We start from the raw sequence: 72089 nt of genomic DNA on the forward strand, positions 1-72089 counted from the left end.
AAGAGTTTCTTTAATTTATAGTCAGCAATAGTACCAATAGAAACTTACATTTGGGAAAAAAAATTGTTTTGTTTGATAACACATTTGGAAAATTGTTATTAGTGTTACAAATTCCGCCGCCATTGAATATTATCAACTATAAGAAATTAGAATAATATGAAGTTCTCATTAGGGATGCAAATGAGCCAAGTCGAGCTAAGTAATAACTTGAGTTAGGCTTGTTAAGAAATATTGGTAGTCGAGCATTCTCGAGCTTGAACGAGGTTTTAATTCTTTTGCTTAAGCTGAGCTCGTTTAATAAAATACTTGCTTTGGGATCAGCTTGAGCTTTCTCGTTTGTATCTCGAGCTCGAGCTCAAGTCAAATGAGCTTAGCAAACGATTTTTGCAACTCAACTTTTTATGAGGATAAAGTAGAGCTATTTTAGTAGGTAATTTTTTTTTCAATTACCATACACTTTCTTTTTTACCATTATGATAAATACTAAATCCGTTTCAAAATGATCTTTACGGTTACTATTTGCACGAATGTTAAGACAAATGGAAAAGTGTGTAAAAAGGTGGGTGAATATAATAAAATATGGATAAAATATGGTAGATGAATAAAAATGTGGGCTGATGTAAGAAAAAAATTAATAAAGTAAGAGAAAATGAGTGCAAAGTTGTAATGTTGTGGGGTAAGAAAATAAATTTTCATGTCTAAAAATAGAATAAAGCAAAATATAAAGAACATTATGAAATGGATTAAAACGAAAAGTGTAAAGATCATTCTGAAGTGAAGGTAGTATTATAATATTATTCTATAATTAAATTATAAATATGATTTTAGGGAAACATTTCTATATATATAATTCTATTAAAATATTTACGGATATTTCATGAAATGCCCTCGAGTTTTGCTGTAATTCACCAAACTCCCATCAAGTTTCAACAATTCATAAAATACCCCTCACCATCCGTACAAATGCCCACCATACCCTTACTGTTAACAGACGTTAAGTCTCCGTTACGGGTAGTTTACCATTCTACCCTTATTTTCCTTTTGGGCGCCATAACCCTTCCCTACCCTTGTTACCCATTCCAAAGTTCAAAAAAATCGCGACCCTGTAACTGCTTTGCTTCTCTCTCTCTCTCTCTCTCTCTCTCTCTCTCTCTCTCTCTCTCTCTCTCTCTCTCTCTCTCCTCTGTTCTTCCTCCTTCTTCCACCATAACTGAAGGAAATAATGCCCTTGGTCCAAGTATGCATTCTATGTTAAGTCTAATAAATGCGGTTCAGTATTAATTAACAAGTTAATAATTCAGTGAGATCAAGTGAGCTGAATGCCTAGCTAGAGGCCGCTTCAGTTCAAGTGGAATTAATGATATTAATCCACAGCTTACTCTTGACTGAACCCGTAGGGTCACACAAATAGTACGTAAACGGATCAAGTATTTAATGGCATTAAATACTCCATCTATGAATATTCGGAACCGACGGATCTTGGTTTCAGTGGGAGCTAAGATCGTCACAGGCAAGAAATGAATACTCCGGAAACGATGATATTGCCGGAAACGGAAATATGGATCGTATCGGAAATATGAATATTATCCAAGTCGTAGATGTTGCCGGAAACGGAAACATGGTACGTATCGGAAAATATTATTGGAAATGGAAATATTACCAGAATCGGAAATATTGCCGGAAACGGAAATATTGTCAGAATCGGAAATATTGCCGGAATCGGAAAATAATTCCGGAAACGGAAATATTAAATATTTGTTCGAAACGGAAATTAATTCCGGAATCGGAAATATTAAATATTGTTCGTATCGGAAATAGATTCCGGAAATGGAAATTTAATCGGAAGCGTATCGTACGAATTAGCATCGGACGAGGCTTGCCGGACGAAGGCCCAGCACGAAGCCGGGGCCATCGCCCAGCAAGCATGCGCGCCACAAGCCCAGCCAAGGCAGCGCCCAGGCCTACCGCAAGGCAGGCCCAGCGCGCGCCAAGGGCCACGGATGCGTGGGCCGTGCTGCGCGGGCTGCTGCTCGCACGCGCATGGGCAGCCCTTGTGGCTGCCGTGTGTGTGTGAGTTTGTGCTCATGCGTGATTCCTGAATCTACAAGAGTCAGTGTATGATTAAATTTCTATTCCTAATTGGATAAATTAATTAAATAGAATTCATGTAGGATTCTAATTTCAATTAATTCGTATCCTACTAGGATTACGATTCCTTTTCCATAACTCTATAAATAAAGGCCTAGGGGTCATAATTTATACACAAGTTTCAAAGTATTCAAAAGTGAGTTTTTGAGAGAAAATTAAAACACATCTTGCTCAAAAAGTGCCGAAATTTTCTAGTACCTTAAGGGCGATTCTAGTTGGTCAATCTTAAGGCGGATCCGGACGTGCTGTGGACTATCTACGGAGGGACGACACTTGGAGTCCTAAAAGACTTGTTCTTGTTCGGTTCGGGCGCAGCTAGGGAGGGCACGCAACAAAGAGTATGCATCTAAATTATGCTATATGATTATGTGTAAATAATATGTTGTCCTGGGTTAATGGTTGTTTCCGCATGATCTATGTAGTGTCATATGTATCATAACCTAACAGTGGTATCACGAGCCCCTTATTATTTTCATAATCTAAATTGCATGAACATGGTTAAATATTACAAATTTGCAAGAATTAAAAGGGGTGATTAATTTTCGTAATTGTTAATTAATTGCAAATTGCGTTTATTTAATTATACGTACGCAGTTTTTCGGCAGTTTCTTCATTACTCATCCGAATTGAGTGATTTTTGTGTCAATTCCGCATGTAAAAGGCATTCTAAAATTTTGACAAAAATACTATTTTTCTGCCGAACCCAGAATTCTCAAATTCGAAGCCTAACTATGACTTTTCGAAGGTTTTAGTTTTTCGAATGCAAAATTTCGTAAATTTAAGATGTTAAATTAAATATTTGCGATTCTTGTTGATAAATCTTGAATTTTTGATTGACCTACTGCATATGTTTAACAAGTTTGAATGCCTAGTCTTGTTAATTATGCAATCTAATTTGTAATTATGATTAATTTGTTGAAAATTAGAATAATTTAGAATTAATTTGATTTTCATAATTAATTGGAATTTAATTAGAAACCTATGATTAAAAACCACCATAAAAATTGTAAATTTACGATAAATTTTAAATTTTTATGACCTAGACTTGAATCCATATCAATCGGAAATCAATTGGATAATAAATTTTCGATTTTTCGCCCTAAAATTATGAAATTAATATTATTTATTAATTTGTCATTAATTTTAAATATAAATTTTAAATTTTTATGCGATTCGTTCAAATAACTTGCACGCACGAAGCATTGGACGCTTCGTGTTACCCTTAAGGGGTGTTGTATAATGCGGGCATGCGACGACGAGCAAGGGAGCTCGTCGCCCGTGCGGCACGAATGCAATGAGCAAGGGCGTAGTGCACGAGCACAAGGCAGCAGCCCTGCCTTGTGTCGTGTGCCACGAGCAATGAACGAATGGGCATGGGCGAGGGGCGAGCCAAGGCAGTCGCGTATGGGCAGCAAGCGAGCTGCGCCACAACGCGCGCTGCCTCGCACAAGTGCGCGCAGCCTCGCGCGCAGCGAGCGCAAGCTCGCGTGCCACGAGCGCTGCGCCCAGCACTACTCGCGCGCGCAGCGCGCGATGTCGCTCGCCCAGCGAGCGATGTCGCGCCCCAGCGAGCGATGGCTCGCGCGCACAGCGCGCGATGTCGCCCGCCCAGCGAGCGATGTCGCGCCCCAGCGAGCGATGGCTCGCGCGCACAGCGAGCGAGCCAGCGCGCCCAGCGAGCGATGTCGCGCGCCCAGCGAGCGATCTCGCGCGCGCGCACTGCGAGCAATAGCTCGCGTGCGATGGGGCGCTGTGCGGAGGCTTGCGATAGGACAGCAGCAGCTATGCGACGAGCGCATGGGCTGCGCGCACATGGCCAGCAATGGCTGTGTGCGTACGGCCCATGGGCGTGCAACGCGTAGGGTGTTTGCGTTACGATTAGATCGTTTTGAATGTTTAATTTGAAAATTTCAGTTCACTTAATTTTAATTAATTTTAAAATTAATAATTTGAATTAATTTCTTGGATTTTAATTTTGAATATTATAATTATAATAAATGGAATTTATTCTAATTATTTTACTAAAATTAAAATGATGAATTAATTTAAATGCGACTGAAATTAAATTAAATTTTTGGATTCAATTATAAATTTATATGAGCTTTAAATTTTAATTAAATTTGTATGTTTCCGGTTAGACTAGAAATACAATTTTATGTTTAAAATTAGTAAAGCATATGAATTTATTGGTTTGAGTGGGAGCGCTTTTTAGTCATAAACTCTTGATTAGGTCTACAAATCCTTAAGGTTAAAACAACTCGATTAGAATTAATAAGGACTGAATAATTGGTAGATTATTGGTGCCCTTGATTAATTGCTGCAAATGTTTACGTGATGCATAATGTGTTTTACTAACCAGCTATGTGGGCCATTCATGATAATGAATGGGTGAATGGTATATATTGTATATGTACTGTTTTGCAGGTTATGAAGTGACTAGTATGGCCCAAATAGGATAGAAAATATGGTCTGCGTACCATTAATTTGAATGTAATTGGTCTAAAGTACCAAAGTTATTTTTCAATTCAAATATGGTCTGCGAACCATCAAATAGTTGTAATTAGTTATAGCTTATCCTATTTGAAGAAAATGGTGCCTCCCACGGAGATTTTCAAGACGGACTTTGAAGTCAAAGCTTCAAGATGAAGTCGGGCCATACTAGATCACAAATATCTTATGCATGTTTTAAGTTATTTATTGCTTTAAATATGTCTTAAAATGCATGAGATCAAAAAGCTTGATTATGTTGCATGATTAAGGATTTTAGTTCACTTAAAATCTAACCAACATAGTAAGAGCCTTAAGTTCCAAACTTAAAAATTGAGTTAAAAGGTGCCATGCCAAAATATACACTTGCTTGGATATCCTTTACATCAATCTAGTAATAGTTTTCGCTCAGCGAGGTGTTACTTATTGGTCCTAAAGGGGCAAGGTACACAAATAATTGTGAGTACATGTTAGTTTTGGTGAAACTCAACGATATAAGTAAGGAGTCCTTTTATGTCGTGGCAAATTCGATAGGTTTACCTAATAAGTTCTTAGACGTACCTATCAACCAAGAATAGTTTCTAGACTATTAGCAAAAGGCTTTTGCTTACCTAAGATGTTCTAGGATTAAGTCGACAAACTGTGCTTAGTTCTTCAATGATTTTAGGATCTTGGAATCATTTTATTCACACCTGCCGGAACACATAACTTGAATAAAATGCTTAATAAACATTGAATTATGCATGTATGCTAGAATTTAAGTTTATTAAGAGAAACTGTGAATGGTTATTTATTTGTTTATTCTTTTCAATTGTAGTTTTAATATGGCAAACAACAATCAAAACATCATCATGGGTTCTGAGCTTATGGTCAAGCTAAACCTGACAAATTTTCTTGAATGGGAAGCTAAGCTAGTTGAAATAGTCAAACTCAATGGACTTGAGTATGTACTATCACATCCCATGCCAAGCTACTATGCCAGAGACATGACCCCTGAGAGATTTTACGCCTGGGATGCGGATCTCAAAAAGGTTATGAGTCTCATGCTGAACAATATCCCTGATGATTGGGCTAGAAGGTTTGTAGCCTATGAACCTTTTACGCTCATCAAGAATCTGAGGGATATCTGTCGTGGAAGTACGGAGGACAGGGACCTGAACGTCCATGAGTTGATTGAATCAATGTCTGGGCTAAAGGTTAGTTCTCCCAACAGGTGTTACAGGATGGAGGTCCAAGAAACACATGTTCAGCTCCTTCGCACTAAACAGAGGGTAGGCGTCCCACTGAGGTTCCATGTGGATCTTATGTGTTCATATTTTGATCGCCTAAGTCTACTAGGAACACCAATAAGCGAAAGGATGGCAGTCTCTGTCTTGCTCAATTCACTACACAGTGGGTTTGGTCGCTTCAAGCAACAATACCTAAGTGAACCAAGAGAAGAAACAGTTGCAGAATTTATTCACCTTGTCAGAAAGGCTGAAATAGTACTGGACTGTGAAGCCAAAGATTTACTCAAGGCTAGAAAGAGACCATTCAAGAAAGGTGGAAAGTCCAAGGGCAATGCTAAATCAAAGCAGGACAAGTCCACATCAAGCTGTCTTTATTGTGATGGAATAGGCCATTACAAAAGAGAATGTCCAAAGCTAAAGGAAGATCAGAAGAACGGAACAGTCGTTCCATCTTCAGGTATTTTCGTTATAGACTGTATACTTGCTAATTCAACTTCTTGGGTATTAGATACAGGTTGTGGCTCACACTTATGTTCCAATCCACAGGGACTAAGAAGAAGTAGAAAGTTAAGCAAGGGTGAAGTCGACCTACGAGTGGGAAATGGAGCACGGATTGCTGCATTAGCTGTAGGAACTTACTATTTGTCGTTGCCCTCCGGGCTAGTTTTGGAACTGGAAGAATGTTTCCATGTTCCAAGTCTTACTAAAAACATCATTTCAGTTTCTTGCTTAGATGCTAAGGGATTTTCCTTTATAATAAAAGACAATAGTTGTTCGTTTTATTTTAAAGAGATGTTTTATGGATCTGCTAGATTAGTCAATGGACTTTATTTATTAGATCACGACAAACAAGTATATAACATAAATACCAAAAAGGCCAAAAAGGATGATTCAGATCTCACCTATCTGTGGCATTGTCGATTAGGCCATATAAACTTGAAACGCTTAGAAAGACTTCAAAGAGAAGGAATTCTAGAACCATTTGACTTAGAGGATTATGGTAAATGCGAATCATGTTTACTTGGCAAAATGACAAAGCAACCTTTCTCTAAAGTTGGAGAAAGAGCAAATGAACTATTGGGTTTAATCCATACAGATGTATGTGGACCAATGAGTACAAATGCTAGAGGTGGTTTCAGCTACTTTATCACTTTCACTGATGACTTCAGTAGGTATGGTTATGTCTACCTAATGAAGCATAAGTCTGAATCCTTTGACAAAATTCAAGGAATTTCAGAGTGAAGTAGAGAATCAATTAGGCAAGAAGATTAAGGCACTGCGGTCTGATAGAGGCGGTGAATATCTGAGCTATGAATTTGATGACCATCTGAAAGAATGTGGAATTCTATCAGAATTGACTCCTCCTGGAACACCACAATGGAACGGTGTGTCGGAACGGAGGAACAGAACCTTGCTAGACATGGTCAGGTCAATGATGGGTCAGGCCGAACTTCCATTAGAATTTTGGGGACATGCACTAAATACAGCTGCACTCACTATAAATAGAGCTCCGTCTAAAGCTGTCGAAAAGACTCCATACGAATTATGGTTTGGAAAGCCTCCAAATGTGTCTTTTCTTAAGATTTGGGGATGTGAAGTATACGTCAAACGATTAATTTCAGACAAACTTCATCCAAAATCTGACAAATGTATCCTTGTGGGCTATCCAAAGGAAACAAAGGGGTATTACTTCTACAATACATCTGAGAACAAAGTGTTTGTTGCTCGAGATGGTGTCTTTTTGGAGAAGGATCATATTTCCAAAATGACAAGTGGGAGAAAAGTAGACCTCGAAGAAATTCGAGTCGAACAACAAACTCTAGAGAATGCTCAAGATGACATTCAGGATGAAACTCAGAGATCTTTAGAAGAATCTGGTGAGAATCATGGTCAATCTAGAAATGTTACCCCGCGTAGATCGCAAAGATATAGATCTCAACCGGAAAGGTACTTAGGTATTTTGACGAACGAGAGCTATGACGTACTATTACTTGAAAGTGATGAACCTGCGACTTACAAGCAAGCTGTGACGAGCCCTAGCTCCAAGCAATGGCAAGAAGCCATGCAATCTGAATTAGACTCCATGTCTGAAAACCAAGTATGGGATTTGGTCGATTTGCCAGATGGCTACCAAGCCATTGGAAGCAAATGGGTTTTCAAACTGAAAAAGGACAAGGATGGGAAACTTGAAGTTTTCAAAGCTAGATTGGTTGCAAAAGGTTACAGGCAAGTCCACGGTGTGGATTACGATGAAACCTTTTCACCAGTTGCAATGCTAAAGTCTATTCGAATAATGTTAGCAATCGCTGCATATTACGATTACGAAATATGGCAGATGGATGTCAAAACTGCTTTCTTAAACGGCGTTTTAACAGAAACTGTGTTTATGACACAGCCTGAAGGTTTTGAGGATCCAAAGAATGCTAAAAAGGTATGCAAGCTAAAGAAGTCAATCTACGGATTGAAGCAGGCATCCAGGAGCTGGAATATACGTTTTGATGAAGCAGTCAGTGACTTTGGTTTCATCAAGAACGCGGACGAATCTTGTGTATACAAGAAGGTCAGTGGGAGCAAAATTGCTTTCCTAGTATTATATGTCGACGACATATTGCTTATCGGAAATGACATTCCTATGTTAAACTCTGTCAAGATTTGGCTTGGGAAATGTTTTTCGATGAAGGATCTAGGAGAAGCACAGTACATATTGGGCATCAAGATTTACAGAGATAGATCTAAAAAGATGATTGGACTTAGTCAAAGCACTTATATCAATAAGGTGCTTGATAGGTTCAAGATGGCGGACTCCAAGCGAGGCTACCTACCCATGTCTCATGGAATGACTCTAAGCAAGACTCAGTGCCCAAAAACACTTGATGAGCGTAGACGAATGAATGGGATTCCATATGCATCATTGATTGGTTCAATAATGTATGCTATGATATGTACACGCCCGGATGTTGCGTACGCACTCAGTGCTACGAGCAGATACCAGTCAGACCCAGGAGAGGCGCATTGGACTGCTGCCAAGAACATTCTGAAGTACCTGAAAAGGCACAAAGATGACTTCCTGGTCTATGGTGGAGATGATGAATTAATTGTTAAAGGCTATACGGACGCAAGTTTCCAAACCGACAAAGATGATTTCAGATCACAGTCTGGGTTTGTCTTCTGCCTCAACGGAGGAGCAGTAAGCTGGAAAAGTGCTAAGCAAAGCACCATTGCGGATTCTACAACTGAAGCGGAGTACATTGCTGCACATGAAGCAGCAAAGGAAGCTATATGGCTAAGGAAGTTCATAGGAGAACTTGGTGTAGTCCCCTCCATTAAAGGACCAATAGCCCTGTATTGTGATAATAACGGAGCTATTGCACAGGCAAAAGAGCCTAGACACCACCAGAGAGTCAAGCATGTACTTCGTAGATTTCACCTTCTACGAGAGTTCGTTGAAAGAAAAGAAGTCGAGATAAGCAAAATTGGAACTGATGACAACATATCAGATCCATTAACTAAACCTCTGCCGCAAGCGAAGCACAACTCGCACACTGCAGCTATGGGAATCAAGCATATTGGAGAATGGCTTTGATGTCTCTGTTTAATGTTTTAAAGTTTTAGAGTTTAAATCTTTGTAAAACATTATTGGTTAATCATTCACAATAAATGAAAGAAATTCATTTTTCCATTTAATTTATGGTTTATTAAATGATGAGTCCCTTCAACTTGACGATATATTCAAGATAGACTGTCAGGACCAGTCCTGTGACTAAGAAATGTCTATCAAGTGAACTTGAATGTCAAAGGTTGAAAAAGGTCCCTAATTGGAGTTTTCTATAAAATTGGACGCATAGAAAACGTTAGACGATTAGAGTGCAAGATGACTAGTAGTTCTGTTTCTTGAACTATGTGGACATGGCAATGTCATAATCATTTGCATAGATACTTACTTTGGGAAGACTAGTATCGGACAAGACCTATGAAACTTTACTGTAAGAGATGAAAGTCTGTCATAAGTAAATTTCATTAAATTATCAGACACTAAATCCTCAATACCTGAGTGATTTGAGATTACTTGTTTGAGAACTGGTTGCTTTGACGTTGACCAACCGTCGCACCGTAAAAGGAGGCTATAAAGGCAACGCTCAGGTAATCACCTATCAAACGAAGTCTAATCTCAAGATCGCAAGATTGGGATTGTCCTCCCATAAATCGGGATGAGATGCTTAAAAGTTGTACAAGGCCACTCGGAGAGCTAGAAACTGTGAAATGCATGGCCGTGCTCGGATGAATCATAGGCTATGATTATCTGTTTATTTGATCAGTTGAACTCTGAAACCGAGGAACACCTCTGGACATAATAAGGATGACAACTCTTACCTTATGTTCAAGAGCAAGCATCGAGCGACAAAGGAATTAGGAAATGCACACTTGTCCCTAAGGACAAGTGGGAGACTGAAGGAAATAATGCCCTTGGTCCAAGTATGCATTCTATGTTAAGTCTAATAAATGCGGTTCAGTATTAATTAACAAGTTAATAATTCAGTGAGATCAAGTGAGCTGAATGCCTAGCTAGAGGCCGCTTCAGTTCAAGTGGAATTAATGATATTAATCCACAGCTTACTCTTGACTGAACCCGTAGGGTCACACAAATAGTACGTAAACGGATCAAGTATTTAATGGCATTAAATACTCCATCTATGAATATTCGGAACCGACGGATCTTGGTTTCAGTGGGAGCTAAGATCGTCACAGGCAAGAAATGAATACTCCGGAAACGATGATATTGCCGGAAACGGAAATATGGATCGTATCGGAAATATGAATATTATCCAAGTCGTAGATGTTGCCGGAAACGGAAACATGGTACGTATCGGAAAATATTATTGGAAATGGAAATATTACCAGAATCGGAAATATTGCCGGAAACGGAAATATTGTCAGAATCGGAAATATTGCCGGAATCGGAAAATAATTCCGGAAACGGAAATATTAAATATTTGTTCGAAACGGAAATTAATTCCGGAATCGGAAATATTAAATATTGTTCGTATCGGAAATAGATTCCGGAAATGGAAATTTAATCGGAAGCGTATCGTACGAATTAGCATCGGACGAGGCTTGCCGGACGAAGGCCCAGCACGAAGCCGGGGCCATCGCCCAGCAAGCATGCGCGCCACAAGCCCAGCCAAGGCAGCGCCCAGGCCTACCGCAAGGCAGGCCCAGCGCGCGCCAAGGGCCACGGATGCGTGGGCCGTGCTGCGCGGGCTGCTGCTCGCACGCGCATGGGCAGCCCTTGTGGCTGCCGTGTGTGTGTGAGTTTGTGCTCATGCGTGATTCCTGAATCTACAAGAGTCAGTGTATGATTAAATTTCTATTCCTAATTGGATAAATTAATTAAATAGAATTCATGTAGGATTCTAATTTCAATTAATTCGTATCCTACTAGGATTACGATTCCTTTTCCATAACTCTATAAATAAAGGCCTAGGGGTCATAATTTATACACAAGTTTCAAAGTATTCAAAAGTGAGTTTTTGAGAGAAAATTAAAACACATCTTGCTCAAAAAGTGCCGAAATTTTCTAGTACCTTAAGGGCGATTCTAGTTGGTCAATCTTAAGGCGGATCCGGACGTGCTGTGGACTATCTACGGAGGGACGACACTTGGAGTCCTAAAAGACTTGTTCTTGTTCGGTTCGGGCGCAGCTAGGGAGGGCACGCAACAAAGAGTATGCATCTAAATTATGCTATATGATTATGTGTAAATAATATGTTGTCCTGGGTTAATGGTTGTTTCCGCATGATCTATGTAGTGTCATATGTATCATAACCTAACAATAACTGCATCATCAATCTCACAAAAAGCTTCTGAATTTTGGTGCGCATTTAGTTGGTGAAGTAGTTTTTTGGGTTTTGAACCACACACGCTTTCTCAGAAAGGGGATTTTGGCGAATTGGGCAAGGAAGCTGTAGAAGTTCAAGTGTTGAATTTCGTGTTCTAAGGTCACCCACGCATCGTTTAAGGTATGTAATGTCAATCGCTGAACTTTTTATTCGCTTTTTCAAACTTGTGTTGCGCAAAATTAGGGTTTAGGGTTTCTGGAAAATTTGATGTTGGATGATGACTTGTTTGTTTGTGTTCATGGAATAAAGTAGGAATTGAGTAATTAAATGACATGCATGTCAAGTTGTTAATGGAAATTTATGTTTTTTTGTTGATTTGCTTTTGTGTGTTAGGATGTCTGCTGTTTGGTTGTTGCTGCACTATAAGTCTCATGACTTTGATGTGAGGGTTGTAGACATTGATAAATGTCAGTTGATAGACATATTCATAGATATTTTTGAGGAATCGACTAAGCAAAATGTGTTTTTGCCTGAAAAGTTTAGGTTATACACTACCTCACCCACTGGGAGGGTAGAATTGGTTGATGATAGTGTAATGCTGAGAATGTGGGGGTGGAATATGGGGACTGACACCATAGAGTTGTGGGTAGAGGAATCAGACAGTCCTGGGGTAGCATTTAGGTCTGCTGTAGCTCTGCTTGAAAGGAAAAGGAAGGAGGATGAAAGGAAAATGAGGGAGAGACAGGAAGAGGTTTTGAGGATGCAAAAAGAGGCTGAAGAATAGAGGAGGGCAGAGGAGGAAAATGAGAGGGTTAGGAAGGAAATGGAGGAACAAATGAGGTTCACAGTTGCCATGGAGGTCCCAGTGGTGGATGTGGAGAATGATGGGGTTGAGTATGTGAGGATAATTACCTCAGATGATGCTGATGAAGTGTTTCCTGGCCTATCTCAACCAGAACCACAAACACAAGAATCCCCCTCTGCTAAGAAACCTACCAAATCAAAACCCAAGAAGAAACTTACCCCAAAAAAGAGGAAACAAAAACCTGCCCCCCCACAGCCTACTGAAAGCACACCCACAACACAAACCAGACAAACTGAAACTGACCCACAATCACCCCAGCCCACACAACCTGAAACAACACAACCTACACAAGAAGCACCCCAGCCCACACAACCTGAAACTGCCCCCCCCCACCTCCATCACAACAAGCAGCACCTGAAACTGCCCCCCACCTCCATCACAGCAAGCAGGACCTGAACCAGTGGTCCCAACCAAACCCAAAAAATCAGGAAGGGCTAGACCTAAGGGGTTTAGGGTGGGGAAAAAAACACAAGTCAAAATGGGAACATATGTTCCTAAATCTAGTAGGGGAAACACAAGGGCTGCTAGGAATGGGAAGGGTAAGGGTAGTGATGTGATATCTGATGTTGAGGATGATGAGGACAATGAAGATGTTGATTTTGAGGAAACTGGCAGTGATGGAAGTGATGAAGACAGTGCGGATGAAACAGACATTGGTGACTTCATTGTTGAAGAGGAGGGGTTGGAGGATTTGATGGATGAAATCCATGAGAAGTCATTTGAGGATTGTTTAGATGGGAGCTCAAAAATGGACAAAAATTACAAGAATGGGAAAGTGTATGTTGAGCAGGAATATGGTTCAATTAAGCTTGAGCCTTGGTTGATATTTACAGATAGGGAGGCTTTTCTTGATGTTCTTAAGGACTATTGTATACAGGAGGGGTTTGGGTTAAGTGTTGAGAAGGCAGACAGTAGAAGATACACTGCTGTTTGTGCAATTGAGGGGTGTGATTGGAGGATTCATGCTTCAAAGATGGTTGATAAGATGAGTTGGGCTATAAAATCACTGACTGGGGAGCATAAACAGTGTGGTAGACTAGAGGTGAACCCCATAGTGACCACCAAATGGTTAGTGAAGAAGTTGTTGCCAGAGATTGAAGCAAACCTAGATGTTCCTGTAGAAACATTTCAGAATGTGACTCAAAAACTGTTTAGGATACAAGTTAACAAGAGGCTATTCTACAAGGTTAAGGCAGTGGCTAAGGAGATTATCCATGGGAGTTTTAGTGAGTCATATGCCCTTCTACCTAGGTATGCAGAGAGGATCAAAGAGACTAATCCTGGTAGTTATGCATTGATCACATGGCATAATGATGGTGGGAATGTGGACCCAAGGTTTAAGGCTTGCTTCTTCTCATTTGGTGCACAAGTAATGGGGTTCCTGAAGGGGTGTAGGTCCATTATTGGAATTGATGGAGCTCACCTTAGTGGGTATTTCAAGGGGATTCTGCTGTCAGCCTTGGGGATTGATGGCAACAATGAGATATTCCTGCTTGCTTATGGGGTTGTTGACACTGAAAGCCAAGAGAGCTGGACCTATTTCATGAGGAACCTCAGGGCACTGTTTCAGAGAGAAGGTTGCAACAAGGATGACTGGACATTCATCAGTGACAGAATGAGGGTAAATTCTGAACTTTTATCTCTTATATTCAAGTTTTTATAAATTCACCAAATACCTCTAAGTTTGAACTTAATTCACCAAATACCCCAAAGTTAAAACTTAATTCACCAAATACCCCAAAGTCAAAACTTTTTCACCAAATACCCCAAAGTTAAAACTTAATTCACCAATAATCCCACGGTTTAATATTGTTTGCCTTCTTGCCATTTTTTAATCTTAGGGGGTGGATTTAGCTGTACATGAGAACTTCCCTAAGGCCACTAGAAGGTGTTGCAGTCAGCACTTGTACATGAACTGCAAGAATGGTGGTTGGAGTGGAGAATTGTTCCACAAACTATTCTGGATAGCTGCTAATGCTTACAACCCTTATGTTTACAACAAGGCCATGGAGAAGATCACTGACTTTGATCCCAGGGCTACACAGTACTTGGATACATGTACTGAGCAGTGGTCCAGACATCAGTTTGAGCCAGAAGTGTGTTGTGATCATAACACAACAAACTTTGTGGAATCATTCAATGCTGTCACCAAGCCCTACAGGGATTTACCAGTGTTGAGACTGTTTAAAGGTATTGTGTTCTATTTTTTTTCCATTTTCTATTTCTGTCAGATTTTCAGTGATTATGTTCTTATGTTTACTTGGTTATTGTGTTAAAATGCAGCTATTAGGGAGTGGTCTATGCAGAGAATTGGGGTCAGATTTGACAAAGCAGCAGACATGGAGCCTCAAGATTTAACTGAGCATGCCAAAGTTGAACTGGAGTTGAGAACAGCTGAATCCAGGTTTTGCTACTCTACTCCATGTGGTGGTGGGGAGTATGAGGTGGAAGGCCATGTGAAATTCCCAGTCAAGATTGACAGCAGAACCTGTGGGTGTGGAGTTTGGCAGGTGTCTGGTATTCCCTGCAAACATGGTTTGAGCGTCATTTACAACCAGAGACTAGACCCTCTGGACTTTGTGTCCCATTTCTTCAAGGGTGCTGCTTATAAGCTGGCATATGCAGAACATATGCACCCTATGCCTGACCCTACTCAGTGGCCTGAGTTCAACCTTCCCACCATTAACCCTCCAAGAATTAAGAGGACTGCTGGAAGACCCCCTAAACAAAGAAAGAGGGGTGCCATGGAAGCTAAGAAGAGGAAGAGGCACACTTCAGTAAAGTGTAGCAAATGCAAGGAGATGGGCCACAATGCAAGGACTTGCAAGTCTGGCACTGGCAGTTCCAAGGCACCACCAAAACAGAGGGTTTTAACAAGGAAGAGGAAAACTGGTGATGATGGAGCAAGCACATCCAAGGCAGCACCAAAAGGGAAGAAATCAAAGCAAGCATGAGGTGGGGAATGTTTTAGGAGCACAGTGGGTTTTTTGGGTAGTTTTTGATCTTGCACATATTCATTAAGTAGAAAACAGATGTAGTTAGTGCAAAGATGTGTTGTAAGTGAAGCTAAAAAACAGATATGCTTCCCATTTTGGTATTTTGTGGAATTTATGCAACAACAATTATGAAATGTGATTTTATTTCTTATTCATTGTGTCTACTTCATGATTACAAATAGTAGGGTTACAAACATCAATATCCCCATTTGAATTACAAGTTTAACTACTTTTTGTTGTTGTTTTAGCTTTCTCTTCATTTGCTTCAATTCCTCTTGCATATTATTGCTTCCCCTGTTTTCAGCACTTTCTCCTTCGTCTAAGCTTCCCCTGTGTTGTCCTTCGAGCTGCTGCCCCCTGTTTTCTTGCTCAACTACTCCCTTGCACCATCTTAGATTGTTGCAAGGATCACACTTGTAGTACAACCTTTGTGGATTGAGCGTTGTATCGGAGCTTCGGATGGCAAATTTCCTACCACAATAACAAAATTTGTTAGGTACTCTAATATATGTGGACTCATTGTGTGTGGAAGATGATTTTGAAACAAAACTCATGATAGAAATCTTATAAGATTAGAAAAGCAAAGCAAAACAACAACAAAAGTACATGAACAACCCAGCAAGGGGGCTTTTATAGCCTACCAGAACCAACGGCTACTTTTCATACAAAAAAACTAGCCGTTGGAACAACAAAACTAGCTAAATTTCATATTAGGGCATTTGGTGAAATAAGTTTGAGATTAAGGGCATTTGGTGAAATAAGTTTAAATTTAGGGGCATTTGTTGAATTAGAAACTTAGCTAACGACGGACTAACGGCACGTTATTAGTAAGGGTATGGTGGGCATTTGTACGGATGGTGAGGGGTATTTTATGAATTGTTGAAACTTGATGGGCGTTTGGTGAATTACAGCAAAACTCGAGGGCATTTCATGAAATATCCGAAATATTTATGAGCTATTAACGAGTTATAAACAAGATGTTCATGAAAACTAATGAGTCGTATATTGTTCGATCGAGTAAAGCTCGTTTAGTAAATGAGCTTTAAATAATATTTGATCGAACTTGTTCAATTACTTAATGGATGAGCTTTGATCGAGCTTTTACGCGAACGTTTTGGCTCATTTGCAAATGTATTTAAAAGAAACTCATTCTTTCTATATACTACTTTTTAATATTGTCCTTTTTCTTCCATCGATATGCGATATGATGTTCGAGATATTATTTTGGGTCATAAGGTTTAATACAAAAACGTCTTCTCATGTACTTAGATCATGTGTTCCAAAATGTTGCATCATGTAGAGTTTACGTTTCCTAATGCACAACTTTGCTCATTGTTACGTGTATCTTTTATTACGTAATAAGTATTGCATTGCGTAAAAGTTAATAAAATAATGATATCTTGAAAGTATAGTTCGAGACTTATCTAACAAAATCTCGTATTACTATACTTTACGGCTTTACGCGTAAATCACAATAGATGGTCAAAGAAGATTGTGTAAATAGCGTAAACTCAATATAATATGGTCATAAGGGGTACAATATCTCTAGAACGGAGAAAATATTTTGTGCACGCATAATGTACATATAGGCCTAGTAATAACTTACTACTTTGATAAATAAAATCCTACTCTAAAAATGTAGTACGACTTAAAAAAAAAAAAAAAAAAAAAAAACTAAGCCCGAATAGAGGTGAGCAAGATATAGAGTTTATAAAATATCACCAGAACTGGCCCGTTGTCATCCTATATAAAGAAAGATATGTATGTGCCGTTAGATATGAAATTGCACGGACAAAATTAAGTAAAAAGATGGCCAAACATAATTTTAACTTCCCTTAATTACTTTCCTTTAGTTTTCCTTCCTCAAACTCAATCGTCACTTTGTATCCATTTTTCTTCTCATGTCTCATCCCTTCATCCAAACTCATATTTTTTCTTTCTTAACCCTAAAATAATATCAAAGCATAAACCTTAACAGAGATGTCGGCCCGGAAGACGCCACTACATTCTTCGTTGGCTTGATGGTACCAATACCAACACCTCACCAAACTTAAGTCTTCTAGAAATAACAATCAAAGTTATTCCATAAAAAGGAATTAAAAGAGCAAATTTCTCATCCTCTTTGTTCACTCTCTTTTTCAAGCGAGTATTTTGTCGTTGGTCCACCCATTCTATGGCGGTGGAAGGCTGTCCAATTTGTTTATTTTTAACATAAAATTATAAACAATAAAAATGGAAAAAAGAATTAACATCTTTTTTTTATATGGAAAAACAATAAATATCTACTTGACTATGATTTACCTAAATGGGTGGAGAGAAAAATTAAAGAATTAAAAGCATTTAATGCTAGATTGACCATTATTTTTGAAGGATGTACAAAGAGATTAAAGAATGATGCCATATCATCTTCCATGTCACTGCCACCTCATAGGGTTGGTAACCCTCAGGGTCAATGTAACATTTTCCGTGATTTTTCTTGGTGTTAAAGATCTTTACAGTTAACCACCTCCGTTTCATAAAGATCTTTATAGTTAATATTTACACAAATATTAAGACAAAAGTAGAAAAGTTGGTTGAATATAATAAAATATGGATAAAGTAAGAGAAATATGAAAAAAGGTGGGTGAATGTAAGAAAAAAATGAATAAAGTAAGAAAAAGTGAGTGAAACATTTTAAATATTGTGGGGTATGAAGGGTAAGGTATTGAATTTTCATGTCAAAAAATGGAATAAAGCAAAGTGTAAAGAGCATTATGAAACTGACTAATATGAAAAATGTAAAGATCATTTTGAAACGGAGGTAGTATATACTAGTGGAGGACTGGAGGGAGACAACATTTGTGTCATCAATGCAATAAAATGCCAGTGAAATGTTCCTTGGCCAATCCATAACATAACTAAGGATGTCTAGAGATCTTCTTCATTTTAAGATGATTTTCTACCACCTTTTATATCGAGAGCAGGCCCGGCCCTAGGGGTAGGCGAGGGGTGCGACCGCCTAGGGCCCAAGGCGGAAAGAGGCCCAAAATAATTGTCTATCCAGTAATTTAGTACTAGTAATAAACAATGCACTAGCTATACATGTTATTTCCTTGGCTCATTGGTAGAAAGTAGGTTCTAAGATTTTGATATCTACTAGAGGTCTAGGGTTCGACTTCCCTTACTAACTCTTTTCTTTTTAAACTTTGTCAATATTTTAATTTTTGTGTTTTACGTTGAGTTTATGTACGTAGTATTTGACTTTTAGTACTCAGTTCTAATTGATATAACTATATGTGAGCAAAAAAATGCTTATTTGATGGACTATGGGGTTATTAGTTTTAAAATAGATAAGCATTTTAATGATGGCAAAATTAACTGATATTTTTATATGCTCAAATGAACCTTTATTTTCAAAAAATATCTCTTTACGCATATTAATTATCTTGTAATTAAGTGAGTTTATTTTATTGAAATATTTCAAGAAATCGACTAGAGCCGGATTTTGAAATTCCAGGATCCTGCAAAGGAGATATAGTAAGTTTTTATTGATTTGAATTCAACAATATAATGGATTTCACAAAAAAAAAAATTATTTCAGTTAAAGACGTATTATTTTGGAAGGGGCCCAAATCTCTTATTTCGCCTAAGGCCCTCAGAATGTCAGGACCGGGCCTGATCGAGAGTCAAATCAAGTGGCATATTTCATAGTTCGTTATGTTGTAGCACTATAACTAACCTTCCACGCTTTATTGATTCATTTCTTATAGTGACTTATTTTATTCGCAAGAATGAGTTAGATTAGTCTTATTTTAGAGATTAACCTGATTTACAACACATTTTAGTTATGCGCCATTTTCAACAACCTAGCCCTGACCCATGACCAATTCTCATACACAACCCAATCCAAGACTATTGAATACGAAGTATTTCCCTGCCAAAAAAAAAAAAGAGAAAGAACTATTGAACTACTTCCTCAGTTTCGGAAATATCGCACCATGGTTGACTTTTACTACTCTAACTAGTATTTTTAACTCTTAATATCTCAAATCGTGTGCAATTAAAAATTATAAAAGATTAATATTTAGAGAATTTCTATCAATACGAATCTAACATGACCCACGTGATTAAAATTTTATTCGTACGAATCACAAAAAATGATCAAAGTTATAATGTGAATATTGTAAAAAATAATGGTGCAATATTTCTGGAACGGAGAAAGTATATCTTTCGTACACTTTATAGGCCCTACTTGAAGAAAACTCTAGCTTTTTTGCGGTTCGTGCCAACTTCCAAGGTTCAAATGTAGCAAGGCAACAGAAGCGCAAAGTAGCACCAGGCTGACAAACAGTCACTCTTGTCTCTCCACTCTTCTCACTGAGAGAGAAAGACCTTGCAAATTGCGCGCGCAAACCAGGTACCTTTTCTCTATTCCCATTTCCCCTGTACAATTTTTGCTATATTTTTATGAATATTTCTGGGTTTTCTTGCTATGATTCCTAACTCAATTTCTGCTAATGGGGTTTTGTTTTTCCGGGTTTGTGTTAATTAGAAGGGTGTTGAAGGAAAAAACCAGAAAAGCGGAAGAAACTGCAAAATTCGCATGTACAGGTTAACAATGAAAGCGGTTGCAGGTTCAATGCCGCTTTCATTCCCAAAATGGCGGCCAGTTCTTCTTCTTGTACCATCTTCTGTCAACAATTACTCTTCCCTTCGTTCTCCCTCACTTCCAATGTACTTTCTACCTCTTTAATTTTCTGAGCTTTTGTTTGGTTTTGTAAATTGTGGGGTTTTCTGCAAAATTAGTAACTAGGTAATTATTATGTGTTCTTTTTGTCTTGATTTTGTTGGGTTAATTTATGTTTTAGGTATGGAGGTTGTATTAATCAAGTTTTTAGGAGTAAGGTGAAAGTGTTAAAGGGCGGTATTGTGTGTAAGAAAGCCATTTTTTGGGGAATATTTTGCACTTGTTTGGTTGAAAATTGAAGTAGTAGTGAATATACTTGTGTTGTGAGAGTGTTTGGATTCCTCATGGGTACTTGAGGTGAAATGAAAATTTTGCGTAGTATAGATGTATGTATGGTGGTATTAATGTTGCTCTATATGGAGTTGTTTTTATGTTGTACAATGTGGCCTTTTCAAGTTGGAGTGCATAGAAACTAGTTGTGAACGTTGAGGGAAGGTTTAATTCTAGCGTATATAAAGACTATGGATTATGTATTGTTGGGAAATGGATCAAATTGGGTGATAAAGGGAGTTTATATTTGTTATTGTTACATTTGGAGAGAAAGGATGGCTTGTCTTGCTATGTTTCCTTACCAAGTCTAGAATTTATGCTTATCAAGTGGAATGGATGTGGTTTGATGGTAAATCATATCATCTACCAGACTACCATCAGAATTGTAGTGATGATCTATGAATTAGATAGGCAGTAAACTAGCCGAAGCTTCCCCCCTTACTTAAAGAGCGTCAGTCTGCCTTTTAAATGACGTGGTTGAGAATCTTGAGGTAAAATAGTATCACAATTGATGTTTAATCTAATGCTAGGTAACTGCTATTTCGTATGTAACTAATTTGAAAATGTTACTAGAAAAGAAAGTAGATAGTTTATTTGCACATCCTAGAATAGTTTCACAATATAGGTATGATGATCATTTCTTTGCTTGCACTTCATTTGGTTAGCATTTATGGAGGGAAAGGGAGGGGAGGAAAAAGAGGGAAGAGAAAGGGAGGTGAAGTAAAGGAAAGAGTGAGCTTGCATTTCCCTTCCAAATATTTCCAACAATGGAGGAATTTGATTTATTTAATGGGGAAGGTAAATGAATCCCTCCAATTTCCTTCTGTTCCCTTCCCTTTATGTCTTATCCAAATAAGGGAAAATGTATCTCCAAACACAGTGTGGGGATCAATTGATTATAAAGGTTGAGCCATGGGATTAAATTACCTATGAGCAGCTTAAAATGGAATATACAGTTGTAAGAAATAGAAAGACACCAGTTTAATTGACATGCTGTTAACCTCCGAGTCCTAATTTTGACGTCTAAGTTTACTTCATCTAAGTGATTATGTCCAAGTCTAAGTTATAAATAAGTAATTTTTTGTTTTATGCCTTTATTAGACTCCCTGGTAAGCTGTATATTTATCTTGTTATTTACCTTGACGTGAAAGGATGTATGATGCCACTTTTTTTTTCTTCCCCGTCCAAATAAAAATACAATTATTAGATGCGTGTTTTGGTTTGCTGCAGAAGCGGACAGAGTGAAGCAGTACATTGTTCCAGAGATAGAGAAGCTCTAAAAGGAACAACAAGGAAAAACAAAAAAGCTAAAGAATTGAAAGATGTTATGAGCGAAAAGGACATTTCCCATGTTTTCTGGTGGAAAGAGGTCTTTATCTAGATGCCTTCTCATTGAAAATCACCCCCTGCCCATATACATATCTGCAATTTGTGTAATTGTCAACATATTTTGCATATGCTTTTTTTTATATTCCTTTTGTTTCCTATGTTGTAGAAATTAGAGGCATGCCGAAAACCTTCAACTGTTCAACTCATTAAGAGACTTGTCTACTCCAACTTGCTTGGATTGGATGTTAACTTGAAAAATGGGAGGTATGTTTTTTTCTTTTTTGAAAGGAAAACTATAGGAGGTAACTTAACTGATTGTTAAGAATTCTTGCATTTTGGTTCTGTTGCTTTTCTCTGTTTTGCAAGATTAAATTTCTTTGATAAATGCTCTCCCGAATCGTCCGATTTGCTTGTATTGGATGTTGCTTGAAGTGGATGTCCCTATTGTCTTTGTTTCACTTCCATACTTTCTAATTGTGTCAAAGTTTTTTGAATAAAATTTGTGTATTTCCATGTTACTTGAGTATAGAGACAAGCTGTTCAGGCTATATACTAACACGGATTACTTTTGCTCTATGCAGTTTAAAAGAAGGAAACCTAAACTGTGAAATGCTGCAGTTCAAATCAAGGTTCCCACGTGAAGTTTTATTATGTAGAGTATGCTTTCATCCTTAATGCTGATAACTTCGCTTGCTATTACACGCTTGACTACTCATGCAGTGGTAGATTAACTTTTGCTCTCTCCCTCTTTCCTTTTATTTAGGTTGGAGATTTTTACGAGGCCATTGGTATTGATGCTTGTATTCTTGTTGAATATGCTGGCTTAAATCCATTTGGTGGCTTGCGCTCAGATAGTGTTCCCAGAGCTGGATGTCCTGTGGTGGTATTGAAATGACTGCTTTCTTTTCCTTTAATTTATTCATCTCATGCTGTGTCCTGACTGTGCAATTACATATCCAATTAATTTACGGGAGCACATAATATATTTCCTTTTTGGTACAAAACTGGTAGAATCGCTTTTGCTTTATGTGTCAAAATTTGTTTTTAAAAAATAATCTATTTCTGTGAAGAGGGCTTATCCCCTTCCTAATCTTTATTATTTCAAATTTAGTGCTAACTTGCTAAGAAAAAAATGGGTTTTGAACGTGCTGTTTTCTGTGTGAAAACATTGTAGAATAGATAGAAGCCTTTTGGGGTTTATATATATCCGCCATTAAGTCTGATCATGCAAAACCTAACTTACCTTGACGACACTTAGCCATGTATTTCACTGCTCCATATGATTAATTTAATAGTGAGTGCGTATATGTCAGAAAATTGATGCTCATAAGACCAAATCTTATTTAAATCACTGCCACATAATGGAGGTTTGGAAATACTTTATATACTGTGGAAATGTTGTGAACTTTGCCTGGTTGATATTGCATAATTGTCGGTTTTCCCCATTGTTTTCTTTGATTGGGGGAACTATACTGTATTATTCTAATGAAAATATCTTCTTCCCTTTCCTCTGGCTCTTAATTGTTTTTGTTTCTGCATACCAATTATCCTTTTAGAGTTACTGTTTATGTTGTACTTTTGCAGAATTTGCAACAAACTTTGGATGACCTGACTCGTAATGGCTATTCTGTTGTGAGTATCCTGAAAACTATAGTATTGTTTGAAGCGGTGTCCTATTCAGCATCATTATATCTGTTTATAGTCTCATATTTGACCTGTGAAGAAGTCAAAAGATGATTACATGAAGTGTTCTACTAGGTCTTAATAACATGAGAAGTTGCAATGATATGATTGCTGATCCTTTTATTTTGAGTCTTTTATATTCTACTTTCCCCTCATTGTGTTTAGGGTCTCTATCCTTTTTAGAAATGAAAAACCATGAGCTTATGAATTTTAATTTCTCTCTTTCTTGCTACAGTAAAAAGGGTTGCAATTAATTGTACTTCTGGCTAGTATAAGTTGTTATGCGTATATTTTGCAATCAGTGATGTTCTTAGGAGATTGGCTAGTTGTTTAACACGTAGCACTTTTTCCTTGTGTTACTATAAAGTATAAACAGCTTCTATAATCTACAAAATATGTAGCCTTTACAGATCATTTATTTCATCCATGTTGAAGATTTCAGTGACAATATATCAAAGAACCTCACGTCTTGTGGGTATTACATTAATAGTTGTGAATTGTGATTGTTTTGGCAAATTGAAATCTTGAATATTACAATCATGATTTGTGTTTGCAAGTAATATTGAAATATATAGCTTTAAATTATATTTTTTTCACCATTTTACATTGAAACGAGAGGCTTCCAGACATCATTTAAGGATAAATTGTGACTGAAGAAGTTTTTCTGTGATAAGCAATAGAATCAAATTCGTAGTTTATGTAGTGTCTTTAGTAACGTATTGTAAAGACTGATGCCCAATGTCATGCTTGTAGGCCGTAATAGATTTTGCAGCATGATTACTGCAAGTCATGTTTGTAGGCCGTAATAGATTTTGCAGCATGATTACTGCAAGTCAATAAACACATTAACAAGCAGATTAATGTGAATAGCAGGTTGAAAATCTTTCTTTAATGGCCGACTAGCCGTGTATTATACCAGTCTTTGTTAATTCCAAAAAATGGCCTGAAAGTTTGTCTTGATAATCTTCAGTCTGATAGGCCGAGTATGCAAATATACGATCATTCTTTGAATGTGAGTTCATGGAGCTGGAGCACTGGCATTCCACATGAAAGGCATATACCGATTTAAATTGATTTGGGAATTTTCTTAGTCTCATCTCACACATTTTATAAACTAGTGGCGCTGTCGAGAATTTTTCTTTCTATTCATATGATATTCACTTAGTATTTTGTACTCTGTCTTATTTAGTTAACAAAGTTGTTTTGCTTTGCAGTGCATAGTTGAGGAAGTGCAGGGTCCAACTCAAGCTCGTTCTCGGAAGGGCCGTTTTATATCTGGGTATATATATGCAATCTTTGGATTCACTTTTCATTCTCCAATCAATTATTTAACTTGCTTTACTTCATAGCTCATATCATCGGAATGGTTTGTAAATTGTAATGCTGTTCAAAATCATGTCATTAAATTGACAATTGTTGGTTGATTTATGTGAATCTTGAAAAGACAATCTCTTTAGTTAAGTGGTGTAATGGTAATACAGGATTGAGTCCCTAAGTTGATGTCCTGTACAGAAACTTGGATAAATCTAACAGTGAAATTAGCTCTCCCAGTGACCATTTTTTTCTCATTAATCATAACTTTGACAAAACAATGTGAAGTGACCAAAAAAAGCTTTTGCGAAGTTGGATACTGGAAAACATCTAAGAGAAGTTCATTCTTACTTGTTTAATGTTTAGTGCTTGCTGCTAAGATAAGACCATCCAATTCAGCCCCCCAGTTCTGATGCTATTTCTTTCAAGCCCCTCTATTTTCTCTGGGGTGGGAGGTGTAAAGAGCGAGGGATAATCGGTATTGAAGTTGCTTCTTTCTGTATTTATTGATTTGATTTCTTGAATTTCAGCCTTTACTTTCCAGAGGTGCATGAAGTTATTGTTCTACAGATATATATGTCACAGTCAACGTGTATATTGTGTTACGTCTGGATCTGCAGTGTTTCAATATGAGCTAACTTGATTTCGACTTTCAGGCATGCACATCCAGGAAACCCATATGTATTTGGCCATGTTGGGGTTGACCGTGACCTTGATTTTCCTGAGCCGATGCCTGTTGTTGGTAAGAGAGAATTTTACATTGCTAATATTATCTTCTTAATCTCGTCCTTTATTACACGGGTTGAAGTATTTCAAACTCTTGATTGCTAGTTATTTCTTGATCTGTGTATATTGTTCTTCTGATATGGTCGTCTCTGTTGAAATACTCTATCTAATGTACATTTCAGATTTCCTGTCTCCTCTTGAGGGACATTTTTCTTTACGGGGCATCTTGGTCAAAATTATCCTCTCTCATCTGATCAACTTTTTCAGAAACCTATTGACACTTATCATTATGATATTATGATTTTAGGGGTGTCTCGTTCTGCAAAAGGCTACTCTTTAACCTCAATCTTGGAGACTCTGAAGACATTTTCTGTTGAGGATGGCTTAACTGAAGAAGCGTTAGTGACAAAGCTCCGCACTTGTCGCTGCCATTATTTGTTTCTCCACACATCATTGAAACACAACTCTTCAGGTGTGCAGCTTTACCTTCATGTCATGCATTTGCATGTGAATATCCTATTTGCATTCCTTGTGTTCATATGTTCCTGTTGTAGTGATGATATTTTTGGCACTTCATTACTTTTTCTTTTGGCTCTAGGATTTAATTTGTCTGGAACATATGTTGCAGAGGCAACGAACATATCTCTATTTGTTTGCAATGTTCACGATAGATACTTTTTCTAATCCCCAATGGTACTGTCCAGTTTTGTACAGTTCTTGGCTTACTCTTGCCAAAAATTGTGTCTTTGGACTTGGTTTCTTTTGTAAGGACTATGGACCTTGAACTAAATTGAACATACCAATAATTCTTTGTCTTTTGGATCTTTTGGCTTTCTGTGAACTGGTTAGATGGGTTCATGCATCTTGAGTCATGACCTTGCTAGTTGTGGGATAATTCTTGGGTATTGTTTTTCCCGTTCTTTTAAAGCTATTTTTTGGACATGCCCGTGAGGATGGAAATTAAATGAAGATGAAATTTATTTATTATAGTAGAACAATGCCTTTTCTCATATGAAGATGCTTTGATTCAGGAACTTGTCGCTGGGGGGAATTTGGTGAGGGAGGGTTGCTGTGGGCAGAATGCAGTTCCCGATACTTCGAATGGTTTGAAGGTGACCCTGTCAAAGAGCTTTTGCTGAAGGTTGATTGCTTGAATAAGCTAATGACTATCACATGCCTGTCCTTTTTCTAGTACTGAATGTTTGCTTTAATGTTTTTGTATCTTATGTTTTTGGCTTGAAATTCACATGCAGGTGAAGGAACTCTATGGTCTTGAAGAAGTAGTTGCATTCAGAAATATAGCTGTTACTTCTGAAAAAAGGCCCCGCCCTTTACATCTTGGAACTGCCACACAGATTGGTTAGTGTGGTTTTCAGTCTCATTGGTTCTTGACATTTAGATTATAATTTATGTCATTTATATTTTTGATGTCATCAGGTGCCATACCAACAGAGGGAATACCTTGTTTGCTCAAAGTATTGCTTCCATCAAATTGTACTGGATTGCCCCAATCGTAAGGATTATATTCTCTTTTGTTATTGAATCATTGTTGTTCTTCATAAGCTTGTCTGTATGAAAATCTGCATCTAAATCTTGTAAACACGAATCATCCTGAGGTGGAGTATGAAACCAGAAGAAAAAGAACCAAACAAAGAAGGAAAACTACAGTTTTAACTTTTAATGTCCTACAATCTATTATATTAGATTTCTGTGTATCTTCTGCCATTTATTACATTACATTTCTGGATCCTTCTTTTAGCTTGTGCCCTCACCCTGGGGACCTCCTTTCTTTCTCAAGCAGATGCACAGACTGACAACTGAATATTTTTTTATCTGTGAGGCTATCCAGACCCAGTCATCCAATGTTTTCTGTGTTATCCAGTATTTAGTTGAATAATTGGAAACAACTTTTTTTTTTGTTAACCTTTAGACAACTCAGGGCTTCCAATCAATGATCTAATTTGTCGTCATGAGACTTTACACTAGATTCTGTCGGGGAATTAGAGTATCATTTCATGTTATTCAACTTTTACTTGATTCATGATTTGTTCTTTTCAACTGATTTTCTTACAAACCATATTAAAATTTAGTATTATAAACTAAAAATGCTTGTTTAGGGTTTAGGGCTTAGATGGGTTTGCTTCTATTTTACTTTATCCTAATCTCTTCCATATCAATGCTAAGCTGTATTAGTTGATATAGCTTCAGCCTTGTCTTACCTAACGAATCTCTTCGCGTACTCCTGATCTTGTAAATTTAATCATAAATTGATTATGTATATTTTCTTCATAAGTACTTGTATTTTTCTGGAGGGAATATACCTTTATTGGGGTTATGACTGCTCATTTGGTTAAATTGAAATTATTTGTTTCAGGTATATTAGAGATCTTCTTCTTAATCCTCCAGCTTATGCCGTATCAGCTACAATTCAAGGTGAGATGCAAATTTGGGGGGTTGGATACTTGGATGTATGCAACCCTACCCCAATAATAACAGAGAGGTTATTCCATTTTATTTGATCTGAAATATAACTTATGTTAAACTCAGGAGTGTTTTTACAATAAATGAGATTATCATGTATGAAATTATCTAAGTTCTCTTTGTGAATTCTCTATGATGTGGCTTTCTCATGTTCTTCTAATTTATTTGCAGAAATATGCAAACGCATGAGCAGTGTGACATGCTCAATACCTGAGTTCACATGTGTATCATCTGCCAAGGTCATAATCCATTTACCTTAATATAGGTTTGATCCAGATATACTGTTTCATACATATCTCTGGGTTTCCGTTCTGGTGAACATTAGAATTCCACTCAACGTTCATCATGTCTGTCTTTGCCTAGATGGTTCATCCGGGAGTTTTTTTGTCTTGTGAAACTCAAAAGATGTTTTTGTTGATTCCATGTCCATTGGTTGTCTCAAAACTTATGGTGATTGATGTTTTTGAGTCTGGAAATGTATGGATGAGGGAAACCGATGAAAGATTGAGTAGTATCTTCAGTTAGAGCCTTAGAGGACATATCTCACCCCACTCCACCCATCTGCCTCAAGTGAGAACCTATGAGAGATTGAGTAGTATTTGCGGCTATGCTTCTTACCTAAGAAGTTATTTGTTTGAATGCTTTCACGTGCATTATGTGATCTTCATGATGATCGTAAGAGACATGTAGTAAAATGCTGGGTGTTTGTAAAAAAAGATGGATTAAGTAGGAGAGAGATAGTGGAAAGGTGTAAATAGTCTGGGGAAAAGGAGTATGATGGTAAAATGCGTTTTCCAAAAATAGAATACAGTAGCAGTGGGTAAAACAAAAGAAACAAAAAAAAAAATCTCTTTTTGTAAAGTGGGTACATACAAAAAAAGAGGGAGTATTCATCTTCAGAATCCAGAGCTACGTATTTGATGGTATTTGAGTATTGTGCATGTGATGCATGATATATTCAGCTCACTGATGCATTGCAGAGTATTAAAGAACGAACAAATGCCACTGTAAGGTGGATATGCTCCTGAAATGCTTATGGACCATTAACCCTTCTGCCTTCTCAATTTCTGTGTGTGTCACACTCAAACTAGCCAGACCTACAGTAGATGTGCATGCTGGAGCGCAGTGTTCTTATATATTACTGCTTTGTCCTTTGCTAGATGTGTTTGTTTCTCAAGATGCGTAAGTTAATGATATGTAGGGTGACCGATTAATTTTGTAAGCAAAAGTGGCTTTCTTAAACTACAAATTGAAATTCTCATTTTCCCCCCTCTCTTACTCTATTGACGGTAGTGGAAACATTATTTTGGAGTTTGCTTATTTAAAGCTTCCTTTTTTTTTTTTACTGATGACACCAATCTGCTGCATAGAACCTTCTTCCTTTATGTATATGGATATGCATGTCTCTATCTGTGCATCAGGCATCTAACCATATTTTATTCACCTTCTTAATTTGGTGCTTGCATTTTTTTTTCCATCCACTCCTTCGAGCGAGATATTGTTGGATATTTAATTCTGGATTTCTGATCTGCAGCTTGTTAAGTTACTAGAGCTGAGAGAGGCTAATCATATTGAGTTCAGCAGAATAAAGAATGTTGCTGACGAAATATTGCAGTTGCATGGTAAATCTGAGCTTCGTGAGATCCTCAAATTACTGATGGTTCCTACTTCGGTGGCAACTGGATTGAACCTTGAACTTGACACGCTAGTGAGTGTGCAAAATATTTATTCTCTTCAAAAGTGACTATTTTCATATTTCTTCTTTTATGTCTCTGCAATAACAAATAGAAGCTGACGAAGAATATGATACTATGGATTAGAGATTATACCACTTGAAGACAGAAGGAAGCTGTTTCTTTAGCGGTTTAGTCCTAGTTTGACGCATTACGTTGAACACTCTGAACAGTTACTTTTTTCCATTTTCTTCTAGGTTAATGATTGTGAATGCGTGTCAAATAGAATTGGCGAGCTTATTTCACTAGATGGTGAAATCGAGCAACAGATGAGCTGTTTCCCTCATATTCCTAGTGATTTTTTTGAAGATATTGAGTCTTCTTGGAAAGGGCGCGTGAAAAGAAAGCATATGGAAGATTGGTATGAAAAAGTTGAAGAAACAGCGCGGATCCTCCATATGGCGGTAGGTGTGCATGTATTTTCTGGTTTCTGATTACACTCTTTCACAGCTTTGTATCGCAATATTTCATCTTGTTGGATCCAAAATCCTGCAATTAAGCCTGAATGATGTACCAACTGGGGACCATCCTGATATATGAAGCTATTTTTCGTATATCTTTCAGGCTTGTTTGATCCAACTCTTGCAATGAAGCCTGCGTTGTTCCTTTGAGTGTGTGTATCACATAACAGAATATAGCGAACCATCCCGATCAACTTAGTTTAAATTGTTGCCTTTTGTGTTTGCATTTCATTTCATATAATGTCTCAAACCTTTCAGCAATCTTTCCCTGTGAAATAGGTCATATACTTCTAATGTTTACAGCATTGTACAATGTCTTAATTGCCAGATTAATTGATCTAAGCTGGTAAATTTGACCTTTCATTGCTATTTTTTGGCTGTTATTGGGTATCTTTGATAACTGTCTTGTTAGACTGTTGCTTCTGTGTAGCCTGTTACATTCCAAAGCTGAAGTATTCTTGCCTGCTAATTTGGATTAGATACATTCATTCATCTCTTTACACGACTTAATCGATGTTGTTTTCTTTGTCTTTATTACAGTTCTTATTCTATTTACCGAATTAGAGCATACGATGCCTCACCAGTGACCATTTGGGATCATTTCATATTTTAGGTTTCCGAGGATTTCCTCCCCATTATTTCAAGGATAAGAGCTTCTATAGCACCGCTTGGGGGCCCAAAAGGTGAAATTCTGTATGCTCGAGAGCATGAGGCTGTTTGGTTTAAAGGAAAACGGTTTGCACCATCAGTATGGGCTGGGACTCCAGGGGAAGAACAAATTAAACAGCTGAAACATGCATTAGATTCCAAAGGAAAGAAAGTCAGTGAAGAATGGTTTACCACGACAAAGGTGGAGACTGCATTGATGAGGTTTGCTTTTGATTTCGTTATCAAATTAAACTTGAATTATGATTTAACGATGGAAAAATGCTTAAGGGGGTATGCTCTGCGTTTCAGGTACCATGAAGCTAATGAAAAGGCTAGAGCCAAAGTTCTTGAACTGCTGAGGGGTCTGTCTGTTGAGTTACAATCTAAAATAAACGTTCTTGTCTTTGCCTCCATGATGCTTGTTATTTCTAAGGCGCTATTTTCACATGTGAGGTTAGGAATTCAGAATTTCACCTTCTAGACTTCTATTATCTGTCAGTACTCATGCTATCTTTTAATGTTGTATTGTCTTTTACTTGGTTGTTGACTGATGATAGTATCCATTGGTTGATATAATTTTCGGCTTTAATCATTTATTTATTACTATGATTTTAAAATCTGCTTGTCAAGACATTGGCAAAAGTGAAAATATGAGCATTAGTCAAATAATTACCTTTTGGCATTTACTCCCTCCGTCCCATAATATAGTGCCCGTTTGACCAAAATCACGGTTATTAAGGAAAAGTATAACATTGATAATAAAAACAATAATTATTTGTTCTTTCAAGATAAAGTACATGTTAGTTGGCTTTTATGGAGAGAGGAATTAGAGATTAAAGGTGTGTACATAATAAATAGGCCTAAAAAAGACAAAAATCAAGCACATGGGTTGAATAAAAGTCAAAAAATACAATTTTCAAAGTAAAAATTAATGGTTTAAAATAGAAATAGGCACATCATTTAGGGACACCATTTTAGGAAAACAGGCACTATATTATGGGACGGAGGGAGTAACATTTAGTTAATTGTAACCAGCAAGCGAGGTCTTCATTGTTGATGAATGTGTCATTTTCGTTTCTTTTTCTTTATTTGGTACAAAAGCAAAATTTTGAAAAATTAGGACTTCCACTTTTTCCTTTCGTGAGATAGGGGAACTTGTGAAAAATAGACGAAGAATGATACAGCTCATACATGTCAATTTTCATTTGTTTTTACAGCGAAGGGAGGAGAAGGAAATGGGTCTTCCCTACTTTGGTGGAGTTCAGCGGCTCTCAGGTAATGTTCCTGATCAAATGGTATATGCTGTATAATAATTTTTAGTATTTGATCAGATTCTTCTTTCAAAATATAAAACATTTATTGTTATTTTGTTTTTCCTTCCCCCCCCCCCCCCCCCCCCCCAGTTCCCACCTTTTCCTCCCCTTTCCATCGGTATCAAATGTGCTGCCAGTAAGGTATTGAGTATCTATTTTGAAACTGTCACGTCCATTACCGGACATCTTATGTATTCAGTTTTCATATCTGTACACAGAATGGAAAGCTAGATGGTGAATCCATAAGTATGAAGATGACGGGTCTATCCCCATACTGGTTTGATATAGCTCAAGGTAGCGCAGTGTGCAATACAGTGAACATGAAATCATTGTTCCTTCTAACAGGACCAAATGGAGGTGGTAAATCAAGTTTACTGAGATCAGTCTGTGCAGCCGCTTTACTTGGAATATGTGGATTTATGGTTCCTGCAGAGTCCGCTTCAATCCCTCATTTTGATGCTATTATTCTTCACATGAAATCCTATGACAGCCCTGTCGATGGGAAGAGCTCTTTTCAGGTATATAAATGTTGCCCGAGATGTCTGTTCCTTTAATTTTTTAGGGTGATGATAAAGGTCGCAAGTTGCGACAACATTTAGTTGTCGCAGTTATACGTGTCGGATTCTAAATGGTACATATGGGCGCCACGTAGGACATGCGTCATCAAAATATTTTTACTATCAGTGCAATATTTTTACTATGAAAATATGTAAATAAGGTAGTCGATTCAAAGGACAAATATTTCCTATACAAATCATAAATATTTTTTTGAAATAAAAAATTACATTATTTAATTTGTAAATTAGAGTATTAAGATTTTCCTACCTTTTTTGTAGTAACATGTATAATAGGTTATATAAGCATGTAATGTTATCAATGTGACACGGTTTAAAGATGACAAGTTGCGGCCTTTATCATTTTCGTATTTTCTATTACTGGACTGCTTTGTCAAATTAAATAAATAAAAAAATAAAAGAATTAATGCCTATTGGCCTGTGCTTTCGATTTCTTGATTAGATCTTTTTTTGTTTTAACAAAAAATTCAGATAGAAATGTCAGAGATCCGTTCACTATTATCTGCAACAACTTCAAGAAGTCTTGTTCTCATAGATGAAATCTGTCGAGGGACAGAAACAGCAAAAGGAACTTGTATTGCAGGTAGTATTGTTGAAACTCTGGATGAAATTGGCTGTTTGGGTATTGTATCAACTCACTTGCATGGAATCTTTGATTTGCCACTAAGAAGAAGCAAAACTGTTAATAAAGCAATGAGTGCAGAATCTATTGATGGTCAAACAATGCCAACTTGGAAATTGGTGGATGGAATCTGTAAAGAGAGCCTCGCATTTGAAACTGCACAGAGAGAAGGGGTACCAGAAATTCTAGTCAAACGAGCTGAAGAATTGTATCTTTCTGTATACGCGAATGAGATACCTTTGAAAGATTTGAAACCCGATTGTTTTGGTCCAAATGCAATTGTGAATAATACTACTAAAGAAGCTCACTCTTCCTTTTCTAATCTAAACTTGGCTACTACCCAAATGGAGACTTTAAGGAAAGAAGTGCTTAATGCTGTTACAGCCATATGCCAGATGAAGTTGGTTGAGCTTTATAAAATGGCAAACTCGTCTCAAATCCCAGAGATCAATTGCATATTTATTGCAGCTAAGGAGCAGCCACCTCCATCAACAATAGGTGCTTCAAGTGTTTATGTGATGTTTCACCCGGATAAGAAATTATATGTTGGAGAGGTATGTTTATGCTTAAGGCTTCGTTCAATTCGACTTATTTTGTCTGAACTTATATTATCTGAATTTAGCTGAACTTATCTTAACTTATTTTATCTGCAAAATTACTTATTTTGACTGAAATAAACTTATTTATGTGTTAAAATGTTTGAAAAACACTTAATTTTTCGGAACTTAACTGAACCTATCTGAACTTATTTTCTCTGAAATAAGTCAAAATAAGTCGAACAGAACAAAGCCTTATATTTTACAAAACCATTTGAAGTAATTCATTTTTAGGAGTTCTTTATTATTTGAATTTTTATCTTTGCCATTTACCAAACAATTTTAGCAAGATTCCATTAATTCCTTGCTAATTGTATTGTAGTAAATTTATAGCAAATCAAATGATCCTAATTTTTTGAATTTTTCATGATACTGCAGACTGATGATCTACAAGGTCGAATCCAAGCACATCGATCAAAAGATGGTATGCGAACTGCTGCTTTCCTTTCTTTTGTAGTCCAAGGAAAGAGTATAGCTTGCCAACTTGAGACCCTTCTGATCAATCAGCTTCCAAAACGAGGATTCCACCTCGCTAATATTGCTGATGGTAAACACCGAAATTTTGGTACCTCTGATCCCATATTAGAATCAGTTACTGTTACTGTGTGTAAATGAATCTGCAGTCAATCCCATTCAAAATTTTGGTTAGATTCTAGATAGGGATCAAGGGGATGTATATTTGTACCGGTTCCCCGTGATATGTATTTTGTATGGTAGGAGTCTAGATGTATATTGTTCATATATTGATCATTAACTGGCTGGTGGGTGCAACAATTTTGGTTTCATAATGTCAAGTTGTCCCACCACAACAGCTTAACTAGAGTTGAAGCAATTATCTAGCAATATTTCTCTTGCATTTTACTCAGATTTGATTTCCTTTCTGCCTACACTAAATAGTTTTTAGTTTGCCTCAGTTCTTCAGTTGTCTCTGATGTGGTACACTTGTAAATATGAACTAGTACTAAAGTACTGAGGACCTGTTTCGAATGAATGTTTGACTGCATAAGCATGAGTCAATTGTATGGTGATTGACTATGAGTAATTAATTATTGACAATGATTTGTAGAAATGTAAATTATTTATACATTTTACATTTGTAAAAGATGCTCAATTTTTACATTTTTATGTTCTTTTTCACAATTAAGCATTTTCCCATAAAATAAAAATAATTGTGTAATTTTTTGGTTCTTTTCCTCATTTTCATTTTCCCAATGTGCAACTTTTAACTTTAAAATGAGTAACAAAGTTATATCGATAAGAAAAATTAATTTTACTAATTCTACATTTGACCAGTTTTCTTTTATTAATCTCACATATGAGTTTTTTTTAAAAATAGTCTAACCTTTTGGATCTATTCATTTTTAATGGTCTTAACATATTATTAACCCACTGTAGCATATTACCTTGTCACGTGTTGCTCTTTATACGACAATTTTGTTTTTTTATGTTTTTTTGTCCTCCTTTTTTTCCTTCCGACAAAGCCCTCTCTTCCTTCTTGGATAATAGTTGGTGAGTGAGGTTGTGAGCGAAGGAGTAAATTTATTTATTTTAAAAAGTTAATCTGTTATTTAGGTGGACGGTCGCAAGGAACCATTAAAAGAAAATAGGTCCAAAAGGTCATATTATTGGGAAAAAAATTGTCAAACATGGGATTAATAAAAGAGAAATATCCGAAGCTTGGATTATTAGAATTGGTTATTCCCATCGACAAAGAAAAACTAGAATAAGTGTAGGGGTGCGAGTGCAAGAGTTAGATCAGTATCCTAAGTTTGATTGCCCATGGATCGCAACGTTTATCAAGATTTAAGTGTAACTAGTTAGACAACTAACAGAGGATGAAATAATATTCTTAACGAACAAATTAGAGCCAAACTACACTTACAATAAGTGCAGTATCAACATTTCAACCTGTGACAGTTGCATAGTTAGATGATGAACATGACACATTTCATGGAAAAACCCGCAAACTTTGTGCGAGTTTGAATCTTCACTGCAGAAGAATTGACTATAACAAATGCAAAGTATTGGTACAAATTCCTGTTAACAGTATAATTCATAATATAGATCAGAAAATACAATACAAAACTGTTATTTCTGTTAACTAGAATCAACTACATCAATACCATGGAATGATATGCAAAATTGTGACTCTCTTTCTACATCCATGTGAATGAATTGTCATCCCATGCAGATTTTATGCCATCAGTACTTGGAAGATGTTACTGCCTGAATATCTGTCACTCTATCATGTACTTGTACGACAATTCGGACTCAAACAGCAGCAGGAATTTGACAGTCTACCGACTTCATCACCTGCTCACCCATCTCTTTGCATCCAACTAATTTCTGTGCAAAGTAGTTATATTACATATTAGTCGTGAACTAAAGAAAATCCTATGTTTGTGACAGAGAAAAACATGCTTTGACCCCCAATAGCCGGTGTGATTATTTCATTACTCATATATTAGGTTTGGATTATGCAACTAATGTGGCAATTGTAGAATGAATGCTTATGCAAACTAGATGCAAAATGACTTGTGTATAAAACCTGATAATATGTACCCAAAATTTTAAAGTTAGCATCATAATTTTCAATATTGCATCTAAGGGTTTAATTCTTCCGCACTTTTTATTCAAATTTAGAGGAGGGAGAAATTGGGCAAGTATAGTGTGAGCGCTTGTTTATGGTTCCCCCCCGCCCCCCACGGATAGGAAAATGTCACAAAACACGTGGGATTCTTGTGCACTCTTAATTGTTGAATTTTTAAAGATAGTTAAAAAATTTCAACGATATACTTCCTCCGTTCTTATTTAAATGACACAATTTCCTTTTAGGGAAATTTCTTTTTAGTTGACACAATTCTATTAAACGAAAGTTTTGTATAGTGAGAATTGTCATATTTACCCTCACTTTTTTGGTGATTTGGCGAAAGGGATGGTTGGTTTCTTGTTGTTAAGGGGCACTTTTGTCCTTTAACTTTCTCTTTTACCTCTCCTTAATATGTGTTCCAAAATCAATTGTGTCATGTAGATAAGAACAGAGGAAGTATGTAAACAAGCAGACACGTGTGGGATTTATATAAAAGCACATTCAGATGTAAAACACATACATTTCCAGCTGAGTATATGTCACCGGTTCGAAGTCCCTTGTTTAGGGTCTCCATAACAGCTGCCTCGATTCTATCTGCAGCCTTACTTTCCCCTAGACCATATCGCAAAAGCATTGCAGCACTTAGAATAGTTGCCAACGGATTTGCCTTGTCCTTCATTTGCCAACGACACAAAATCAGTTTCAATTATATATTAAAGCAAAACAAACATTCAGATTTCCTAAAATACCAACCTGTCCGGCAATGTCAGGAGCCGATCCATGTATAGGTTCAAATAGTCCAGGCCCCTAGATAAAAAATAAAAATAAAAATAAAAAAAGTCCTTGGTCATATAACATACTAACTCCGTTCCTTAAAGTTCTTTACGCTTACTATTTGCACGGACTCCAATGCAATATTCATCCACTATATATCCAATTCCATATGTGAATTTAATAAAAAGTTTATATTCTAAAAATAAATATCAGACCAATCTAACAAGATCTTATATGATAATGTTTTAATGTACATAATAGTGAGAATTTACGGTCAAATTTTTCATAATTTGGACACATATTTCAACCCGTAAATAACTTTCAGGAACGGAGGTAGTAAGTAACTACAAAATTCAAACACCTGAAACACCAAACATAGGAAGAAAAAAAGAAGATTTTATCTCAGCAAAAAGAAAGCAATTACACTGCCATACCGATTGACCGATGCTTGCAGAAGGAAGCATCCCAATACTCCCACTAATCATTGAAGCCTCGTCAGATAATATATCACCAAAAATGTTGTTGGTTAATATAGTGTCAAACTGCACAAGTAAATCAGCCGACACATTTTGGTAAAAAAGACTACCGTTAGTTCTCAAGAAAGAAAATAGTTTAAATGTTTGTTGAGTTTTGGCTGGGGAAGTGAATATGACCTGTTTGGGATCACGAATAAGTTGCATTGCTGCATTATCAATATACATATGTGAGAGCTCAACATCAGGGTAGTCCGCTGCCATTTCCGTAACTTTTTTCCTCCAAAGCATAGATGCCTGACTAAATTGTTCAGGAATGAGACTTGACAATGAATATAGTATCATGTATCGGACATTAAACTCAAGAAAACTCACACAACAGATGCACCAATATCTCCAAATGTAATATACTAGAAAGTACTACATAACAGACAAATATGAACTATATGCCGGCATATTTTATAAAAACTTATTAACACCAAGTCTTTGAAGTTAACAAGTTGAATATTAGCAGCTTTTAAGGGATTTGTGATCATTATACACCAGCCTTGTCTAAGCTAACAAGCTATCTCCTCGGATTTTATGCAATGCAAAAGTGTCTGATAGTAACCAGAACTTTCTGGTTGTAAAATGGAGGACCATACACGCGTCATAGAATTTGGTAGTCAGCGGTTGCTAAATCCCCTAACCTATTAATATTGCCATAAAATCAAAACACAGAAATTTTCTTGAACAAGTTGCAATTTAATTCAAAAATCGAAAAAGTCTTAATAGTCACCAGCAACACAAACCTCTAGAACATTTGCTTTATCAACAGAGCAGAGCTTCCCACGCCTCTTCCTAGCAGTTTCAAAAGCAACACGAGCAATACGGTTGATCTGTCAAAAAGACAATTTTATAAATTCTTAATGTTTATGAGATAATGAATCATAGAGATAATGCAACAATATAAGAGAGCTGACGGGAGGAAAAGTCTCCGATAGTTCAATATTCCCAACTCCTTCGATTTTATTTATTTTCATTCTTTGTACTCCAAGATATAATATATAAAGTTGAACAAATATAATGGTACCATCATGAAGTAAGCCAGCAGCATACTCACTGTTTGGCAGAAGACACCACAAACAAAACACTACAAGAACAAACTACTTTGAGAAATCATGAATATTTTATTTAATAATATGCATGTTTCTCAAAAAAAACATTAAAAAAAAAACTTTATTATATACACTTAAATAATACACCGTATTGGTTTGAATGATAGCAAAAACAAACACAATTTCAACCTAGGAAACAAGAACAAAATCGAAAAGACGTGTTTAATTCATAGGATCATAATTTTAGTACAATCTGATTTTTCTCAAACCACCAGCCACCACCTATATGAAGCAACATGAACCCAAAACCTGAAACACAAGCCATTTGCTATGCCATCTCTGCAAAACAAGCAAAGAAAGCCTGATTCCCATGGGAGAAAGTTGGAAGTCAAAACAGCACAGTTCAGATTTCCTTTTTCACATTCAAATTCAACCCGATTTTCCTCACCAGTCTAAGTCGAAGATTTCATACAATGACATGCAATTTATCAGTTTTTAGTAACAATTTCAAACATCTAAGTCTGTAAATCTTACAAAAGAGAAAAGTAAAAGATACGATTACCTCAATACTTTGAATAAAAACTTACAAGTAAAGAAATACCTGAGAAACAGAGTAGACCTCGGTATTGAAACCAATCTCCTCTCCCTTTTCATTCACACCAAAACCCCTAGGCTCCCCGAAATAGATACCTGAATTTGAAGACAGAAGTTTCAGAAGAAGAAAGAAAAGTACATCCATAATTGGAGTTAAAATGAAGCTTTTCAGCAATTCAGAGTAAGTTCAATAACATAGGACTGACCGGAAGTAAGCTCCCTCACCACCATCAGATCAACACCTTCTGCTACCTCTCTTTTCAATGTTGTACAATCAATCAACTAGAAATCCAAAGTACAAATTAGGAACTTCAAAGATATTAGTAGAACCAAAGAACACCGAAAGTAATGTAAGAATTTGACCAGGTGATAATATGGTGTGCCATCTACTCTTTAGGAGAAAGATTAAATCTTAAACAGAAAATAGCCAAGGAGTGTCTTATTCCAGAACGAATAAATTCAATTTAGCACACAGTTTTGAAGTCAGACATCCAAGGTAGACTTTCAAGAGAGATTGTAATATTTTTTAATTACGCCACAATTTATTTTCATATCAAGTGTTCAAAACTATACAGAGGAATTGAAATATACGTCCATGCTTATTCTTTTATTTATAATTTCATATCAAGTGTTCAAAGCTATACAGAGGAATCTATTTTCCCCCCTGCATTATTTAACTTAAAATGGTGCTTCTGCTATCTCTTTATCATGATTGTGTTATGGTTTTAGGCAAATTTCTTAACACCTTCCTTGAATCTTGAGTAGATGGACATTCATTAATAATGTATGCCCTTAAGGTATCATGAAGCAAATTTTCTACATTGACTAAGGATAAACTTTAATGAGTCGTGTACTACGCTGACCATAAATTAAGAGAAATCTGACTTGAGATAATGTTGGATGGAACAATTCATAATGAAACATTACATTCCCTATTTAAAAAACTTAAGTTTGCTAGTGACAAATGATAAAGTCTCATGGCTTTATAGAGATTCCAGATGTCTAATTTGAAGATTTTCCCCATGGGGTTCATAAACTATACATGTCCTTGTCCTACTAAAAGCTACTGCATTTCATGCATATTGAATTATTAAAGAATTGTTTCACAAAATTCAGGGATAAATGCTTCCCACCTCAACATGATCACTTCAGTACTCAGAAAATTGCTAATAAGTTCTGACCAATATTCTTCTTTACCAAAGTTATAGTATTTGTCAAAGACACCAAAGTTAAGAGGTTTCCGAATAAATCACAATAACCACTTAAAAAAAGAATACAACAAAAAAAAAAACAGAAGAGAAGATAAACCTGAGGTAAGACAGTCGCTGGCCTTAAGTTCGCAAACACATCAAGACCTGCTCGAAGCTGAAGCAAGCCGGTCTCCGGCTTCAATTTCTTTTCAAGCTTATCCCATTTGTACCTGATTTTTTATAGGCTAAGTCCTTATTTCCCACTAAGCGGAAGGGGAGGGGGGTGAAGAAAAAGGAAAACGGCATAAAAGGTGCGAATGAGTGTTACCCTCCGATAGCTCCAAGAAGTACAGCATCAGATTGTTTTGCTGCTGCAAGGGTCTCCTCTGGCAATGGGACTCCGGTGAGATCAATAGCAGATCCACCAACAGGCATCTCTTGGTACTTGATCTCGATCCCTATATAATTAATAACACCAATAAACTTATTTAAAAGTGGCAGAAAAATACACAGCGACAAACTGAAAAGCTACAAAAATCATTGCTGAAACACATAGTTCCAATTATTTCACATTCAACGGCTAAAAGCCTAATGCAGTTATAATAACAAATATTTTTTTTTTTAAGTATTGCATTTTACCTGGTGTAGACCACGCAATTAGGCAGGGTTAAGTAGGTCAGAAATCTCGGAATGTACAATCTTATTAAAGTTGTATCATTTTTGGGACAAGTAATCATATCCATCCATTCTCTTAATTCACAATTTGCACACTGTTTTGGATTTAGCTTGCACACCAGATACTTAGCACTGCCTCATGTTCTACTAGTTTCACTCAACAGAATGCAAGTAAAACAGTAATGGCATAATCTAACGTGAAAACCGATCTTTAAAAGGATCTCCTCAAAACCTCATCTGCCCTTCCTCTCTACGAGGCTGAGAGTCATCTGAATACAGTCTGGTGCTAAGGAAATTTTTTGCAAACCCCTTTAGTCATGTTTGACACTAATTTAGAACCAAAGAGAACAAAGTTCACTCAAAGTGAATAAAGTTTAAACTAAAAAAAGGTGCAGTGCAATGGCATCAAATCGCAGAACGGAGATAACCCTAAAAGTAATTTATTAACCAGATGGAAACCAGTTAACCTAAACGATTTATAGACAACTAACTGAGCACCTAGATACAACACAAAACACATTTGCTGAAAAAGCGGTCTCGTTATCCCAAAAAAAACGCAATAACAAAACATGAAATTTGTAACACGAGTAACTAACGAGAAGAGACTAAACAGAACTTTTAACAAAGATTCCCTTCATTTGTAAACGTTTTTGTCGTAAAAACAGACTTTATAGTTTATACTGCAGAAAACACATCAATTCTACATTAGTCCTGGGAAACAAGTTAATTAGCCTAAAACATACTTCCTCTTCCCAGTCATTAGGAGATAAAGAGAACATCAAGTGTCAATGCTTTTCGTTGCCATTCGAGCACACAATATCTTGTACTGCAGCTTCTTTATAAAAACTGGTCCTAAAGAATTGCAGAACCTTCAAATGTAAATTCCCAGATCAGCTCATTTGCCTAAATACAAGGCTACCAACAGAAAAACTTTCATACACTGACTTCATGAGTAGCATTAACCTTCATGCCTCCAACATCCCAACCTCTAAACCCCATATTGGTCCGCATTATATAATCATAATAGAGCTACATGAAAACAGCAATCTATTGCTTCCACTCCTGATATATTACAACAAATGTCAATGAGCTAAAAGCTAATATAGCATTAAGATTAGGTCCCATAGACACCACGATAATAGAATGTTGATGGTCTCACTTCAACACAACCAGATTAGGACAAGCCCAATCTGTGCCACATTCAACCTAAACGAAACTTTTATATATATACTCCACTTAAAGGACATTGAGGAAAGCAAACTAAAACATCAAGACATTAAGATGACAGAAACAACCAAACCTATATAGGGTCAGGAAACAAAGACAGGCACCCCCTCAACCTAAAGCTTCTTTCATGTCTTATCTTTCCTTGTTTGGGCAGCGTTTCCCTTAACTTTGAGGTTATGTGACTATTGTCATCCTAGGGTGCTTCTAAACATATATAGAAAGATCTTATAAACATCCATGAATGACTTATTATAGACCCAATTGTCAAACCAGCAAATTTGGATGCTTTCATGTAACATTGCCACCGATCTTTTGCAACATTATAAAACATCTTCTAAAGAGCACAGGACAGAAAATATTCTCAAAATCAAGATTTAAATTTTACTCAAAGATCATATCCAACAAACCTCAATTGCCCCAAAAATCAGCAAATGTTACCTTCATTCAAACAATGACCCACCACAAAATGCCCATACTCTAACCCTCACTAATCCACTCAACAATGAAGAATACATTCACAATGCCACAATCCGAAATAGAAATCTCAAACCTTAGCCACAACCCCCTCCCCCCAAATAAACCACATAATCAAATTGAAAATCCCAAATTCAGAACCAAAGATTCACATAACACACACTCTTCCACGGCTATATTAATGTATCCAACTATCCATCATTCCAATTACAATCATCAAAAGGGTTCCTAGAAAACGAGTAACACAAAGTGACATAGTAGTATTGTAATCAAAACCCAATTCTTTGCCTCAACTATACAAGACAACAATGATCAAATTTTTAATTGAAAGCCACAACAAAATGAGGAAATTAAATTAAAAAAAGGAACCAAAAAAGAAAAGATTTTACCTTCAAGGGAAGCAGCAAATTGAAGAACATCTTTTGAAATGGAGATAATCTCAGGGCCAATGCCATCGCCAGGAAGAAGAGTGATGTTGTAGCTTCTTTTTGCGGGCGTTGCAGCAGCAGCAGCAGAACACCGCACAGTTGGCAATTTTGTGCGGCAAATTGCAGGATTGGTAGCAAAGGTTTTAGCTTTTTGAAGGTGGGTTTGGGGTTTTAATGGCGCCGCCAAATGAAGCTGCAAGTGGGTTGCTGCCATTGTTGGGGTGCCGAAGTGGGAGAAAACTGGGTTGAGGGTACTGTTGCCTTTTCGGATGTGCTTGTCTTCGGCTATACTGTAGTACAGTTCACTTCTTGTTCTAGTCTTCAAGGTTACTTGCGCACGTTGAGTTAATCGGTTAATCCCAGCGAAACACAAGTAGTCTAAGACTATGGGATGTTTGACAAATGGCTTTTAGCTAGCTTTTTCATTGGCTTCTGGCTTTTCAATCTGATCAAATGGCCAAAAAAGAGTTTTTTCTTCAAACATAAAATGCCAGTGTTACTAACATTTTAGGGTCGGCTGTTGAATTTTGGCTTCTCAATATCTAAATTACATTTTGTATCCTTGTATTTTACTAATTAATAATAATTAAAAATATAATTAATTAGTATAATAATTAAAAATATATTTAATAGTGAATATTTAATAATTTATAATTAGTGATAAAAAAATTAATTATAATATAGTAATTAATAATTAAATACGAGTAATTAATAAATATTCTTATTATCTAATAAATAATTATTAATTATAATTATAAGTATTTACTTAAAAATTAAATTAATCATTAATCACCCATAATCAATAAATTAACAACACCTAATATTGTATGAATTACTTAATAATTTAAATGTTTTATTTAGTATAAATAATCTATAAATGGTTACAATAATACTCTAATTAATACTACTCTATACAGTAATTTATTTTTAATTAATATCTCATTTATCAGTTATTACGTACTACTCCGTAAATAATACGGTGTAATTATTTAAAATCATAAAATATCCTCAAATATCATTTTACATAACTATAACCAAAAAAATGATATTACTAAACATATTTGTAAACAATCAATGGTCAAACAGGCAACAAAAGCACACAACTTAAACAGTCAGTCAAACCAGCCAAGGATACAACCGACAGCCAACAAGCAATTGTCAAACAGGGCCTATATAAAATTATTTTATCGGTCCCTTTTAATTATTTGTGCTTTGTATCATACATGCGAATTTAATAAATAATTAATTAATAAGGATAAAAATTACGGAGTACTTTCTTTTCTTCAAACAGTGAAAATTACGTTTATTAATAATGTTTTATTTTTATCTAAAATCTGATACTGAGAGAGTGAGAGAAATTTAATGCCCTAGTTGGAAAGTGTGAGAGATGTAATGCCTCAATTTATTTGATTGATTAAAATAATCACTTGGCATGATTTTTTTCAGTATATTAGGAGAATTTATGTTACAATATAAAAGGAAATATTTCAAACGTATGTAAAGATTAAAAAGAGACACCCGAAACAAAATACATAAAAAATAAAACGGGAAGGAGGGAGTACTCTTTTTCGAACAGAGCGTGAACTGTGGACATATGTGCATGATGAGCTTCATGCTTATATGTGTTTTGAAATCAAGTACTAGGTTGTGCCTATGCAACACCCAATAAGATGAATTACAAGCTCGGAAAAAAATACCCAGAGAAAATAGAGCACAATGAAAAACTAGTATATATAGCTTTGCCACGACAACTCACCCCGTCTACTCATGGCTAACCGAAGAAACATACGAAGTATATGGTATGTATCTCTTTCGAGGCACTCCATATTACTCCCTCTGTCCCTTAATACTCGCACCGTTTTGACTTTTCGCACTATTCAATAATTCATTTTGACCCTATTTTATTTCTAGTATATGAAAGCAAATGTTAGTATATAATATATTGTTGGCTTCATCTTAATATATATTTTCAATATAAACAACAAACACTTATTTTCTCTCTCTAAGACTTGAGAGCATCTCTCACTAGGTGAGCTTAAGGCAAGTTCAAACACTTGAGTGGTACTGTAGCATGCAAGACTGGAAGTCTTCTGTTTCTCCAAGTCCTTCTTTAACCAAAAATCCTTCTAAATCTTCTGATCTGAAGATTTTTTTCCTTGGTTTTCTGCGATTTTTTTGCCCAATCAAATTTGTAGTGCGTGGGTTTTCATATTAATTACTGTGTTAAGTGTTTATCTGTATTGGTTCATTATAAGAAGCCATCATTACCTTTTTCTTGAGCCAATCAACTTCTTATTTTCTGAGTTTTCTAAGGTTAACCATTAGTCTCCCTCTTCAAAAGGTGGTTTCCTTTTTCAACCTTTTATTTTCCAGCCAATTGTTTTCTTGCGTGAACTATTCGGAAAGGTTTCTGAAGATTCAGTGCTTTTTGGGGTGTAGAGAAAACCATTTTAATTTTTCAGCCAAGTGGCTTGCATGCAATCCACAGCTCTTTAGTTTCTCTTTGTTTTTCCGGCTATTTATTGTGATAGTGTTGCAACGTTTAGAGTTCATCAATCTACAACTCTTTCTCTCTTAATTCTCTCTTTTATTCTCTGGGTTATTTAGTGTGTGCAGTTGCTTCCTCCTTTCTATCTCAATCATGAGCAATCAAACTCCTCCCCACCAACCTTCCCAAAATGGCAATACTCGCCAAAATTCTGGAGAATTCAGGCCAAATCTGAGAGATCGTAGAGGGATTTTTCGAATGGGGCCATTGATTCAACCTCATCCGAATTTTTCGTCAAGAGGGAGTATTAATTATAGCAGTTCAGTTATTGGAAGGTTTGTTGGTAGAAGTTTTCCTGAGGTTTCTCTCATTCAACACATTGTGAGAACAAGATGGGTAAGTAGAAGTGAAATTAGGGTTCACCAATTTGGGGCTTTTTTCTTGTTTGAATGTAGAGATAGAGGGGATATGGAAGCAATTATTCGTCAACACACAACGGTGATAGATGGAAGATTGATCAATTTTAGGAGGTTTGAGGGTCTGGATAGCCCGGATTTGATTAATTTCAATACCACTACCTTGTGGGTAAGGGTGCATGGGTTACCTTTTCCCTACTTAACAGAAGGATGGGCGAGACAAATCTTTGAGCAGGTGGGATACATTGATAGGGTGGAGAATGTTAATGGAGATCGACTGTCAAACGCTGAGTTAAGGGCGAAAATCTTAGTTGATATATCTCAGCCTTTACTGCATGGGTGTTATATCCCATTAGAAGGGGATAGAGTTCAATGGGTGTACCTGAAGTATGAAGGAGTTTTTCGATTTTGTAAGAAGTGCGGATGTGCAGGCCATTCGACGACGAGATGCTTGGTGGATGAAGGGGTGGCTGAACGGAGGATTCGAAACATGCTACAAGGAATGGAAGGGAGTGGACTTCGAGTGCTCTTTGGGCCGTCGGATTATCCAGTGTACACCAACAACATTGAGGGGTTGGAGGACCGTTTTGGTAACAGGAATTCATGGGTCGATTTGAGGAGATACGAGGAGCCAGAGGACATTCCTCTCAGTAGAAGATATCAAAGGCGAGGTGCGAGTAAGAGTGAATCGGAAGAGAGTTCTGATGATGAAGCAAGGTATTTTCTAAACCCCATTAGTTCAGATGAATTTTATTCTGGAAATGAGGAATTTGCTGATGATGAAAGATCAGAGGAGAAAGGGGGTGATGTAAATGGGCAGATTTTGAATGTGAGAAGACAGCCAGGGGTTCGTTTTGGATTGATGGAGGATCCGTATGCGGTGTTTACAGGTTCTAGAAACTTTCAAGATACTGTTAATTCAAGAAATGCTACCAGATTTGTAAACCCTAACCCTAACCCTAACCCTAATCCAGCCCACCACCCAAACACAAACCCTAATGCAAATTTTATCCTAATACTCTCCAATCAGTTGGGGGTATGGCTCCTACTCCAAGGACCCCACTTAATCAGGTTAGTCAAGATTCAAGTAGAACAATAACACAAAGCTTTTCGACGAATGACTTTGGGCCTAGGCAGTTAAGAACAGGTAAGGGGTGGATGAGGCCTTCAGTGAGTGGGTTTTGTACAAGATTTCCGAATTTATCGGATGATTTACCGCCAATTACGGTGCCGGAGTTTGCTAGGTCAACGTATGAAGTTGGAGAGTCTTCAGTGGCAGCGGGTGTTAGGGGAAAAGAGATAGTGAATGGTTCAGGAAATCTGTTTCACACTTTGGGAATCCAGGATTGGGCAACTACGACACCACCGAATGAAACTCACTTGGGTGATCGGAATACGGGGCTGCTGCAGGATATCACAAGAGGGGGGTGGTTAGGTCCATCCGCACAGTCCTTGCCACCTCCAAGTCAGTGGCTATTGGATGGGGTGAACAGGCCAAGGTATGAAGAAAGAGGGAATGATGATAGGAACTTTACAAGCAGAATGGTGGATGTAACTCGTAAAATAGCATTGACTTTGGGAAATTGCAGAGGTCCATTTCGAGCTAATAGGGTGCATCCAGTGCAGGATTATGAGGTGGAGGGGATCCCAAATGTTCCTTTGACAGAGTTTGACCCACCAAACTCTCATGTGTCTCCTATTGGGTCTATTGATCTGTCGATGTTCTCAGGTGATAAAACTGAAAAGAAGAAGAAGGCGAAGCTGTGTAGAAACAAGAAGGTGCATTCGGAGAGAGACTTTTCACTTCGAAAGTGTGATGAAGAGTTAGATTGGGCCCATAGAAAGAGGAGAGCAACTTTACAGAGATGGGCAGATAAGGGTGGGTTTATTGTATGGCAAAGAGATGAAGAGGAGGAAGGTGTAAGGAGCTTGGAGAGGAGGATGATATCAAAAGCGATAACTGATGTTGATTTTGCAAGGCAATGGGGTGCTGAGGTTAATGAGGACCTGGCTACTCGAATGAAGGGAAAGAGAGTGAAAGTGGATAGTAATGGGAGTGTACCACGAAATAAGAAGAGGCAAAGGAGTGTGGAGGTAACGTCCAGATTGAGGGAAGAGGTCGATGAAATGGAAGTGGAAGTACAACAAGCAATCATGGAGTCTATCAAAGATGTGGAGATGGGTTTGGAGGCTGGCCTTGTACAGTGCCCAGGGAAAATATGAAGATAGTGGCGTGGAACTGCAGGGGGTTAAATGACCAGCGAACCCCTGCTTTTCCTTACTTAGTTTGGCTGGCTCGTGTTAAAAATCCAACTTTTATGTTTTTGTCTGAAACTAAAATGTCAGTGGTAGATATGTCTTTGAAGTTAGCTTGTTTAAACCCGAGGGTTTATTTTGGGGTTGATGCGGAGGGGTCGAAAGGGGGGTTGTTTATTTTTTCGTGGAGTAGTTCTGTTATTAGCTGTGTAGTCTCCACTCGTAATTATGTACTTTGTAAAATTGAAGAAAGTAATGGAAGTAGTAGGCATGTCCTTTTCGTTTATGGGGATCCAGTTCTTGATCATAGGAAAGTAGTATGGGATAGAATGGCAAATATTTTAGAATCTCTTCCAGAATGTTTGGTTATTGGGGATTTTAATCAGTTGGATTGTATGAGTGATAAGTATGGTGGTGCGAATGTTATTAGGGGAATTGATGATTTTGTAGATTTTAGGCTAAGGTTGGGTTTGCAGGGAATAGAATTTGTGGGACCGAGATTTACGTGGGCAAATAAGAGGTATAACAATGATTTGATTATGGAAAGATTGGATAGGGCATATGCTACTTCAGATTGGATGGATAGATTCCCTGATGGGAAAAATTTCAATGAACCGATCTCAAGTTCAGATCATGCTGCAATTATGTATGACTCTAACCCAATGGGAGCCATTTCGAACAGACCATATCAAATTGAAAAATGGACTTTTAGATTCAAGGAAGTGGAGAACTTGGTTATGGCAGCATGGAATGAAAGATATCAAGGTTCAAGTATGTTCTCTTTGGCTTGTAGACAAAGGAATGTTAGGATGAGTTTGCAAAAATGGTGTTTGGAGAATAGGAAATTTTGGGGTATAAATTGGAGATTGGTCACTAAGTCACTTGAAAAAGCTACAGAAGAATTGTTGAGTTCGAATCAAGGGGATTTGTTCCTCGATCAGTTAAATGAATGGGAATCTAAGTGTAGAATAGGATTCGACTATTGGAGGCAAAGGGTCAAAGAAAATTGGGTTAAAGAGGGGGAATTGGCAAGATCCTTGTTATTTAGGAGAGTTAAGGTAAGTAAAGTAAGAAATGAAATCTCCTCAATTAAAAATGGTGATGATATATGGGTGGAAGGACAAGAGGAGGTTTCGGGAGTTTTACTGGATTCTTTATTGGGGGTTTATGTGCCGCAAGAATCTCCAAACCAGGGGGAGGAAATTGATTTGATCCTAAGACAACTGCATTGCCCAAAAATATCACTGTTAGAATCGGGGATGATGGATGCTCCTATGTCCGATGAGGAAATTAGAAGTGCTATGTTTGACATTGGTAAGGACAAATCTCCAGGCCCGGATGGTATGATCGCTGAATTCTTTCATTTGTATTGGGATAAAGTAGGGGAAAAGGTAATACAGGGGGTGAGGAGTTTCTTTTTATATGGACATATTTTAAAGGAGTGGAATCAAGCGTTGCTTATTATGATCCCAAAAGTGGCCTCACCCGAGATAGCATCGCACTTCAGACCAATTGGATATGTAATACAATTTATAAATGCGTGTCCAAATGTATGGTAAAGAGGTTACAAAAGGTGCTTCCTTCGTTAATTTCGGATTATCAACATGCCTTCATTCCGGGTCGATACATTGAGGACAATATATTGCTTAGTCACGAGATGTTAAATTTTATTAACTCGAACAAAAAAGGCGATGTGGCAGTAATTAAGCTCGATATGTCAAAGGCGTATGATAGAGTCAACTGGCTCTTTCTGTTAAAGGTATTGAAGGGGTATGGCTTTTCGGATAGGTGGGTTGGGTTGGTTTCAGAATGTATCACTACAGTTACCTATAAGGCTCTTATTAATGGGAGAACGACTAAAAGTTTCAAGCCTAAATGTGGTCTCCGTCAAGGTGATCCGCTATCTCCATATTTATTCTTGTTCTGTATGGATATCTTTTCGCGAATGCTCATCCTGGGGGAAAATATTGGGCTTTTCAGAGGAATAAAGATAAGCCGTCGGGCTCCCTCGATTAATCATTTGTTTTTTGCCGATGATGCTATGATATTCTTTAGGGCGAATGAGAATTCATGCAAGAACATTATGAAGACCATTGAGGATTTTGGAAGAATTTCGGGCCAACAGTTGAATTATAAGAAAACCCATGTCAAGTTCTCTCCATATATGAATAATAACTTGAGGATGACGCTTAAAACAATCTTGTCGGTTGGAGAGAGTGGAAAGCTAGGAGTCCATTTGGGAGCCCCAATTGACCTAGGCAAAAAGAAAAAGGAAGATTTTCAGTTTATCATTGATAAAATACAAAACAAAGTACTTGCATGGTCGTCTTTGCATCTTTCTCAATCTATGAAGGTGATCTTGATCCAATCGATTTTGATTAGTGTGGTGTCACATGTAATGAGATGCATGAAGGTGCCTGCTTCAGTGACCAACAAGATAGATGCCCTAGTAACTCGATTCTTTTGGGCTGGAAAAGGTAATAAGGGTATGCATTGGGTAAGCCGTGGGGTAATCCAGCGGCCAAAAAATGAAGGGGGCTGGGTATTAGAGCAGTGGCAGTCTTGAACGATGCTATGTTGTTTAAACAAGTCCAGAGATTGGTGCAAAACCCCCAACTGTTAGTTGCAAGAGTCATTTCCAGTTTTGATGGCCGTAATAACAATGTTCTAGGAGGGGATAAAGGGAGTGGGAAGGGTGCTTCGTGGGGAAGAAGGGGTTTGTATAAGGCTCAAAGTAAGTTCCAAGAGGGATTGGTGTGGAAAATAGGCACAGGAAACAAAGTACTTGCGTCAAGGATGGCTTGGGTACAAGGTACGGTCCCGGAGGTCCGTTCCAACCAACTTATAGGACCGTCTTCAAAATGGAGAGTAAGTGAGTTTATTGACAGGGGTTCGTCGGCTTGGAAGTCAGAGCTAGTTCGAAATAGGTTTGTGTGGAAAGATGCGTGTGCGATTTTGGCAATGGAAGTCCCGAAAGGAGAGATGGAGGACATCAGATATTGGAAGTATACCAAGTCGGGGAGGTTTACTTTAAAATCGGGCTATGACTTTCTCTTCAATAAATATGCGGAAGACACTCGGATTTTGGATGATAATGAATTGGTGGTTCTTCGAATAATATGGAAGATGAACATAATACCAAAGTGGAAATTGTTCATATGGAAAATCTTTTATAATGGGCTAGCTGTCAAGGCAAATTTGGCGAGGAGAGGAATGGATTGTGATCCTGGGTGTAGTTATTGTGGAAATAGGGAGGAGGATTTAAATCATGTGTTGAGACTTTGTTCGGTGGCTCAGTTGAGTTGGACTACGTGTTCTCTTCATATTGACCCCTCAGAAAATGAATCGTGCACAATAAATGATTGGGTACGGAGATATATCCTGCTTTTTCATAGCGAGGATGGGTGGAATGGAGATCGAGTTAGGAAATATATTGCTTTACTTTGGTGTTTATGGAAGATGAGAAATTTAAGGTTATTTAAAGGGGACGGGGGCCATACAGGGGCTGTCTTAGGAGCATGGGTTAACCATTTAAAGGAGGCGGAGATACATTTGGAAAGAAACATAAAGTCTCATACTGATGGGCCTTTAGAACCCCCAGGATTCAACATGGTGCATATAGGACAAGAAAAGGTGTTTCATAATGAATTTATTTTGCAGGTTGATGGATCATGGGATAAAAAGACAGGGAAAGCAGGATGGGGTATGACGGTGTCCAGTAATTATGAGTTGGAGGAAGTGGCAGGACATTATGGCAGGGCGGTCTCTTCAGATCATGCAGAAGCAAAAGCGTGTCTTCTGGGTCTAACTTGGGCCTCAGAAAAGCGGATTGAGCGACTGCGAATTGATACTGATTCGTCTGCTTTGGTTTCTAATCTTCGCGCAACCAAGATGGTAGACATAGCAATTATGGGAATCATTGCGGAAATCAAAGCTGTAGGCTCTACTTTCAGGCAATGTACTATACTCAAAGTTCCAAGGGTAGAGGTGACAAAGGCCCATAATGTGGCGACAAGATGTAGAGCTCTAGGTATTTCGTATGTTTAAGTGTCCGATTAGTGTAGCTTTTGTCAAAAAAAAATATATATATATATATATATATATATATATATATATATATATATATATATATATATATATATATATATATATATATATATATATATATATATATATATATATATATATATATATATTTTCAAAATATTAATATTTTTACAAGTTTTTATAATATGTAGTTAAAGATATTGGTGGTCAAAGTTGTACATTGGCAAGCGTGTCAAGTAGAAACGGTGCGAGTATTAAGGGACGGTGCGAGTATTGAGAATATTTCATCAAATCGAGCAGTAAAAGTCGGCATAGCATTTTATTTCTTGATTTTTGATTATATTTAAAGTTCTTGTAAAATGGCCCCATTAAGGCCCGTATATATCGGTTATAGGAATTAAAATGGCCCCATTAAGGCCCATTCATTAACTTATACCAATACAAACCAAGATTCCAGTTTTCTTAATTTCCACCCAAGATTCAAACCGAGAACATCTTTTAGGAACGGATGGAGTATTTGTTGTTACTTTTCTTGTTTTACTGTACTTTTTTCAATTTCATGTTAGAGATTCCTTATAAGACTGATGTTACTTATACATCATATTCGCCTTCAATTTTCTCTTTTTATTGCAATTTCATGTTAGAGGTTCCTTGTATATAATGGTGTTACTTTATTTATTTGGCTTGTGTTACTTTTAAATTTCGTTAACCAACGCGTTTGGCTTATTTATAAGTGCAAAAACGCCACACCATAGTCACATATAAGACTTGAGGATTAACATATCAAATCAAATAATCAACAACTAATAAATATATGTCACGTCACGTCACTTCTTTAAAAAAAAAAAACAAATCTTCTTTAAAAAAAAAACAACTAATAAGTTCTGAAATTAGCTTCTAAAGGATTAGATCCCTTGACAAATTAGCATTATTTTAGGATACTCATATACAACTAACTTACTAATTATAGCCAATAAAATACGTGAAAAAAGATAATCATCCTATTAAACAAGATAAATGGGAAAAGACGGGTTTTGTTCCAGATATTTTAAAATATTCATGTAACATGAAACAACATGAAATTATGAATAATACAATATTTCAAGCTAAGATAACATGATCCCTAGTCACGAGATGAAAAAGAAGGGCCTCAACCAGTAGACCAACCCTCGATTCTTCCTTACAAATTTTAAAATGGATTTACAAATAATCTTATGAAGAACATCCATGATTTATGCTTGGATAAGGTCAACATCTTCGTTGTGCTCCATTACTAATAAGTCTTTACCAAATCATTGAAAATCTTTGGAATTGGCAAAGTGAAACTTGGTCATTCTTTGCCATGTGCTAGATATATATAATAGAGATAGAGAATATTGCAAATGGAAAAGCATGTTGGTATGGCAAACAAAACCTCAAAGTCCACCACCAAAAAAAGAACATGTCTTTGTTCTCCTACCACCCACCAAGGCTCTTTCCGGTGCAGCAACCACCGCGGTCGACAACGGTTTACGGCGAGATCATCACCGGCAAGGCCCAATGTCAAGAAAATTGAGCCCAATAATAGTGCTACAAAAGCTAGCCTATTGAAGGCCTTGTTGTTGCAGATTATCTACCCATCTAGACATGATCTACAAAGGAGATGGGTTTTTAAGCCCAAGCCCACCAGGTTTTGCCTCTCCCCAAGAAATGCACTTTTGGTTAAGTGACTCATTAAATTTAATTATACACAATACATAATTAAAATGTTGAAAAGAGAATTAAAAAAAATTAAAAAATAGTGTATTTCTCTTTTATACTTTTGTTATTTTGTGTTATTTTTATAGTACTTTTTTTGGGGACAACATTTGTATAGTACCTCTATGATCTATTTAACACAACGCAAGAGATCGATACCAATATGACGGTTTATGTAATGGTTCATCTTTGTCTAATACAACACATACGGCATACCCCATAAGATCGAGTATGGGTCGAGGGTTGCCCTTCCATGGTTATGGATGTAATTGCTAACTATTTTTTTCTTATCGTTTAATTAAAGAACATTATTTGCAAACTGGCCCCTTGTTTAAAGAAAATACTACGTAGTAGTCCCTCTGTCTCATTTTGTTTTTTACGTTTGGTATTTTGCACGTGTTTTAACGACATTAATGTGCATTGAGATTCTTCTAAGTTTTTTATGTAAACGAGGAAAATTAGATTTTTTTTTTTTATAATGTTTTCACTCTTATCAAAATTCTGATATTGGGAAAATGAGATAAAGTTAATGTCCTAATGGAAAAGTATGAGATATTAAATGACCAAATGGATTTAATTGGTTAAAATAATAATTGGACACAAATTTTAATAGAATATTAAATCATTTATGTGATAATATAAAAGAAAATGTAAAAAACATTTTGGGACACCCAAAAAAGAAAACGTAAAGAACAAAAAGAGACGGAAGGAGTACATTACAAATATTTGTTAGCTTCTTGTTTGTTTCTTTGTTTGTTCCTTATTGATTAGTAACTCCAAAGTCTAGCAAATCAAATTGCATATTGCTCAATTTTGATAGCGAGATTTTAAAGGATGTATAAGAAACACGGAGTACTATATAGGAAGTATGACATGTTCGTATTATTTAGAAACGAAGAAAGCAACATGTATGTCACATTATCGATGATGTCAAGGAGTAATAACTTATTATTATGGTCTTGTCACTCTTCTTCAACAGACCATGATAGGCAGATGTTTTAATGTTGTTCTCTTTTCTTTTTAACTTTTAAATATGGGTTAGTTGCATTTTCAATTCATCATCCTCATTTCACTCAATATGAAGAAGATCTTCAAACTAACTCGGTTGTCACCTCCTACTAGGTTGGTGGGCGGTTAACATTGATGGGCCTCCCAACCTTGAAATTTTAAAACTAATACCTATTTATATAAAAAAGTTGTTAAATTGTCACCTACTGTTGTACCCGGGTACAGCCAGCTATGGCTGTACCCCCCAAAAACGACGCGTTCATATTGTTTGTTCATTCTTGTCGACTGTTTGTTCTTTTTTATTGTACTGTTTGTTCATTCTTATTGTACTGTTTGTTCTTTCTTATTGTACTGTTTGTTCTTTCTTGTTGTATTGTTTTTTCTTTCATGTTGTTTTTTAAATTCATCATCAAATTTTCATAATTGTTGTATTTTTTGTTCTTTCTTCTGTAATTTTATGTTCTTTTTTATATTGTTTGTTCTTTCTTGTTTATTTGTTTGTTTATAATAATCATATGGTTAATGTTCATAATTAAACTCTTCATTAATCTTTTATTCTTTCTTTTTGTATTGTTTGTTCTTTCTTTTTGTAATATTTGTTCTTTTTTGTTGTTTTTTAAATTCATTCATCAAACTTATTGTTGTATTGTTTGTTCTTTCATGTTGGCTTTAAAATTCATCATAAAATTGTTCATAATTGTTGTATTGTTTGTTCTTTTTTCTGGAATTTTATGTTCTTTTTTTTGTTGAATTATTTGTTCTTTCTTCTTTATTTGTTTGTTCATAATAATTATATGCTTTATTGTTTGTTCTTTCTTGTTGTATTGTTTGTTCTTTCTTGTTGTATTGTTTGTTCTTTCATGTTGGCTTTAAAATTCATCATAAAATTGTTCATAATTGTTGTATTGTTTGTTCTTTTTTCTGGAATTTTATGTTCTTTTTATTTTTATTTTTATTAATTCTCTTTTTTATATTGTTTTGAATTATTTGTTCTTTCTTGTTTATTTGTTTGTTCACAATAAATATATGGTTAATGTTCATAATGAAATTGTTCACTTCATTGGTCTTTTATGTTTTTACAAGCGCCTATATTGTTTAATTCCAAATAAATAAATAAATGTTCATTTCCAAAATAGTAAATGTTCATTTCCAAAATAGTAAATGTTCATTCCAAATAAATAAATAAATGTTCATTTCCGAAATAGTAAATGTTCATTTTTGTAGTTTATTTCCAAATAAATAAATAAATGTTCATTTCCAAAATAGTAAATGTTCATTCCAAATAAATAAATAAATATTCATTTTCGAAATAGTAAATGTTCATTTTTGTAGTTTATTTCCAAATAAATAAATAAATGTTCATTTCCAAAATAGTAAATGTTCATTTTTGTACCAGTATATTAATGTTCATTTTAAACAACACAAACGACATCGTTTTGGATGGGGGTACAGCCAGCTTTGGTTGTACTCGGGTATAGCCAAAAATTTGCGGTTAAATTGTGTCATTGGTTAGTTATATATCGGGCTTAATCAGTTCAGATCAATTGGATAATATTTTGTGCAGGTTCAGTGCGCCATTATGAATTAAATGCATCGACTACTTTTTTCCGAATCACTTCTGCTTTTGAGAGTATTAGTCGGACCGGCTCATATTTTGTGAGCCATGTCTATAACAATTACGTTGATTTAAAAAACGGACAACAAAAAACTAAAAACAAATATAAGCTACTCCCTCCGTCTCTTTTTGTTTTTTACGTTTTTCTTTTTTGGGTATTTCAAAATGTTCTTTACATTTCTTTTTATATTATCACATAAATAACTTAGTATTCTATCAAAATTTGTGTCCAATTATTATTTTAACCAATCAAATTCATTGGGTCATTTAATCTCTCACACTTTTCCATTGGGATTTGGGACATTAAATTTTTTCTCATTTCCCAATATCAGAATTTTGATAAAAGTGAAAACATTATAAATAAACGTAATTTATCTCGTTTAAATAAAAAGTTGAGGAATTTCAATGCAAATTAATTATTCGTTAAAATACGTGAAAAATACAAAACTTAAAAAACAAAAAGAGACGGAGGGAGTAATTTTTTACTAATCGCGCTATAAAAGGCTCCTTTAAGGCCCGGTCGTTGAGTTGGGCCTACTTTCGGTCAGTCATTTCAAGCATAACAAAATTGATCCTAACTTTCAGGATTGTCAACTGAAACCAACTCTAAATTACAAGCCAGCAATATAAATAGATGCCAAAGGCCTATCTTGAATTCTTGAGTACCATTTTATAAATTAGTAGTTCGTTGTTTTTTAGCTGAAATATTTGTTTTATCACGTTTGTCAATGTAATATTTCAATCATTAATATCTTTCATTATTATGGGGTAAAACTTATGAAAAAAAAATTGATATTATAAGACCATACAATGAGACGATTATAACAAAACCTCACATGACTGTATTTTTTCTTACGTATAAATCACAACGGATTTTTCGGATAAAACCACCTTTTAAAGTTCAACTTTTTGAAATAACCACCTTATATGTTTTTTTTTTTAAAAAAAACCACCTTAAACTTCCAAAGCTTAAGAAATCACCACCTTCTGTTAACTTTCGTCAAATGTTCCGTCAAATTTTTCGTTAACTTCCGAATGTTTGGCCGTTGGATGTTGGCCCCACTGACGGAACATTTGAAGGAAGTTAACAGAAGGTGGTGATTTCTTAAACTTTGGAAGTTTAAGGTGGTTTTTTCAAAAAAAAACATATAATGTGGTTATTTCAAAAAGTTGAACTTTAAAAGGTGGTTTTATCCAAAAAATCCAATCACAATTGATAGTCAAAATATATTATATATGACTAGTGTCAAAAGTTAAACTGTGTCAACTAAAAAGAAGAGAGGAAGTACTACATTCATTATTGCTCGCAAATTATCATTACTTGGTTTACATTATGCCATTTGGGAACTCAAATATGATACGAAGTTTTTAATGTAATAACATGGGGAATCACTCAGCAGAACACACTAACTAGAATAATATTTTGGTTAGCTAAGTTATTATACTCATAGTAACCACATAGAAACTTCGGTACACCTTTCTTGACTACAGTGCGTCTCTTGTGTGACTAGCTAGCCACATCATCAACTTGATGGTGTGGCGCTCCTGCGCAACTCCCTCGCGCACAGCTATTATAAATAAGGTTATTGGCAGGTGTTACTTGACTTTCTATGCTGGTATTACTTATACGTTGTGTTCGCTGTTAATTTTCTTGTTTTACTGCAGTTTCTTCAATTTCATGTTAGATGTTCCTTGTATAGACTGGTGTTATTTGACTTTTTATGCTGGTGTTACTTATACATTGTATTCGCGGTTACTTTTTTTGTTTTATTGCAGTTTCATGTTAAAGGTTCATAGTATAGATTGTTTTGCTTTATTTTCTATGTTAGTGTTACTTTTAAAGTCCGTTAACCAACGCGTTGGGCTTAAAACTCACTGAGCTTATTTATAAGTGTGAATACACCACACCATCAAATTAGTGGTGTGGTTGATCACAGGTAAAACTTGATGTCTTGACTAACCCATACTTATTTGGTAACTCCTTAAGAATAGGATAGGCTTTCGTGGTCATAGTAGGTACATATCCAACTAATAGTGTCTAGTGGCTAATTAATAAGATTATCAACTGTATTTTGCATTGAATATTTGATCATGTACATTATTTTATACATCTATTTAAAAAATTACAGTATAACATCGTGAGTACACTTTTATGTACTTGTTGCGTATAAATTCAATGGTATGATGTACTACGTATGTATTTGTAGAGTAGCTTACTCCATGAAAATGACATCCAAATTAATATTCTTATTCATCTTTATATACTTCAACTTAACCATGATTTTATTAATGAAAACCAAACAAAAAAATAGGCCCCCATTTTTTTTGAAGAGCCGTGTATATATTTGATGATTCGTAGGAGTATTTGACCTTTGTGATAAAGTTAATTAGTTGATAGTCTGATACGTGTTAGAGGAGGTATTATTCTCCGATCCGTTTCTTTTTGTTTGTTCTATCTTAAATCTTTATTTAAAATTAGATAAATTTTTAACTTTTAAAAAAACATACTTTTGTAAAATTTTATTATTCCTTCCGTCTCTTAATATTCGACCCAAATTGATTTTTTACACTATTTACATAATTCACTTTAACCCTATTTTATTTATAGTATATAATATATTGTTGGCTTCCTCTTAATATATACTACCTCCGTTTCATTAAGTTCTTTACGTTTTGAAAAATGTGTCCACTAATCAAAACTTTGACCATAAATTCTCAGTATTATATCCATAAAAAATTATCATGAGATATCTTGTTAGATTCGTCTCAAAATGTATTTTATAAATATCAAACTTTTATAATTTTTGTCGTACAAAATTGGATATATTAATCGTCAAACATTGTACCGGAGTCAGTGCAAATAGTAAGTATAAACATCTTTTAGAAACAGAGGTAGTGTTTTCAAAATATTATTATTTTTATAAGTTTTTATAATATGTAGTTAAATAAATTGGTGGTCAAAGTTGTGTATTGACAAGCGTGCCCGGTCAAAACAGGTCGAGTATTAAGGGACGGAGGTAGTAAATCGTATTGATGAATAATTTCTGGTCAAATATATACTCCCTCCGTATTTTTTTAAAAGATACACTTGCCTTTTCCTGCCGTATTTATTTAAGAGATACACTTGCCATTTTTAGTAACTTATCAACCCCACCATCTAATTAAATAATACATCTAATATACTCTATCACCCACCATCCTATTAAACAAATGTTTTCATAAACCCACTCCACCCCCCACCCACCAAAATGACATGGTCCCCACATATTTAATTATTAAAATATTTATCCAACTCCAATTGCTTTATTATTTTATTTCATTCAATTATTCTTCTTAATACCCGTGCCCAGCCAAGAGTATCTCTTAAAAAAATACGGAGGAAGTACACTGAAAATAGTGTAAGATAGCATATGAGACAAACAAAAAAGAACAGGTGGATGGAGTATTATGTAAATGGCTTAGATCATAGAGTGTAGAATTGTAGACCCTTAGCTAATTGGGGTTATCCTTAATGATTTGTTCAAGATGGAAGTAGGGTGTGGAACCCCCCATGTCCTTAATCAATGACCCTTTGAATATTTCAATCTAATACTTACTACTCCGTAATATATAGTGATTTAATTATTGAAAAGGATTCAAATATAAATAATTCAAGTACTTTAACTTTATGGAGTATACTTTATACTAATCCTATGTACTTTAGATCCTTAATGGCGCATCAATCACTTTATCCTTTCCCTGTTTGTTGCAAGTTGCAACCACGATAATCACAAAATATTTGTTACAATAATAATTGGGTTATAGATATTTCCAATTCTCCAAAGGCTCCAAGCCTCCATGGCAAATTCGCTTACCACGCTCAAATTTCTCAAATTTCTTCCCATTTCTCCCCTGTTTATAATTTTGGTGGTCAAACCTTTTTGTGTGTGTGTGAATGAGATGAAAAACAATACTCCCTCTGCATTTTTTTAGGAGTCACATGTTGATCGTACAAGTATTAAGGAATCATAGTTGAAATTGATATAATAATGATGCAAGTGGGGTAGTCGATAATAAAGAAAAGCGAAGTATAAAAAAAACAAATGGGTGTAAAAGTTATCAAAAAATGGAATTATTTATGATTTAAGGGAGTCGTAGAAAATAAAAAATACGGAGTAATAGACAATCGAAGAGTGGGTGTAAAATTTACCAAAACTAGAAGTGTGACTCGTAAAAAAAATACGGTCGGAAGTAGTATGTGCGTCTCCTAAAAAAATACAGAGGAAGTATAAAATACAAATGAATGAGAGGAGCTTCACACCTACGATTTATAATATACACGTCGATTTTAACCATTAGACCAAAACTTCGTTGAGTTATTACTTGTTAGGTGGTCAGGTGGTCACACCAACTTGTTTAAGTTGTGCATAACAGATTCCCAAATTCTTATATGAGACTGTCCTCACCATCAATTAATGGTGAGACCAGTTCACACTTGCGAATTTAGGTATGTTACTTCTATAGTTTAGACATGTTACTTTTTTTTATAATTTTAAAGGAGATATTTTTTTAGTTTAGGTATGTTACTTCTATAGTTTATACATGTTACTTTTTTTATACGGAGTAATTTTAGGGGAGATACCTTCTTAGTTTAAGTATGTTACTTCTATAGTTTAAACATGTTACTTTTTTATATATAATTTTAGAGGAAGTACTTTTTTTAGTTTAGGTATGTTACTTCTATAATTTATACATGTTACTTTTTTTTATACGAAGTAGTTTTAGGGGAGATACCTTCTTAGTTTAGGTATGTTACTTCTATAGTTTAGACACGTTACTTCTTTTTTTAATAATTTTAGAGGAGGTATTTTTTTTAGTTTAGGTATGTTACTTCTATGGTTTAGACATGTTACTTTTTTTATAATTTTAGATGAGGTACTTTTTTAGTTTAGGTATGTTACTTCTATAGTTTAGACATGTTACTTTTTTTTTATACGGAATAGTTTTAGGGGAGGTACATTTTTAGTTTAGGTATGTTACTTCTTTAGTTTAGACATGTTACTTTTTTTTTTTATATATATATATAATTTTAGAGGATGTAATTTTTTAGTTTAGGTATGTTACTTCTATAGTTTAGATCTGTTACTTTTTTTTAATAGTTTTAGGGGAGGTACGCTATTGGTTTCACGCTCGTCACACCATCAAGTTGATGGTCGTGTGACCGATCTCACAGGAGACGCGCTGTAACAGATTAGCAGATTAGTGGTCACACCAATCGTGAAATACTGTTGTTGTAACCATATTGAAAGTTGTTGTAAAAAAAATAAAAACAAAACAAAAAAAATATTAAAAGTAGAGTGTACCTATCACGGTATCACCTATGCTTTCACGATCAGGCCAAAGCTCTGCCAACTGGCACGGCCCTCAATCCGATCTGGCAAGGAAAGATCAAAGCACATATCCTTTTACTATTTAGTGGTAGTGATTAAGGAGTACAATTATTACTTGATTGTATCTTACTTAACAATTAACCCCTTTAGGACTTTAATTCATAGATGAGAGATAAGTGGTGGGTTATAATTTAGTAACACTATTTTAACATTTGCCTTTTTGACATTCATTCATAAATATCTTCTTTTGATTTTTGCTTGCAATTGAGTTGATTGTCCTGGCAAGGTAATCTATAATGAAAGTATAAAAGCACATGTAATGTCATGTACTTAAGATTTATCAAAAGACAATCTGATACGATCCAAATCTGACTCAAGTTAAATATGATAAAAATGAATGGATAATTGGAAAGCCATATTCTGTTATTCACAGATCTTAAACTACTTACACCCTTTAACTGGACACAATTATTATTGTACAATATTAGTCATAGTACAAAATATGATTTATTTATTTATTTATTCGTAATTTTTAATCATTATATATATATATATATATATATATATATATATATATATATATATATATATATATATATATTGAAAATATACATTAAGATAAATCAACATCTTAGTATTAACATTTTTTTTCAAAATCTAGCCAAAAAAAAAAGCAAAAAAAAACGGTGAAAGTGAGGTGTAATAATACTCCATACCAAAAGTTAAGGAAAAAACTACATGTACACCACCATTAATTTGTTGACACATCATCAAATCCACTAAAAAATGAGAATGAAAGACAATAAATATGCCATTTCAACCAATAAAAAAGCATGGTGTACACTAGGTGTACATGTAGTAGGATCCAAAAGTTAAAGTGTATCAAATAACTGGAAACGAAAAGAGTGTTTAAGAAACTAATTGTAGTCCCAAAAATTAAGTTGATGATCCAAAATCTGATCCAACACACTAAAACTTAAATATTGTGAATATATATATTTTTAACATAAAATCCAACCCAACTCAAACTGGACATGAATTAGTAAAAATCATATAAGTCAACTCAAATTGGACATTAATTTTTGGATCTTCACAAAGTATTAAGAGCACTTCATAGTTGAAACCGCAAAATTAGGTTGATGACTTAGTCGACCTTTTTGCCAATATATTTTTAACATAAAATTCAGCACAATTCAAATTTGACGTAAATTTAGTAAAGATCCTGAAAGTCAACCCAAAATTAAAGAATTTCTTTCCCACTAATTTTTTTTGTCCCCATATCCTATATCATTCAATTATAAAAAATACCTCACTAACTCTTATCACACTACTTTTCCAATAAAATAACAATTAATAATCAAACAATCATTTACTCCCTCCGTCTCTTTTTGTTTTTTACGTTTAGTATTTTTCACGCGTTTTAACGAATAATTAATTTGCATTGAAATCCCTCAATTTTTTTTATTCAAACGAGATAAATTACGTTTATTTATAATGTTTTCACTTTTATCAAAATTCTGATATTGGGAAATGAGAAAAATTTAATATCCCAATGGAAAAGTGTGAGAGATTAAATGACCCAATGAATTTGATTGGTTAAAATAAAGATTGGACACAAATTTTGATAGAATAATAAGTTATTTATGTGATAATATAAAAAGAAATGTAAAGAACATTTTGAAATACCCAAAAAGGAAAACGTAAAAAACAAAAAGAGACGGAGGGAGTATCACCTAAAACTTTATGCAAAAGTAAGTGTAACAACTAATCTGTAACGGAGGGAGTACGAAGTACAACGTTAAGAGCACTTTAACATCATGACTTGGTCGACCTGTTTGGCCAGTCTTGCACGGGCTTCTCTCACAAAGTCCGTGCAAGATTTATTTATTTTTATTTCTTGGAGGAACTGGGAAATAGTTTGATTTTTTGTGTTAAGCGGCTTATACCAACAAGTCCAACGTACACATTCATGATTTCATGCTCTAGTTTTATGGTCACACAACTCACAATAGAATGTTGTCAAAAAAAAAAAAAAGACTCACAATAGAAGAAGCTCTAGAAACTTATTGGGGTGGCCCGGATGGGCCCACGACTCCATCCACAGATGGCAAACCCGAAAAGGAACGTGGGGACCACATACGACGTGTCATTTTCCCGCGCCTTGTTTGGTTCGAATCAATGGGCGAAAAAGGCGGGTAAAGTATAATTATTTCAGTAACAAAAGCACTGAAACAAGCCCCACCGGTTCAGTCTTTAACTTACCGCCTGGTCAACCCGGACAGTTGGACCGGTACCCAGAGAGACTAGGCGGGCAGATGGGGCAGGTAATCTTTCCAGATGGTGCCCGAAAGTGGAAAAATGGGGCCATGTTTGGCTCTTACTAATAATTTATCAAGAAAAGGATTGTTATGAAAATAGGACAAATCGGGTGATTAAATTACAATTTCACCACTTGAGCTATTGTGGATAAAACTTGTAAGGTATAGTGTCTTAACTCTTATTGATGGATGTTTGTTGTGGTTGTGGGATCATTTTCTGGTTTATGACGACGTTGTTGTGAGGGGACCTAGGATTGGAGATAAGGTATTATTGTTGTGTGATCGTCACAGATCCCAATGTGTTACGATTTTCTAGGGATACGGTGGAGCGAGTTTTCCAGTTTTCCTCTTCACATTTGTTATCCCACTTTTTGGACTAACGACATAACCGTTCTAACGTTTGGTCGTGTCGTGTCAGCCAGGTCGTATCGTGTCGCAGGTAAACACAGCTCCAGGGAGATACGTCCGACGTAGCATCATACAACGAGGTACAGCCGACGAAAGACAGGCGACAAAGTACAAGCAACTAAGACGCGTCCTCGAGAGACGGGCTGATAAGTTGACCTAAAGCCCATGATAGGCAGCGCCGTCAAGCTAGCAAGAACGAGTCCAAGACTCACGCGAGAAGCGCGGAAGCAGTTGAAGGCTGAAGAGACGTGTGATGAAGATTCTCCTATCTTTGGGGGATTTTCTCAACCGATTAGACCGTTGAGAATACCCTATAAAAAGACGAAGATGATGATAAGCAAGCCACGTTCACTCAAGCCTCGAAACTCTTAAGTCATAAACTGTTTCATCATTCATTGTTGTACTTGAGATCGTAATTATCGATTCTCAGAAGAAAAAGCATAAACAATCATATAGAATACTTAGTGGATTGATAGCCTCATAGCTATCCGCGGTTTTTTACCTTATTCCTGGGTTTTCCGCGTCAACACTCCTCTGTGTCGTGCCTCATTATTTGTGTCATTGATTCTTTGCTTAGTTAGTGTCGACCCTAGCCGAAAGTCGCCCCCATACGAATTTTGGCATAAACAGTTTGGCGCCGTCTGTGGGGACATTAACTAAGTTTTACACAAAAGCACCCCTCTCACCATGACTACTGGAGAGATGACGATCGCAGAGATGAAGGCGGCTTACGAGAAAGCCCAAGCCGAACTAGCCCAAGAGAGGGCATCCAACGAAACCCTCCAGAAAGAGCTCGAATCTGTAAAGAGCAACAAGCACCAGTCCCGCTACAAAGGTGGGAAGCCAAAAAAGCTAACGTTCGAGATGCCCGACGACTTTGAAGACGTGACCGACGATGAGGAGGAAACCCGCGAGGAAGAAGACAAAGAAGCTCCCGATCCGGTGACCCAACGCCTGAACAAGATGGATGCACGCATGACAAAGCACTATTCCCGCCTGATGAAGTTGATGACCAGGTTCCCCGGGGCACCTACACCAGTGGAAACCGAGCCGACCGACGGATATGCCGCGTCGCCGTTCTGCGAAGCGATCGCTAGAGTGACGGTTCCGCACACACTCCGGCTCCCAACCTGGACCACCCTGTACGACGGGACATCCGACCCCTATAGGCACGTCAACTTCTACAAGCAGCGCATGTGGCAGATCGGGATTCCGCACGACCTAGTGGAACCTGTTATGTGCAAATCATTCGGTGGCACCCTCGATGGAGCAGCGTTGGAATGGCTCACGAACGTCCCTCCCAGATCCATCTCCTGTCTGTCCGACCTCATCAACGCCTTCTACCAACAATTCGCCAGCAGTCGCCAGTTAGAAAAACAAACCAGTGATCTCTATCGGTTGGTTCAAGGGCCAACCGAATCGGTACGCGATTATTTCAACCGTTTTAATTGTGAAAAAATTGGTATAAAAAATTGTGATGTCAGGACTGCTATTGAGGCGTTCAAGAGAGGCCTCATCCCCAATTCGGAGCTATACCGGGAAATAACCAAATACCCCTGTGCAACTTTCGAAGAGGTGCGATCAAGGGCCACCGCCCAGATGCGAATCGAAGACGACGAGGTTATCCGAACAGCATCTCAACGATCGACGGGGGGCAGCAACGACAGAAGATCGTACACCCCAAGGAACAACAATTGGCGACACCAACCGTATGTTCGGCAAAACCAGGTACAAAGTGTCAATCAGTATTATGATACTAACAATGTTTACAGGAACGAGCGGGTCGAACACCCCAACATCTCCGACTACGGCTTCAACGTCGACATTGGAGGTGTGGTGAACGCCCTTCAAAATGTAGGTGGAACAGTCAGATGGCCCCGGAAGAACGACAGACCGGACTCCATGAAGGACATGAGCAAATGGTGCGACTTCCACCGCGACAACGGACACACAACCGAGGAGTGCATCTCCCTCCGAAAGGAAGTCGCATACCTCCTGAAACGGGGGCATCTAAAGGAACTGTTGAGCGACAAGGGAAAAGAAACATTTTCCAAAGAGCAAACCACCCTGCCCGGCCCAGCGACAAGCAGCGAGCGACCAGAACCACCACCGTTCAAAAAAGTACGGTATGAAACTTAACCCGACTAAATGTTCTTTCGGAGTGTCCGCAGGAAAATTCTTGGGTTACATCGTCACCCAACGAGGAATCGAGGCCAGCCCCGACCAAGTGCGCGCGATCATCAACATTCAATCCCCGCGGAACATAAAAGAGGTACAACGCTTGACAGGAAGAGTGGCGGCACTAAACCGTTTTATATCACGGTCGTCGGACAAATGCCGATTATTTTACGACGTCCTACGCAAAAACAAGGGGTTTAACTGGTCCGACGACCACGAAGCAGCCCTGCAGAACCTCAAAAAATACATGATGTCGCCGCCCCTCCTATCCAAGCCAAAAGAAGGAGAAGTCTTACAACTCTATTTAGCCGTTAGCTCGACGGCAGTAAGCGCGGTCCTAGCTCGAGAAGACGAAGCACAACAACTACCCATTTATTACATCAGTAAGTCATTACTGGAAGCAGAGACCAGGTATTCCTCCCTCGAAAAACTCGTCTTAGCACTCGTTACTGCAGCTAAGAAACTAAGGCATTATTTTGAAACTCACCAAATAGTGGTGATGACTAACTATCCAATCAAGTCTGTGATGCGTAGGCCAGAACTGACAGGTCGAATGGAGAAGTGGACAATGGCACTAGGAAGGTTCGACATCAAGTATCAACCAAGGACGGCTGTAAAGTCGCAGGCTCTAGCAGATTTTGTGGCAGACTTCAGCCCCGACTTAGAAAGAATAGCAGACGACGAAGTCAAACTCATCAACAACATAGAAGAAATATGGACACTCTTCGTCGACGGCTCATCTAACTTTCGTGGTGCAGGTTTAGGCGTCGTACTGAAATCACCACAAGGGGACATGATAGCACAGGCAATCTGCTGCGACTTCAAGGCAACTAACAACGAAGCAGAATACGAGGCGCTAATCGCCGGAATGACATTAGCTATGGAATTGGTAGATAGAACCCATGGAATTTTGGTGTTAGCATCCGGTTTACTCTTAAGGCTAATCTGGATTCGGGGAGAGTTATGGGTGGATAGGTTACAGTTCCCTACCAATTGTTGTTGCGGGGAATCGAACACGGGTTCTCCCTACCAAGTTAGTCTCAATCACCACTGAACCAACAAGCAATTGGTAGATAGAACCCATGGAAGATATATAGGTGGCAAAAACTAACACGACATAATTCTATTTGGTTAATCCGTTTCGTAGACTTGTATTTGTCTCAACTGAATTTGGCTGAAGTTAACTTATATATCTAAACTAATGTAAACCTATTTGAGCTTACCATATGTTGAAATAATTACGTATGTGTTAAATAGTCTAGAATTATTTTTGATGATATAAGCCGAAATAAGTTGAAACAAACAGACTCATAATGGGGTAGAATTAAATCTGTCAAAATTCGACCCGAAATTGACAAGAAGATATTGGGTCTTGAACAACAATTTGTGACCCGAAACTCGAACAACCCGCAAATTAAAGGGTCAAAACCACTGAACCAAACCGATCCCTTTTTTACCCCAGTAGTAAAACATTGTTGTATACTACGTACAGAGTATATAGTAATAAATAAGATTAACGTGAGTAACTTTAAGCATGCATGATCATATTGTTGTTACTATTGCTGGGGTGTATTATGATTTTGATTTGAATTATACGTTATTTACTCATTTATGGTTTAATTTGACTACATATAAACTTGTGTATGAAGATTTGTTTTTGTGCGCTCCTAATTTTAATCTTGGAAAATTTGCCGAATACAACCTAATAAAGTTTTATATTTGCCAATTACAACCTCAAATTTCTATTTTTGTTAATTACAACCTTAAACTTATACATCCATTTTAAATTACAACCCGAAATTATTTTCCGGCAAAAATCACCGGAAGATGATGTCATAATGTTATTAAAAAAATTAGTTACATATTTCTATAAAAAATTAAATCGATAAATAAGAACTAAAACAAAAATAATCCAAAAATAATTTTTTTTTGTACTTCAATTTTTTTTAATAACGTTATGACATCATTTTCCGGTGATTTTTACCGGAAAATGGTTTCGGGTTGTAATTTAAAATAGATGTACAAGTTTAAGGTTGTAATTGACAAAATTAGAAATTTGAGGTTGTAATTGGCAAATAGAGAACTTTATTAGGTTGTATTTGGCAAATTTGCCTTTAATGTTTGACAAAAACTACCCGCTAACTTAAATACTGTAATTTTAACAAGTCCAAAAGAGGTTTCACCTTAAAACCATATGGCAATAAGGGGAGTAGCCCCTTGGCCTTATTAAGTGATTAACTCTCTTCTCTTTTGTCAATGTGGGACTCTCACACGTTATGTTTCATGGGTCAGATCCTAACACTAACCGCTACCTTACCAAACACTTACAAATTTTACAAGTAGCGTCTTGACTAGATCAAACACTACCCGCTACATGTGAAATTATATTCGGTGAAAACGGATTATGAAACAAGATACTGTTTGAAAGTGGAAAATATGAAAATATAGGGAAAAGGCATAGAGAAAAGAGACGATGATGATTAATATATAAAAAAAAGAATGTGTTTGGGCTCCCAATTGATTCTCAATTGGGCTACTAAGTCCAAAGCCCAATGGCTCTAAACAAACAGCATCAAACCTACCAATGGCTAGCCAGCCATCCATCAAGGCCCAAGGCCCAAAAGCAATAAATGACCTATGGGCATTTATTATGCAAACACTATAAATAGGCCGCCAAGGCTCACACCTCAAGGTACGTCCAATTTATCGCCTTAAGACTACTCTTCTAGAGAACTTCTCTCTAGAATCCGAGCATCGTTCTTACTTAGGCATCGGAGGGGCTTTCCTCGGAAACACCCCCGAGGCTAGTGACTTTGCTCTTGTGCAGGTGAATTCGGACTCTACTCATTCAAACAAGCAAGATCTTCAACACATACGAAAGGGCCTTCATTCGAAGCCCATTGTTTCCATCTTTACAACACCGGAACAATTTGGCGCCGTCTGTGGGGAAGAACACTTCAAAGCCTTTTGAAAGACATTAACCACCTCTTTCTGCAAAATGGTTAATGATGTTATCAACAACGATGATGACGATATGATAGTGCGGTCAGATTCGGAATCTGACGAAGAGGAGCACCCTCAATCGATGGCGAGGTCACAGCCAAGCAGAGCTACGACCGCCACAAACGCAGGACCTCCGATTCCAACTAGGGAATAGCTCACTGCGGCCATGACCATCATGCAAAACTTCCTCTTCAATGAGAAGCAGCAAGGATTGGCAAAAGACCGCAGAGAGGAGAGGAGGACCAGGCGAAGGCTGAACGAGCAGCCCAGTGTAGAAGTGTCCAGACCCGAAAGAGAGCTCCTCCCCTTGACAGGAACACACCTGACGTCGAGATGGATGGAAAGCACGTGGGACACCCAAAAAAGGGCACAACAACAACCAGATTGGTTTGCAAGACCATCACCTACTCCAACAGCTCTCCAAAGCGAATCGACTACTCGTAACACCCGGATCCGAAGCTCGGTGCTCAGCAGGTTGAGGCCTTCGGTCCACTCAAGGTTAAGACCCTCGATCCATACGAGACTCGGGGTAGGCGAATCAAGCAGATCTGGCGAATGACCCGAGGTCAGTAGCCGAGAAAGAAGAAGAGACAGGAGGCATGATCGAACCCCTAGCCCCCATCGTACGCCCGAACGTTCTAACCACAGAACCTCGGCAAACGAGGGCATCAGGGCTAGACTCGGGAAAAGAATCATGACTCCCACGTCATCCCCTTTCTCGGACGAGCTGATCAGGGAAGAGATACCAAAGGTGAGACTGACAGCACACCTGACGTATAGCGGAATCACGGATCCAAGGGATCATGTCATCTCCTACGAGCAGCAAATGTTCTTGAGTCCCTACTCCGAAGCATGTTGGTGTAAATATTTCCCAACCACGCTAACCGGAGTGGCGGGAGAATGGTTTAGATCGCTGCCGAAGGGATCGATCAAAAGCTGGAAGAAGCTGAAAAAGAGATTTTGCACACAGTTCGTGAGCAACAATCGCCCCGAGCGAACCACGGCAGAACTGACCTCGATCCAACAAGAAAAAGACGAAAGTCTAAGAGAGTTCATGGCCAGATTCATGAAGGAATCAACAAACATACCAAACTTACAACCAGATGTGGCCATCTTCGCCTTGAAACACGCGCTCCAGGAGGGGAAATTCCGTGATAAGCTCTCGATGAAAAACCCCTCCAAAATAGCCGACGTGCTCCAAATGGCTGATGCGTTCATCAGAACCGAAGAGTTCAACAAAGCCGCTGCAAGATTGAAAGGATCGTCGGATCCGAGAGAAACAAAGAATTCCCAGAGCAAGCCCGAGGGCGGCTCAAGGAAAGGGAAGGAGAAAGTAGGAGCTAGAGAGATGAGCCCGAAGAAAGACGGGAGAAGGGGTGAACTTCAACCCAGATACACTAACTACACTCCACTGACTCTGCCCCGAAAAGAAATCTTTAGCCTCAACAGAAATGATGAAAAGTGGAAACTACCTGGGAAGCTCAAGTCCAACCCAGCTCGGAGAAACAAGAACAAATGGTGCGAGTTTCATGATGACTTCGGTCACCACACCGAAGAATGCAACTCGCTGAAAGACAACATTGAGGACCTCGTTCGCCGAGGCTACCTGAAACAGTACTTGTTAGACCGAAGAGAGGAAAAAGAAAAGGCCGCCAGTGGCAAACAACATGAGCAACCCCAGAAGAGGG

The 72089-nt window shown here is 36.8% G+C and overlaps 5 protein-coding genes across 6 annotated transcripts; 4 read left to right on the forward strand and 1 right to left on the reverse strand.

Moving 5' to 3' along the window:
* The first annotated feature begins 12524 nt into the window (after nt 1-12524).
* LOC130472147 (uncharacterized) lies at nt 12525-12962 on the forward strand. The gene has a single exon (XM_056842611.1). The coding sequence runs from the start codon at nt 12525-12527 to the stop codon at nt 12960-12962; it is 438 nt and encodes a 145-aa protein (XP_056698589.1).
* An 82-nt stretch (nt 12963-13044) lies between these two features.
* On the forward strand, nt 13045-15520 carry LOC110784209 (uncharacterized). The gene is made up of 3 exons (XM_021988637.2): nt 13045-14187; nt 14408-14756; nt 14850-15520. The coding sequence occupies exons 1-3, from the start codon at nt 13045-13047 to the stop codon at nt 15518-15520; spliced, it is 2163 nt and encodes a 720-aa protein (XP_021844329.2).
* A 4304-nt stretch (nt 15521-19824) lies between these two features.
* Nucleotides 19825-34901, forward strand: LOC110784258 (DNA mismatch repair protein MSH1, mitochondrial). 2 transcript variants are annotated; one of them, XM_021988687.2, is made up of 23 exons: nt 19825-19958; nt 20094-20275; nt 21789-21927; nt 22054-22151; nt 22469-22544; nt 22651-22770; nt 23472-23519; nt 24785-24849; nt 25538-25623; nt 25915-26079; nt 26639-26748; nt 26861-26966; nt 27045-27120; nt 27982-28040; nt 28260-28327; nt 29623-29796; nt 30019-30225; nt 30896-31152; nt 31240-31383; nt 32148-32205; nt 32462-32761; nt 33290-33994; nt 34415-34901. In XM_021988687.2, the coding sequence occupies exons 2-23, from the start codon at nt 20145-20147 to the stop codon at nt 34649-34651; spliced, it is 3429 nt and encodes a 1142-aa protein (XP_021844379.2). In that variant the 5' UTR covers nt 19825-19958; nt 20094-20144; the 3' UTR covers nt 34652-34901. The 2 variants fall into 2 exon arrangements, with proteins under 2 accessions (XP_021844379.2, XP_021844380.2); XM_021988688.2 differs by having other exon boundaries at nt 19831-19958; nt 20097-20275.
* A 1121-nt stretch (nt 34902-36022) lies between these two features.
* LOC110784257 (3-isopropylmalate dehydrogenase, chloroplastic) lies at nt 36023-43946 on the reverse strand. Its single transcript, XM_021988686.2, has 11 exons — nt 43520-43946; nt 41083-41212; nt 40873-40984; nt 39771-39846; nt 39572-39660; nt 38665-38751; nt 38054-38170; nt 37835-37942; nt 37380-37433; nt 37147-37299; nt 36023-36382 (listed from the first exon to the last, which is right to left on the reverse strand). Exons 1-11 carry the CDS (start codon nt 43770-43772, stop codon nt 36308-36310), a joined length of 1254 nt encoding a protein of 417 aa, XP_021844378.1. The 5' UTR covers nt 43773-43946; the 3' UTR covers nt 36023-36307.
* A 4855-nt stretch (nt 43947-48801) lies between these two features.
* Nucleotides 48802-52765, forward strand: LOC110784208 (uncharacterized). The gene is made up of 3 exons (XM_056842612.1): nt 48802-50109; nt 50280-51215; nt 51314-52765. Exons 1-3 carry the CDS (start codon nt 48802-48804, stop codon nt 52763-52765), a joined length of 3696 nt encoding a protein of 1231 aa, XP_056698590.1.
* The last annotated feature ends 19324 nt before the right edge of the window (nt 52766-72089 follow it).

Source organism: Spinacia oleracea, chromosome 4, assembly GCF_020520425.1.
Source record: "Spinacia oleracea cultivar Varoflay chromosome 4, BTI_SOV_V1, whole genome shotgun sequence".
Lineage (NCBI taxonomy): Eukaryota > Viridiplantae > Streptophyta > Magnoliopsida > Caryophyllales > Amaranthaceae > Spinacia > Spinacia oleracea.

Bases quoted from the DNA above. Each gene is read 5' to 3' on its own strand.
- LOC110784258 (XM_021988687.2), top strand. From the start codon at position 20,145: ATGTACAGGTTAACAATGAAAGCGGTTGCAGGTTCAATGCCGCTTTCA. The intron at 23,520-24,784 runs GTGAGTATCCTG...TTTGCTTTGCAG, and splicing joins CTCGTAATGGCTATTCTGTT to TGCATAGTTGAGGAAGTGCA. The intron at 30,226-30,895 runs GTAGGTGTGCAT...TTCATATTTTAG, and splicing joins CGCGGATCCTCCATATGGCG to GTTTCCGAGGATTTCCTCCC.
- LOC110784209 (XM_021988637.2), top strand. From the start codon at position 13,045: ATGGGAACATATGTTCCTAAATCTAGTAGGGGAAACACAAGGGCTGCT. The intron at 14,188-14,407 runs GTAAATTCTGAA...TTTTAATCTTAG, and splicing joins TCATCAGTGACAGAATGAGG to GGGGTGGATTTAGCTGTACA. The intron at 14,757-14,849 runs GTATTGTGTTCT...GTTAAAATGCAG, and splicing joins AGTGTTGAGACTGTTTAAAG to CTATTAGGGAGTGGTCTATG.
- LOC130472147 (XM_056842611.1), top strand. From the start codon at position 12,525: ATGGAGGAACAAATGAGGTTCACAGTTGCCATGGAGGTCCCAGTGGTG.
- LOC110784257 (XM_021988686.2), bottom strand. From the start codon at position 43,772: ATGGCAGCAACCCACTTGCAGCTTCATTTGGCGGCGCCATTAAAACCC. The intron at 39,661-39,770 runs GTCAGTCCTATG...CTTCAAATTCAG, and splicing joins GGTGAGGGAGCTTACTTCCG to GTATCTATTTCGGGGAGCCT. The intron at 37,943-38,053 runs GTCATATTCACT...TTACTTGTGCAG, and splicing joins TTATTCGTGATCCCAAACAG to TTTGACACTATATTAACCAA.
- LOC110784208 (XM_056842612.1), top strand. From the start codon at position 48,802: ATGTCAGTGGTAGATATGTCTTTGAAGTTAGCTTGTTTAAACCCGAGG. The intron at 50,110-50,279 runs GTAATACAGGGG...TGTATGGTAAAG, and splicing joins GGGATAAAGTAGGGGAAAAG to AGGTTACAAAAGGTGCTTCC. The intron at 51,216-51,313 runs GTAAGCCGTGGG...AAACAAGTCCAG, and splicing joins GTAATAAGGGTATGCATTGG to AGATTGGTGCAAAACCCCCA.